This window comes from Schistocerca piceifrons, chromosome 2 (assembly GCF_021461385.2).
Source record: "Schistocerca piceifrons isolate TAMUIC-IGC-003096 chromosome 2, iqSchPice1.1, whole genome shotgun sequence".
Lineage (NCBI taxonomy): Eukaryota > Metazoa > Arthropoda > Insecta > Orthoptera > Acrididae > Schistocerca > Schistocerca piceifrons.
The window spans coordinates 467939493-468011581 of record NC_060139.1 but is presented as its reverse complement, the minus strand read 5'-3'; the positions used below and the strand labels follow the sequence as shown (position 1 = coordinate 468011581).

Genomic DNA, 72089 nt, shown 5'->3' with positions numbered 1-72089 from the left:
GAAGAAGAGTGGGAGAAAAGGAGGAGGAGGATATTAGTGTTTAACGTCCCGTCGACAACGAGGTCATTAGAGACGGAGCGCAAGCTCGGGTGAGGGAAGGATGGGGAAGGAAATCGGCCGTGCCCTTTCAAAGGAACCATCCCGGCATTTGCCTGAAGCGATTTAGGGAAATCACGGAAAACCTAAATCATGATGGCCGGAGACGGGATTGAACCGTCGTCCTCCTGAATGCAGTCCAGTGTGCTAACCACTGCGCCACCTCGGTCGGTTGTGGGAGAAAATTGCCAAAGATTAGATGAACTGTGGCAGTTCCCAAACTGCAATGGTAAGCCACATAATATGGAGAAAATCTGACAATAATGAAATGCATTTAAAATGCTTTTAATGAAATCATCAGACTCAGCTTAAGGCAGTTTTTATCTTTCACACTGGAAGTCTATGTACTGCTATATAAAACTACTTACTTTTATTTTCAGGAGCAATGCCCCACCACGAGCTGCTGGATCAGCGTACTTCAATTATAAAGAAATCCACAGCATTGTTTTACTAGCTAGGTACCGATTCTCTTTAATCGACATTGGGTGCAATGGGAGAGTGAGTGATGGTGGGGTGTATGCAAACAGCCTGGTCAGCAGTGCACTTCGGTAAAACTGGCTGAAGGTACCACAGAAAAAAATCACTTGCTGGCACTGAAGTGCCATATATGGTACTTGATGATGCCTTTCACCTGGAGCCATATATCATGAAACCCTATAGAGACTGGCAGAAACAGAAGCCCAGATTTTTAACTACAGACCTAAGAGGGAGGCGGGCAGTGTAAAACACTTTTAAATTCTGGCCGAACACTTCAGAGTTCTTCTCAGTACAATTCAACTACCTGTTCAGAAAGTGGAATTAATTATTCATTTTGTGGATACTGCACAACTACTTGACTGAAGAGGCAGAAAGCACATATCTGACACATACTGATACAGAAAACTCTGACTTGTGCACCACAAACAATGGTTCCTGGAGAGAAGAGAGATCTCTCTCTAGCATACCCCAGCAGAGTGGAAATCACAAGTCACTGTGTGCCAGAAAAGCGCGCGAAAAATTTTGTGAATTCTTTGGTACAACAGGTTATATTTCATGACAGTGGGAAACTGTTAAGAAGTAAAACTTTTAACAGTAATAATTTACAAAAGACAATCTTTTATTTAAAAATAACTCATAATTGAAAGGCAATCTCTTAACTTTAAAATCAGTTACTGATTTCTTTTTGTATTCCATCCATGATAGAGTTAATCACATTCAATTTTACTTCAGCCTTCATTGCTAGATGTTTCATTTTTTTTTCAATTCAGCAGCAACTACTGCCAAAACTTATCTTCACTGCCGCCAATAATTGAAACTTGAATGTCTCTTAAAACTGACAATGCTGATGTGGCGAGTTCATCCTCATTGTCCCTCCTACACCTCTTCCTTGCTGAAGCATAATGCTCACTTAGAGGTGATTGTGGTGATATCAGAGGTGTTGATACAGGTGTACTTCTCTCTGCCCACTCCACAGTAAATATGTCTTGGGAGTACTGAAAATGGAAAACTGATACAGTACTGTGCTACATACATATGACAATATCTAACATTAAAGTGGTTATGTAAACTACAGTAGCCTGTTTAAAGTTATCTATGTAAAATTTTGTTAATGTAAATGACTTTATGAAAGTAAAGTACTATTTTGTTGCAGCAAATGTATACAATATAATCAAAATGTTACATTCTTTTTGTCAAGAGAGCTTTATGGCTAGTGAACTGTTATCAACATACATGAGAACACTGTTTATGCACTTACATTGCTGTTGTCATCTTCACTATATCCCTCATTTACTATGGCCTCTTCAGTTACTCTGGTCACCTCAGTATCCTGAAATAGTTGATGTTTTATTCACCTGCTGCAATTACTGTTTACAACTTTTATTTAAATTTATGTAAATACTTACACAAGAGTCATTAACAATGGTCATGCTACACGGATTTGATGAGTGACTGTTGTATCTGAGATATATAAGGCCCATGTCAGTCAACAGCAGATTGTTCATTGGTGAACCCCTAATGACACTGAAATCTATGAACCAACATGGTAGTATGAAAGTGTGACTTGTTTGCCAAAATACCATTCACTAACATAAGCATATATACTAATTGAGTTGGAATATCCATCTACAATCTTAAATCAGAATAAGCTGTCTTACACAATACAGAATTCCTACAAAGGAAGTACAACAAAATGTTCGAACTTACTATACAGTGTAGGATGTTTGTCACTGTTTTTCTCAGTGTCACATAGTCCTTTAAAAACTTCAAAGGATGGAACCACCACACAGTAGGTTCATAAACTTCGTTTGCCCCAGCACCACTATGCTCACTGGCTCTAATTTTTTTTAGCTCTCCACAAAAGTGCGACTGCAGGGACATGAAACGAGTTTTGCAGTCTTTCTTACACAATGGGCAACACTGTGCAAACTTTATTGCCTATCACTGCCTGTTTCTCTTTACTGGCTCGCTGAAATAAAGCAAGAGATGGAATCGAATCAAACATGAACTTCCGTATGCTAAGGCATTGAGATACGAATCGAGAATAATCGTGTAACATTATATGCATATCATTCAGAAATCAACGATGCCGATATACCTTATTATGATATAGCAGGTCGTGCGTATCGAACATGCACTTTTCTTCGCTGTACGCCTGAATTAGGATGCTTAAAGCCTCTTTGTTCCCTTCCATTTCTAGAATATGAAGCAATAAATAGAACAATATGCTTTCCCAAACAGCTAGTATAAAGGTAAGTCTACTGGAAAAAAATATTGCTGTTTTTTACTGCATTTACAAAACCTACTTACTGAAAAAAATGAGGAAAATCTCTAACACGAAAAACTGTAATTTGCCTCTAGTCACCCAACAATAAACAAATAGCAAGCAGAAAGCACTGTGGCACCTGCTTCTGACATGCGCAAGTTATCACAGCCTAGTGCGCATGCGTGACCTGACGGAAGTTTAGAACTGAAAGAATTATTTCTACTGATTACTTCGTATTCTAGAAATGAAATGGATCAAAGAGGCGTTAAGCGTCTTAATTTAGGCATACAATGAGGAAAGCTGTATGTGTGACTTGCTGTATCATAAAACGATATGTCGGCAATCTTTTCTTTCCGAGTAATATGCATATAATGCCACACAGTGATTTTCGATTTATATCGTAATGCCTCAGCTTACGAACGTTCATATTTGTTTTGATTGCACCTCTGTTTTATTTCAGCATGCCAGAAAAGAGAAACTGGCAGTGATAGGCGACAAAGTCCATGCAGTTTCGCCCAGTGCGATAGACGAGGACTGACTGAGTAGCACTTACATACTGTATATTCAAAACTTGGAAAAATAACACAAGTACACCTTTAAGTAAGTGCTGCACAGTGCAGTGCTTACATCCACAACAACTTTTGAAATGATGAGCTGTGTTATTCTGTGGCTAAATGCCAGACTCTTAAAAGATTCCCCAGAAAACGAAATGTTACAACCAGAATACAACATAACAGGACGTTTACTGGTATTTCATCACTAATCTAGCCTGGTATGATCACAAAACGTATCAACATATGATTTAATTCTTACTTTCGAGAAGGTGGGATAGCTTCCGTCATGGCTGTGACACTCTTTCTGATTCCATCTTCTATCATAGACAGCAGCTTCTCAAAACAGGCCATGTCCATCCTAACGAAGTTCCGAAATTCTAGCGGATCTTCGGGCCCCAGTTCTTTCATTTACAGTCAATATATTCCCCTTCCTTTGTCCCTTCTTTTCAGCCAGGGAAAGTAAGTTCCGTTTGGTTATATAAAACAAACGTGTATAGATATAGAAAAATATTTATTGTACAAAAATCTACAACTGTTAAACTTCTTTTCTACATAGCTAACATGTTCTTTCAGCTCGTCATCAGCGTTGAAGTGTTGACCACCAAGGACAGATTTTAGGTGTAAGAAGAGATGAAAGTCGCTAGGAGCGAGGTCCAGGCTGTACTGAGGATGGTCAAACATGTCCCAGTGAAATTCCTGTAAGAGTCGTTTGGTCATTCGCCGTTTGAGGTCAGGCATTATCATGGAAAAAAACAACTGTTGACAGTAATCCTCAGCGCCTGTTCTGTATTGTGCACCGTAATTTCTTAATGGGCTTGCAGTAAACATGTGCATTGATTGTTTGGCCTCGTGGTAAGAACTCAATGACCAAAATGCCTTTTCTGTCTCAAAAAACGGTGCGCATGACTTTTCGAGGTGTCTTCACGATTCTCTCTCAAGAGCCTTTATGTGGATAGATACGTACAGCAATCAGAGTCGGAACTGCATCTGCAAAATCACAAGGATTATTAAAGGTTTTTGTTGCCACTAATTACCAGCAATGTAATTGACAGTGTAGTATTGCCAATATTTCCTGTAATGAAAGCCACGCAATGGGGGATGTTTCACATTTGCAAGAACAATCTCACTTAAGTAATTAAGTTCATTGAAACACTTAGAAACTAACCTCTCGTCTGACGAATACATTCTAAAGACGCAATGGCAATTTCTCCAGATCTGTTGGCAATGATATTTTGAATTATTGCTGTACTGAGTTCGGGTACCTGAGAAACATAACAATACGTTAGAATTCGTTTTCTAAACACGAATTATTATGGTACTGTATGGCTAATTACATATAACTACACAATTAATATTTTCACAATTGTTTCTTTACTGCAAAATTAAAGCCAACGGAAGAACAAATGTAAAACATACTTACTAATGACAGTTTTCTTGAGATGTAATTTTCTGTGTGGGCAAGTGTAACTTTTTCATAAGATGATAAATCACAGGAGTCACAGAAATTGCAGAAATAGCAGTGTTAGAGTGCGGAGGGATACAAGACCTGGATTCGTTAACTGTGACAAATCACAGCTAAGAATAACAAATACTGGAAACTAGCATTCACAGAAATTGCTGATACCGGAAATCTGCAGAATGACAAAAGCACAATGATATTCTGGAAGAAGGGTATATCGATAATATTTGTAGGACATCTTTCAAAACTCACATCTCAGAATAGCCGCCATTATCGAAAGTCAAAACTGAAATGCGACATGAATACAGTGGGCGGGAAAAAGCCCGGGAGTTGAAAATCCAGAAAAAAACTATGTTCATCCGGAAAACCGAACGACTACACCCCCCCTCCCCCCCCCCCCCCCCCCCCCCCCGCCCGCATGAACAATGGACCTAGCGATACAGATAGCCGTACCGTAGGTGCAACCATAACGGAGGGGTATCTGTTGAGAGGCCAGACAAACGTGTGGTTCCTGAACAGGGACAGCAGCCTTCTCAGTAGTTGCAGGGGCAACTGATCTGGCCTTGTAACACTAACCAAAACGGCCATGCTGTGCTGGTACTGCAAACGGCTGAAAGCAAGGGGAAACTACAGCCGTAATTTTTCCTGAGGGCATGCAGCTTTACTGTATGGTTAAATGATGATGGCGTCCTCTTGGGTAAAATAGTCCCCCATTCGGATCTCCGAGCGGGGACTACTCAAGAGGATGTCTTTATCAGGAGAAATAAAACTGGCATTCTACGGATTGGAACGTGGAGTGTCAGATCTCTTAATCGGGCAGGTAGGTTAGAAAATTTAAGAAGGGAAATGGATAGGTTAAAGTTAGATATAGTGGGAATTAGTGAAGTTCGGTGGCAGGAGGAACAAGACTTTTGGTCAGGTGAATACAGGGTTATAAATACAAAATCAAATAGGGGTAATGCAGGAGTCGGTTTAATAATGAATAAAAAAATATGAGTGTGGGTTAGCTACTACAAACAGCATAGTGAACGCATTATTGTGGCCAAGATAGACACGAACCCGGCGCCTACTACAGTAGTATAAGTTTATATGCCTACTAGCTCTGCAGATGACGAAGAAATTGAAGAAATGTATGATGAAATAAAAGAAATTATTCAGATAGTGAAGGGAGACGAAAATTTAATAGTTATTGATGACTGGAATTCGGCAGTAAGAAAAGGGAGAGAAGGAAACGTAGTAGGTGAATATGGACTGGGAATAAGAAATGAAAGAGGGAACCGCCTGTAGAATTTTGCACAGAGCACAACTTAATCATAGTTAACACTTGCTTTAAGAATCATGAAAGAATGTTGTATACATGGAAGAAAGCTGGAGATACTGACAGGTTTCAGATAGATTATATAACGGTAAGACAGAGATTTAGGAACCAGGTTTTAAATTGTAAGACATTTCCAGGGGCAGATGTGGACTCTGACCACAATCTATTGGCTATGAACTGTAGATTAAAACTGAAGAAACTGCAAAATGGTGGGAATTTAAGGAGATGGGAATTGGATAAACTGACTGAACCAGAGGTTGTACAGAGTTTCAGGGAGAGCATAAGGGAACAACTGACACGAATGGGGGAAAGAAATACAGTACAAGAAGAATGGGTAACTTTGAGGGATGAAGTAGTGCAGGCAGCAGAGGATAACGTAGGTAAAAAGACGTGGGTTAGTAGAAATCCTGGGGTAACACAAGAAATATTGAATTTAATTGATGAAAGGAGAAAATATAAAAAATTAAGCAGGCAAAAAGGAATACAAACGTCTCAAAAATGAGATCGACAGGAAGTGCAAAATGGAAGCAGGGATGGCTAGAGGACAAATGTAAGGATATAGAGGCTTATCTCACGAGGAGCAAAATAGACACTGCCTACAAGTAAATTAAAGAGACCTTTGGAGAAAAGAGAACCACTTGTATGAAAATCAAGAGCTCAGATGGAACCCAGTTCTAAGCAAAGAAGGGAAAGCAGAAAGGTGGAAGGAGTATATAGAGGTTCTATACAAGGGTGATGTACTTGAGGACAATATTACTTGAGGACAATATTATGGAAATGGAAGAGGATGTAGATGAAGATGAAGATGAAAAGGGAGATATGATACTGCGTGAAGAGTTTGACAGAGCACTGAAAGACCTGAGTCGAAACAAGGCCCCGGGAGTAGAAAACATTCCAACAGAACTACTAACAGCCTTGGGAGAGCCAGTCGTGACAAAACTCTACCATCTGGTGAGCAAGATATATGAGACAGGTGAAATACCCTCAGATATCAAGAAGAATATAATAATTCCAATCCCAAAGAAAGCAGGTGTCGACAGATGTGAAAATTGCCGAACTATCAGTTTAATAAGTCACAGCTGCAAAATACTAACGCGAATTCTTTACAGACGAATGGAAAAACTAGTAGAAGCCGACCTCAGGGAAGATCAGTTTGGATTCCGTAGAAATATCGGAACACGTGAGGCAATACTGACCCTACGACTTATCTTAGAAGCTAGATTAAGAAAAGGCAAACCTACGTTTCTAGCATTTGTAGACTTAGAGGAAGCTTTTGACAATGTTGACTGGAATACTCTCTTTCAAATTCTGAAGGTGGCAGGGGTAAAATACAGGGAGTGAAAGGCTATTTACAATTTGTACAGAAACTAGAAGGCAGTTATAAGAGTCGAGGGACATGAAAGGGAAGCAGTGGTTGGGAAGGGAGTGAGACAGGGCTATAGCCTCACCCCAATGTTATTCAATCTGTATATTGAGCAAGCAGTGAAGGAAACAAAAGAAAAATTCGGAGTAGGTATTAAAATCCATGGAGAAGAAATAAAATCTTTGAGGTTCGCCGATGACATTGTAATTCTGTCAGAGACAGCAAAGGACTTGGAAGAGCAGTTGAACGGAATGGACAGTGTCTTGAAAGGAGGATATAAGATGAACATCAACAAAAGGAAAACAAGGATAATGGAATGTAGTCGAATTAAGTCGGGTGATTCTGAGGGAATCAGATTAGGAAATGAGACACTTAAAATAGTAAAGGAGTTTTGGTATTTGGGGAGCAAAATAACTGACGATGGTCGAAGTAGAGAGGATACAAAATGTAGACTTGCATTGGCAAGGAAAGCGTTTCTGAAGAAGAGAAATTTGTTAACATCGAGTATAGATTTAAGTGTCAGGAAGTCATTTCTGAAAGTATTTGTATGGAGTGTAGCCAAGCATGGAAGTGAAATATGGACGATAAATAGTTTGGACAAGAAGAGAATAGAAGCTTTCGAAATGTGGTGCTACAGAAGAATGCTGAAGATTAGATGGGTAGATCACATAACTAATGAGGAAGTATTGAATAGAATCGGGGAGAAGAGAAGTTTGTGGCACAACTTGACTAGAAGAAGGGATCGGTTGATAGGACATGTTCTGAGGCATCAAGGGATAACCAATTTAGCATTGGAGGGCAGCGTGGAGGGTAAAAATCATATAGGGAAACCAACAGATGAATACACTAAGTAGATTCAGAAGGATGTAGGTTGCAGTAGACACTGGGAGATGAAGAAGCTTGCACAGGATAGAGTAGCATGGAGAGCTGCATCAAACCAGTCTCAGGACTGAATACCACAACAACAACAACAACAACAGCAACCCAAAACCTGTAAATCTTCTGGGAAACCCGAAAAACTTGGCACGTATGTAACAGAAACTTTACGGCCTCCATCGTAGTTGCCTCTACAGTTCAGCACACAACAACGAAACAGCATTATGTCAGTAGTGAGATTTCAGAGAACACACCAAATTGTCCAGTCTAGTGTACACAAAGGAATTCAATTTAACACACGGTAACTCCACTCACGAACAAGCTAAATTAAGATACAATAATGTTTACGAGCTTCCACGAACTACTGCTGTCGCCATGTTGTGATGTCACGACAGGCTTTCTTTATTTAGCGGGTGCTGCTTGTAGACCTGTGCCTTACTGTCTCACAGTTTGTTGTAAAAATGTATATATGTGCATCCATTTGTTACGCACTGACGAATTCAGCAAAATGATCCTTTTATTGTATGATGTTGAATGACATTATTATTTATTATTATTATTATTATTATTATTATTATTATTATTATTATTATTGAAGAGAACAGGTTATCCACTGTCACATTTTTAAATGACAAAACCATATTGGAAAATGACTGTAGGTTATCTGTTTTATTATGCAAGATGCCTTTATTGCATTATTGGCCAGTTTCAAATGTATAATGTTGGTGATGTGCATGTCACAATCTGTGACCAGTTTCATGCTACGTGGACACACACATACAACAGAAATAACAAGTCAATGTGTACTTTTCTATCCTCATACACTAACTTTTCAATTACTTTCATTTCTTTATGAGAATATAACACCACTTCAGTCTAGGACAGAAATCTCTTACGCAGTAGGATGGTGTCAGTCTCATCCTAACTAAAACAAAAATTGGTGTAGTCGCAAACTTCCCTGCTGGAAACATGAACAATCTGTTTGACAATTTAGAGCAGATAGACTAAATGGTACTGGAACTGCAGGGCCACAGTGTTACAAACATTCAAGCTAAACAAAATAAAAAACCTCTGCAGTCCACAAGACCCCACCATACTAGTTACATGTTAAATAGGTTAGGCCTGATGATTTGGCAGGCATTTGTCAGAACAATATAATACTAGGAAGTGAATTGGGGCAGTGAAATAAAAGAACCAAGTAAAAATAAAGAATAAGTATAATTGAAATAAAAAGCACTTGAAAAACAAATACAGGATATAAATTTTGTATAATAATTGGAATATATTTTCAAATCTCATGTATTCTAGAAACCCCTGAACTTTCAGGTTAAGTCAATAATATATTTGCCTAAATAAACACTGGCATAATGTTGTAGAAACATTTTCAATGAAAATGTTCGGTATGCCAGAATCTTATAAAGGTCCTTGCATCTCACCAAATACAGTGATAAGCTGCAAAGTGAGAATCTGAATGACTGTTTTGACAGTTCTCTGTAAAAGTTATCTTAACCTCAGTATTAACTCATTCCACAAAATTTCTGGGAGTGCTGTGACTAAACTCTTCTTAGATTTCAATTGCTTGTATGAATCATCTGCTATGTATTTTTAAATAAACTAAAGATGGCAGAAAAGTTGTAAAATGATTCAGTTAAAAAAAAGGGAAAAACATTGGCAGGAACATGGAACAGAACAAATATAGATGGGTTTTCCAACAGTGAGGTAGCATTATTTCTGAGTTGGGAGTATTTTTAATTATTTCTTTATTTTAAATAAATGCACAAAGAAATGGGGTGTAATGTAAAATTTTGATGAGTGAATCACCAACAGTGATGTAGATACTTCACTAAATATTAAACAAGCAATAATAGATAAATGTCAGCTAAATATTGTAACTGAAACACAGCAGCTCTTTTGAGATGCAACATATTTAATTATACTGACAGGTTACTGCCGTTTCTAGGCCCTGTTTGGTTAAATTTTCAAACTAAAGTCACACAAGAGGCCTGCAACGATTATGTGAGTAACTGAGCATGTTCTTATTACCATTTTAAGCCCCTAATAAGAAAAGTCCAATTGTTATTGAAACTTTCTTATTAATGCATTTTAGGCAATCCCATCTTTAGAATATTAGTCAAAAACATCATAGCTGCCATACAAGCACAAATTATGTATGACATATTAAGAGCAAACATATGGGTTTATCAACAAATAGGGTTACATACCACAGAAAGACCTTACTTCAGAATATCATTGCAAGTGTTATCTATTGTAACACTGGTGCTCAACTGACAGCGCTATGCCATTACAAAAGTCGATATCACAATGTACCACTAGGTAGCATCATTGTAGGGCTGCTGGTATCTTGTGTCAAATTTTGATGGACAGTTGTAAACAAAATCAACTATAAAACCATAAAATAACTGTAAACCATGGTAAAAGGGTTTTTTCCTGTATGAAAACTAAAAATCACAAAGGTGCAAAGAATGACATTCAAACAAAAGTTTATCATTAATACATGTGGTATGAGGAAGTGATGATGGGATAGGAAGGATAGGAGGACAAGAGGGACACAGTGGGAGGAGTACAAAATAATCTCAGCTTATATAAATGACAGCCAACAATCTCTAGCATTGGCAAACTTACTTAAAACATGGAAGAGAGACCTGCTGTAAGCCTGCTAGGTGTTGCAAAAACACATAATAAGGTGAAAGTAAAATTTCTTCATAGTGCATAAGCACATTATTAAATTATTGCAGCTGTATATACATGAGCAGATAATGTATTCCATATATTATTATTTACAGTCAATGAGTAAGTCGGGATAGGAAGAAGCATGGTTGAATATGCACCAGAAAGGGTAGGAGGATTGTGAAGGTGCATAGGGCACCTGGAAAATTTACCTTTATTGACTTATAATGCCACTGCAGTAACAAAGTCACAGTACAATAAAATATCTTAAAATTTACAAACACGAAAAATGCAATGAAGAGCAGCAATGGTGTTCACCAGGCCTTAGAAGTGATATGTACTCCAACATTAAACATAGGAAAATGACAAGTATTTGAATACACCACGAATAGCATTAAAATTGCAGTACTGTTTTTCATATCTAATAAGAAATCATCTATTCTATTAGTGAAACACAAATCATTCACCCTGGTTAAAAAGGGGCACATCGGTTTATTTTTACAAGGATTGCTTGTGAGATGCACAAGTGAGGGGAGGGGAGCACGAAAAAAGGTGGAGTTGATTGTGCATGATTAAATGGAAAGTGACCACACATGATCAAAGGAAGGTGTAAACAGAAAATACATGAAGCTGTGGGGGGGATTGGAGCAGGGAGCTAGAGAAACAGGTCAACCAAGAGCACAGTAAGACAGTATTACCATCAAATTGAATGAAAACTTTATGAACAAAAAGTCAGAAGTTGAAAATATTTCTAATAATCTTTTTCTAAATGTTGTGGATATAGTAGGATCCAGGTGTTCATTAGAAGATGCTAGGCTGTTAATGGAAGAGGCCATACCTATGCAATATGATACAACTGAAATCTCACCCACTTCTCCCTCTGAAATTAGGAAAATAATAAACTTGCTTAAAAGCAAAAACTCACATGGAATTGATGGCATAATGTATTCAAGAGTAGCTTCACATATCTGTAAAAATGAAGTACTAACAAAATGTCAGTTTGGTTTCCAGAAATGTTTTTCAACAGAAAATGCCATATATGCTTTCACCAATCAAATGTTGAATGATCTGAATAACCGAACACCACCCATTGGGATTTTGTGTGATCTCTCAAAGGCTTTTGATTGTGTAAATCATGAAATTCTGCTAGACGAGCTCAAGTATTGTGGCATGAGTGGGATAGTGCACAAATGGTTTAATTCGAACCTATCTGGAAGAGTGCAGGAAGTTGAAAGAAGCAGTTCTCATAATATTCAAAGATCAGCACATTACTCAAACTGGGGAACTATCAAGAATGGGGTTCCACAAGGGTCGGTCTTGGGTCCTTTGTTGTTCTTAATACACTCCTGGAAATTGAAATAAGAACACCGTGAATTCATTGTCCCAGGAAGGGGAAACTTTATTGACACATTCCTGGGGTCAGATACATCACATGATCACACTGACAGAACCACAGGCACATAGACACAGGCAACAGAGCATGCACAATGTCGGCACTAGTACAGTGTATATCCACCTTTTGCAGCAATGCAGGCTGCTATTCTCCCATGGAGACGATGGTAGAGATGCTGGATGTAGTCCTGTGGAACGGCTTGCCATGCCATTTCCACCTGGCGCCTCAGTTGGAGCAGCGTTCGTGCTGGACGTGCAGACCGCGTGAGACGACGCTTCATCCAGTCCCAAACATGCTCAATGGGGGACAGATCCGGAGATCTTGCTGGCCAGGGTAGTTGACTTACACCTTCTAGAGCACGTTGGGAGGCACGGGATACATGCGGACGTGCATTGTCCTGTTGGAACAGCAAGTTCCCTTGCCGGTCTAGGAATGGTAGAACGATGGGTTCGATGACGGTTTGGATGTACCGTGCACTATTCAGTGTCCCCTTGACGATCACCAGTGTTGTACGGCCAGTGTAGGAGATCGCTCCCCACACCATGATGCCGGGTGTTGGCCCTGTGTGCCTCGGTCGTATGCACGCATACGACCATCATTGGCACCAAGGCAGAAGCGACTCTCATCGCTGAAGACGACACGTCTCCATTCGTCCCTCCATTCACGCCTGTCGCGACACCACTGGAGGCGGGCTGCACGATGTTGGGGCGTGAGCGGAAGACGGCCTAACGGTGTGCGGGACCGTAGCCCAGCTTCATGGAAACGGTTGCGAATGGTCCTCGCCGATACCCCAGGAGCAACAGTGTCCCTAATTTGCTGGGAAGTGGCGGTGCGGTCCCCTACGGCACTGCGTAGGATCCTACGGTCTTGGCGTGCATCCGTGCGTTGCTGCGGTCCGGTCCCAGGTCGACGGGCACGTGCACCTTCCGCCGACCACTGGTGACAACATCGATGTACTGTGGAGACCTCACGCCCCACGTGTTGAGCAATTCGGCGGTACGTCCACCCGGCCTCCCGCATGCCCACTATACGCCCTCGCTCAAAGTCCGTCAACTGCACATACGGTTCACGTCCACGCTGTCGCGGCATGCTACCAGTGTTAAAGACTGCGATGGAGCTCCGTATGCCACGGCAAACTGGCTGACACTGACAGCGGCGGTGCACAAATGCTGCGCAGCTAGCGCCATTCGACGGCCAACACCGCGGTTCCTGGTGTGTCCGCTGTGCCGTGTGTGTGATCATTGCTTGTACAGCCCTCTCGCAGTGTCCGGAGCAAGTATGGTGGGTCTGACACACCGGTGTCAATGTGTTCTTTTTTCCATTTCCAGGAGTGTATATATTAATGACTTGCCATTCTATATTCATGAAGAGGCAAGTATAGTAATCACACCTGACAAACAAGAATTAACTGATGAAATTGTCAATAATGTCTTTCAGAAAATTACTAAGTGGTTCCTTGTAAACAGACTCTCACCGAATTTTGAAAAGACACAGTACATACAGTTCCATACAGCAAATGGTATGACGCCATTAATAAATATAGACCTTAATCAGAAGCATATAGCTAAGGTAGAATATTCAAAATTTTTAGGTGTGTCCATTGATGAGAGATTAAATTGGAAGAAACACATTGATGATCTGCTGAAACGTTTGAGTTCAGCTACTTATGCAATAAGGGTCATTGCAATTTTGGTGATAAACATCTTAGTAAATTAGCTTACTACGCCTATTTTCACTCATTGCTTGCATATGGCATCATATTTTGGGGTAATTCATCATTGAGGAATAAAGTATTTATTGCACAAAAGCGTGTAATCAGAATAATAGCTGGAGTCCACCCAAGATCATCCTGCAGACTTTTATTTAAGGATCTAGGGATATTCACAGTAGCTTCTCAGTATATATACTCTCTTATGAAATTTGTTATTAACAACCAAACCCAATTCAAACGTAATAGCAGTGTGCATAACTACAATACTAGGAGAAAGGATGATCTTCACTATTCAAGATTAAATCTAACTTTGGCACAGAAAGGGGTGAATTATACTGCCACTAAAGTCTTTGGTCACTTACCAAATAGTATCAAAAGTCTGACAGATAACTAACAAGTATTTAAAAAGAAATTAAAAGAATTTCTGAATGACAACTCCTTCTACTCCATAGAGGAATTTTTAGATATAATTTTTTTTAAATAAGTTGTTATATTAACTTAATTATGTTGTTAAATTAACTTAATTATGTTGTTAAATTAACTTAATTATGTCATGTATTGGAAAATTTGACTCGTTCCACATCATTACGAAATATCGTATTCATGATGCATGGAACTAGCATTAATCTAATCTAATCTGAAACAAGGGAATGGTGCCTTCGTTTGACTGTGTTAGTTTACTGTTCCTGGTACTGGTGACAGACTAACAGGTAATTGTATATGTCACCTTATGATGACTGGTATTGACAGTCTTTTGGTGCTAGATACAATAATATGGTCTTCGTGAAACCCATCTGGCCTAAGGTTTTGCAGTCAGGTAAAGGATTTCTTTCTTCCCCTCGTGTTTGGACATTGTCCACTGTTCTGTATGTCATGTCATGACCTCTTTTTATGTTTATGGAGTATTACTGAAATGTTGTATGTGTTTGCATAGTCAGCCAAGCATGAGATTGTTTACAATGTTTTCATTCTTTAAGATATTAAGTAATATATGTATTGGTTATCTAACAAATTACCAGATGAAAGTGGGGTTTCTATTAATTCGTATAGCTCACTGCTAGAAATATTGCAGTTATGCATTAGGGTGTGTGGTCCACAGTCTTATCTTAATGTTTTCATGTAGCCTCCTATGGCTTTGAACACCTCATCACCCCAAGCCCTCACACTCACCCCTTTATTTCAAATTTAGTTCAGTTCTTCCCTTGCTCATGCCTGCTCATCTTTCCATTACTAATGCAAAACCGAACCCACCTCCATCCCCACCCCAATGCATACACTGCCTGTGTAATTAGGTCAAATGTGTCAAGGAAACCAAGACATGATACCATTCAGTGGTACAACAATGAGTAAGCTAAATAGATTCTAAACTGGCCAAGGAATCAGACTTGTCTTCTGGCCTACCACGAAAATTAAAGAAACATGATCTGTCAAAAACACTCTCAGCCTCAGAGTACTGAGAATTCATAGTATTCCTTGCAAGTGCAGCATCTGTTATGTAGGGCAGTCTATACAGACTGTTGCTAATTGCTGTGTCGAACATTACCACCTTGAGCACAGAAACACTAAAAACAGCAGTTTTCGAGAACAGTCTAATGAATAAACACAAGGTCTGTGATTAGGGAAGCAGTATAAATTAAACTGTATGGTCACAACTTCAAGAGACACTGGTAATGCACTTTGTAATTTATTTACTTATTCATTTGCTATTGTTTTTAGTCTTAGCTAGATACAAGAACAGATCAAATGTCACACATGAGTTAATATACATGAATATAAAACATAATATTTTAGCACAGTTTCAAATGAGGTAGCATGACTAAAACAATGCATGAAAACATGGACTTGAGAAAGAAAACTTGCAGAGAAAACCTTTACACGGTTCACATCTACACACACACTCCACAAGCCCCCATATGGAGCGTGGCAGAGGGTGTCTTGTGCCACTACTAGTCATTTTCTTTCCTTGCAGTTTTCAAATTGATGTGGCTTGAAAACTGAGGAGATATTATTCATTTCCTTTCCTGTTCCACTCACCAATAGAGTGAGGGGAAAATAATTGTCAACATACCTCTGTATGAGCCCTAATTTCTCTCACCTTATCTTTGTAGTCCTTATGTGAAATGTACATTAGTGGCAGTAAAATCTTTCTGCAGTCAGCTTCAAATGCCGGTTCTCTACATTTTACCAATAGTGTTCCTTGAAACGATCATCATTTTCCCTCCAGGGATTCCCATTTGAGTTCCCATAGCATCTCCAAAACACTTGCACACTGTACGAAACTGCCAGTAACAAATCTAGCAGTCCATTTCTGAATTGTTTCGACTTTTCCTTCAATCCTGGTGGGGATCCCAAACTCTCTAGTAGTACTGAAGTATGTGTTGCACTTGTTCACTATGCGTAGAGTCCTTCACAGATGAACCACACTCTCACAATAAACCAAAGTGGAGCATTAATACCTTACATACTACAACCCTTATGTGCCTGTTCCATTTCATATCGCTATGCTACATAATGCCTAGATATTTAAACAACATAACTGTAATGCTGTATTCGAGCATTACACTTTTTTTGCCCTACTAATGTGTATTACATACATTTCTCTACATTAGAGCTAGCTGCAATTCATTACACCAACTAGAAACTTCACCTAAGTTGTCTTGTATCATCCTAAGGTCACTCAACGAAGACACCTTCCCATACACCACAGCATTGTCAACAAACAGCTGCAGATTGCTGCTCACCCTGTCTGCTGTATCATTTACATATACAGAGAATAATAGCACTCCTATCACACTTCCAGGGCACTCCTGATTATACCCCTCTCTCTGATGAATACTCACCATCATGGACAATGTACTGGGTTCTATTACTTAAGAAGTCTTCAAACCACTCATATATCTGGATAACTATTCTGTATGATATTCGTCATCTGATATGAGTAATGGTGCGGCAAGTATGCTGGACAGCAACACAAATGTAGTCTATGAATGCAAAGAATGTCACCTTAGCATATGCTACTCCATGATGTCATCATGATGTAATTTAGCCAAACAGGTTCCATACACTGAGCCTCACCAGTTTTATGACAGTCAGACTTAGTCCCTGGTGATGGTGATGGAGGCTGTTATGAAAAGCTTGGGATTTTATATAAATTTGATGTAGCAAGTTAACAAAACTTTTTATCCATGTGAGTAAAATGATTGTGTAAAACCGATAGCTCAGCATCTTGCAGAAATCTCTTCAGGGTCCTTGGGAGTCTTACACTTACATGTCAATTTATTTACTCCCTGAAGTATTTGTTGTTAATAACAGGTGTAATTTTACTATGTTCAGTGAAATGAACTTGCAAAATACTGAAAGCAAAAATAATGTCCACATAGACTATGCACCCCTGCCTATGATTCAAAATGGAATTTTACATTCTGATACAAAAGTCTTTAACTGGTTGCTGTTAGACAACAGACAGAAAACTGGAAATACAAAGTAAAAAAATGGTTCAAATGGCTCTAAGCACTATGGGGCTTAACTTCTGAGGTCATCAGTCCCCTAGACTTAGAACTACTTAAACCTAACTAACCTAAGGACATCACACACATCCATGCCCGAGGCAGGATTCAAACCTGTGACTGTAGAAGCAACGTGGGTCCGGACTGAAGTGCCTAGAACCGCTTGGCCACAGTGGCCGGCAATACAAAGCAAAAAAATTATTTTATTAGCCTCTTCTTCTATAATTATAACTAAACATAATGTTTCGACTCAAGGATACATCCACTGGTTAACACTAAGGTTTGTATTAAAGATAATTTTAACGTTACTGTTACATGTAAGGCTGACAGTACTCTTTGTAAAATTATGAAGTATTTTGTATGAAGTACAAGAGAAAAATTGCACTTCAATAAAAAACTATTTCTAGTTACAGAGCCATTAGTTGCTTCCTCTGAGAAGGGGATGTTTTGGAAGATTGAGAACCACCTGTGTACAACACTAGTGTGGCCCATTCATGAGTACTGCTGAAGTTTTTGAGATCCCCAACAGGTCAGATTAAACCAACACATCAAAGCAACTCAGAGGTGGGCTGCTAGATAGATTACCAGTAGGTTCAAACAACATACGAGTATTATGAAGATGCTTGGCAAACTCATATGAGACTCCCTGGAGGGAAGACAACATCCTTTTGTGGAACACTATTGAGAAAATTTAGAAGATACAAGAAATTAGGGCTCATATGGAGGCAAATACATGGCCTTTCTTTCCTCACTCTATTTGCGAGTGGAACACGAAAGGAAATGATTCATAGGGGCGGTACAAGGTCCCCCCACCATGCACCATTTGCTTGCTTGCGTAATACGTATATACCGAGTGATCAAAAAGTCAGTATAAATTAGAAAACTGAATAAATCACAGAATAATGTAGATAGAGAGGTACAAATTGACACACATGCTTTGAATGACATGGGGTTTTATTAGAACCAAAAAAACACAAAAGCTCAAAAAATGTCCGACAGATGGCGTGTAATTAGTATAACAAAGTAAGACAAAGCAAAGATGATGTTCTTTATAGGAATATGTCCACCATCATTCCTCAACAATAGCTTTAGTCGAGGAATAATGTTGTGAACAGCACAGTAAAGCATGTCCGGAGTTATGGTGAGGCATTGGCATCGGATGTTGTCTTTCAGCATCCCTAGGGATGTTGGTCGATCATGATACACTCGTGACTTCAGGTAACCCCAATGCCAATAATCGCACAGACTGAGGTCTGGGGACCTGGGAGGCCAAGCATAACGAAAGTGGCTGCTGAGCACACGATCATCACCAAACGACGCGCAAGAGATCTTTCACGCGTCTAGCAATATGGGGTGGAGCGCCATCCTGCATAAACATTGTATGTTCCAGCAGATGTTTTATCAGCCAGGCTGGGGATGATGCGATTCTGTAACATATCGGCATACCTCTCACTCGTCACAGTAGCAGTTACAAAACCAGAATCAACATTTCCTCGAAGAAAAGAGGCCCGATAACGGTAGATGTGGTAAATCCAACCCATACCCTGACTTTCTCGTCGTGCAATGGAGTTTCCACATCAGTTCTAGGATTTTTGGTGGCCCAAATTCTGCAGTTGTGGGCGTTGACAGACACTCGGAGTGTGAAATGAGATCGTCGGTCCGTAACACGTTACTTAACCAATCGTCATCTTCCGCCATCTTTTGAAACGCCCACACCGCAAATGCCCTCCACTTCACTAAATCGCCAGGTAACAGTTCATGATGCCGATGGATTTTGTACGCATAGCATCGGAGGGTACGCCTCAGTGCCAACCAAACTGTAGTGTATTGAATGTCAGTGCGACTGCACAAGCGCTGACTTCCCCATGCATAGACAAGCCCACTACAGTCTCCATTTCTTCCTGAACTGTCTCAGCAGCATTATGCCTTGTGCTCAGTCGGCCACTATGGGGTCTATCATCTAAACAACCCGTGGCTTCGAACTTCGAAATCATTGCCGCCACAACTGCATTTGTCAACGGACCTTAACCCATTCGAATCTCCTTCCTATGGCGATAGGATCATGACGCTGAACTAGCACATTTCCCATTCTGATAGTACAGCTTCACTAAAATCGCCTTTTCGGGTAACGTCGACATGCTGCGACTGCTGGCACATCTGATTCTCTCTCTTTTTTTTCTTTATTGTTATTTTTAAACCCGTACAAACAGGCAGGCTGTCGGCAGCATGTTACGCTGCTCTTCAGCCATAGAATAGACAAAGAAACAACAGAAAGAATACACATAAGTTACATAACGGTGGCTAATAAAACAGTACACACATAAAGACAAGCACGGAGCCATTCACACTTGACGATAATCCACACTACAAACTGTTGACACGACGCACAAACACTGAAGATGTCGATGGCACAGGTGAACGATGGAGTGCGACAGTGAACACTGAACACTAAACACGACGGCACACACGAGACACTGATGGCGATGATCTCTGGCGCGCGAATGTCCACGTAGCGTGTGCGAGTCCAGGGACCTGCCAAGAGGGGAAGAAGGGGAGGGGAGAAGAAGGGAGAACAAAGATGCCAATGGCTGAGGAGATGGGAGGAGGAGTAGAGGGACAGGGGAGGGGAAGCCCTGGGGAGGAGTGAGGAGAAATGGAGGAGGTAGGGAAGGAGGAGAGAAGGGAGGGTGGGTGCCCAAAGGAGTAAACACAGGAAGAGGGAGGGAGGATCAAAGTTGGTAGGAGGGGTAGATGGAGGGGAGGAGGGCATCATCATGGAGAGGGAGCTGGCGGAAGCCAACCTGGGAGAGGGTAAGGAGGGTCGAGAGATGGAGACTGGATGGGACATGGGTTCAAATGGCTCTGCGCACTATGGGACTTAACATCTATGGTCATCAGTCCCATAGAACTTAGAACTACTTAAACCTAACTAACCTAAGGACATCACACAACACCCAGCCATCACGAGGCAGAGAAAATCCCTGACCCCGCCGGGAATCGAACCCGGGAACCCGGGCGTGGGAAGCGAGAACGCTACCACACGACCACGAGATGCGGGCTGAGACGTGGGAATAAAGGCGCGGCAGTGGGCGGGGTGGGAGAGGATGGGGGAGACAAGCGGGTGAGGAGGATTGAGTTTTTGGGAGGTGTACAGGATTCGTATCCATTCAAGGAAAAGGAGGAGGTGGGGGAATGGAATGAGGTCATACAGGATCTGCATGGGGGAGGGGAGACGGATGCGATAGGCGAGGCGGAGAGCATGGCGTTCAAGGATCTGAACGGATTTGTAAAAGGTAGGGGGGCGGAGATCCAGGCAGGGTGGGCGTAACAGAGGATAGGGTGGATGAGAGATTTATAGGTGTGGAGTATGGTGGAGGGGTCCAGACCCCACGTACGGCCGGAAAGGAGCTTGAAAAGATGGAGTCGGGAGCGTGCCTTGGCTTGGATCGTCCAGAGATGGGGGTTCCAGGAGAGGCGATGGTCAAGGGTGACGCCAAGGTACTTAAGGGTGGGGGTGAGGGCGATAGGATGGCCATAGATGGTGAGATAGAAATCAAGTAGGCGGAAGGAAGGGCTGGCTTTGCCTACAATGATCGCCTGGGTTTTGGAGGGATTGACCTTGAGCAACCACTGGTTGCACCAAGCGGTGAATCTGTCAAGATGAGATTGAAGAAGGTGTTGAGAACGCTGCAGGGTGGGGGCGAGGGCAAGGAAGGCGGTGTCATCGGCAAACTGGAGAAGGTGAACGGGGGGTGACGGCGGCGGCATGTCTGCTGTATACAAAAGGTACAGAAGTGGGGAGAGGACGGAGCCTTGGGGCACACCGGCGGAGTGAAAAAAGGTGTAGGAATCCGTGTTATGGATGGTGATATAGGAAGGATGGTGGGAGAGAAAGGAGCCGATCAGACGGACGTAGTTAATGGGAAGGGCGAAGGTTTGAAGCTAGAAGAGGAAACCGGAATGCCATACACGGTCATAGGCATGTTCAATGTCCAGGGAGAGGAAGATTGCGGAGCGACGGGAATTTAGCTGTTCAGAAAAGAGATGAGTGAGGTGGAGGAGAAGGTCATCAGAAGAGCAGGACCGCCGAAAGCCACACTGGGTAACGGGAAGGAGGCGGTGCTGGCGGAGATGCTGGTGGATGTGTCGGGTGAGGTTGGATTCCAGGACCTTGCTGAAGACGGAGGTAAGGTTGATGGAACGGTAGGAGGAGATGGCAGACGACGGTTTACCACGTTTAAGGAACATCAGGATATGGGAAGTTTTCCACAGGTCCGGGTAGTAGCTGGTGGACAGGACTACATTGTAGAGCCTGGTCAGGTGGAGAGGAAAGAGACAGGAGCTTCACGAAGGTGGCGGTAAGTGACACGATTGTGACCAGGAGCGGTGTTGCGTTTTGTGCAGAGTGTAGCAATGAGATCCTGTGTAGTGATAGGGGCATTGAGTTCCGTGTGTGCAATGTTGTCCAAGTACTGGAAACTAGGTGCGAGGGGAGGGACAGAGGTGTCAGTTCGATTGCGGACATCCGGGAAGAGGGAGTAATCGAACTGGGGATCGTCGGGGATGGAGAAGACATCAGAAAGGTAGGACGCAAAGTGATTGGCCTTACTAAGGGTGTCAGGGAAGGGGTGATCATCATGGAGAAGAGGATAGTAGGGGGAGGGTTTAGTTCCGGTAAGGCGACGGAAGGCTGACCAAAACTTGGACGAGTTTATAGGTAGGGTAGCATTTAAATGGGTGCATGTCTGTCGCCAGTCCCGGCGTTTCTTAGCCGCGAGCTAGTTTCTGATGTGTCGCTGGAGTTGCCGGTGGCGTCGTAGTGTGTCCAGGTCACGCGTGTGGAGGAAGGCACGGTAGAGACGGTGGGATTCACAGAGGAGGAGGATGGCCTGTGGGCGTAAGGTAGGACGGTGAGGGTGGATGGCGACAGTAGGGACGTGGGCCTCCATGGCCTCAGACATGGAGAAAGGAGGTGGCATGAGTAACATTGTCAGGGTGGTGGTAGGTGAAGGGGTGGCCTTCGACCTGGATGGAGAGGGTATCCTGGTAGGCATTCCAATCAGCATGGGAATAGTCATGGACGTACTTTGGGGGAGGGTCATTACGAGGGTCGGGGTGGAGGCGACGACCGTCTGAAACGGTGAGGAGGACAGGGAGATGGTCGCTACCAATGCGGTCCAGGACATCCACCGCTAAGCAGCCAAGGAGGTTGAGGGAGGATGACATCAGGAGTGGAGTTGGATTCGGGGTGGGTGTGCTGGGGAATGGGGACGAGGTCGCCTTCGAGGGTGGAGAGGAACCAATGCCACCGCCGTAACTGGGTGGCGGAACGATTATGGATTATTAACTCCGGGTACATTTTAGTTGATGTTAGAACGATTATTAGTGTTTCATGTTATATGTTTGTAGGTTATGAGTCGCTATTAGAAATATTATCTTCGCAGCTGCAACAGAAAGTGCGCGGAACTTCGCCACAGCACTGTTTAAGTAAAATGTTAACAACGTGCGTTTTTAAGTATGAAGTAATATGTAAACTGAGTACTGTAGGTTAAATTCGAAGCTTAATTTCTTGTGCTGCTCATATAACAGAATAAAGTGTACAGCCTTGTAATACAACAAAAAATCTATGTAATGTGACAGATTCGTTTACTCCTGTGCTGTAAAAGATACTACTGGGGAAAGTGTGAGTATGCTAATCCAAGTTTTATGTGAGATTTGGAAACTGCTCAATTTCTCCAGCTACAGCATGTTTATAACATATGAAGACATGCAGATCGAAAAGGTTGACAGTGTTACATTTCTGGGACTACAACTCGATAATAAATTCAGTTGGGAACGGCATACCACATTTTTTCACTCTATTATTTCATAAGGGAGCATATTCTGTGGTAACTCATCAAACGTAGCAAAAGTTTTTCGCATGTAAAAGCGTGTAATAGAAATCGTTTGTGGTATAAATTCAAGAACATCATGTAGGAACCTGTTCAAGGAACTTTGTATTCTAACCACTGCTTCCTAGTATATTTATTCCTTAATGAAATTTGTTACAAGCATTTCCAACCAATACCTCAATACATAATATCAGTACTAGAAATAGGAACAGCAATCTACATAAAGACCTAAAATCACTTAACTTGGTCCAAAAGGGGTCCAATATTCAGGAACATGCATTTTCAATAAACTGCCAGCAAGTCATCAACCATTACAAACTTGGTTTCAGATAAAGCACGGTTTACAGTGTGTTTGAAAGACTTTATGATACAGAAGTGTCTGATTCCACCCATCGTCAATATGCCGGAAATGGCTATTTTAAGTGTGTCTATGACGTCACTACATACACATGGCAACAAACACGAAGATACATATAAATAAATCAATAACATCTCCCACCAATACCCACAACTAAAAGCACGAAAATTGGAATCGGACATTTCCCTTCACCAACATAGGTAAACCTCAGATGACGATACCAAAACATCAAATGTACAACTATGAAAATGGGAATCGGTCATTTCCAGTGACCTATATAGGTCCACCACAGCTACTGATGCCAAAAAACCAACACCTACAACTGCGAAAAATAAAACCACAATCCCAAAAGTCCACAAATCAATCATCCCTACATAAATTAAATCACATTCAATACTCGATAAATACACAAAACATCACAGCTAGAAAAAAAGAATTAATTACCACCAGCAAATTCCGGCACTGCAAACTAGATCGGCCAGCCCCCTCTCCCTCCTCCCCCCCCCCCCCCCCCCCACACACACACGCACAAAAACCAACTCATAAACACCGTGCCGTAATGACATTCACACACCACAACACCTTTTTACGTAGAAACAGACGGGTGGTATCGGACGCTTCCACTGACCCCTCCTTCTACTCTGTAGATGAATATCGTAACAGAGACTGATAGACCAGCTTAGGTAAAAATTCTGCTATATTTCAGTTTTGACAGCACTTGGTTGCAACAGTCAAGATCAGGTATTCTGTGTATGACAAATTTATTAAAAGTGCGTAACTGTGTTTTATTCTGACAGTGTATCAATTCTGTAAATATTAGCAGTTACTGTAATATATTCACATATTTTGACAATCTCCTGACAAATGATGAGGATAATAATTATTATATTCAACTGTATTATGTTATACTTCCTGACATCTTATTTGTCATTCGCGATGGCCAGCGGCTATTTCCGAAGGAGTACGTAAATATTTGTTCGCTCCAGTAACTATCCTCTCTGAAATATCACCGGGGTCTAAGACTGGAGTCACTGTGTCAGGAACACAGACACACAGTTATTCCATTACCAGCTTCCAGGTTACCTGTAATGGTAGCCCGATAACTGCCAGAGAGCGAGAACTGTGAGCCAATAACGATAACTGCCAGAGGAAAATACCGATCTCTGACAGTTATTTCCATAGTCACTCGAATTCCTTATTGTACCTCTCTTTATACAACCCGTCCAAGCTAAATTGACATATGAGGCAGTGGCTTAAGGGAACGACCGTACTTGTTAATGCCTGTACTGCAGCTCCTATCAGCCACTGCTCGGACATTAGCTTTATTTAATTGTTTGTGCTAAAAGTAACGAAGACGCACGATATAGTGCACAGTTCTTATCAACAGATGGCGTGCAGTCTCACAGTTATCCCCATGGCCTATAGAACACCTTCCAAATGGTCTACCCTCTGCTTAGTTCCTAGCCAGATCTCCGATGAGTTGACGGGAAAGCGTAGTATGATCTTCGGTCAACAGATGGCGCGAGGCACTGTTGACATTAGACAGTTATTGAAATAACTGCCTGTATCAGAGGAACGGTTATCGCAGTAACCGTTACTTCTCATTAACCGGTTATTTCTATCAGTTACGTTATTTTTTGCCACCTCTAGTTCACCGTCACACTCCATCGTTCACCAGTGCCATCAACATCTTCAGTGTTTGTGCGTCGAGTCAACAGTTTGTAGTGTGGATTGTCATCGAGTGTGAACGGCTTCATGTTTTTTATGTTCTTGTGTCTACTGTTTTTCCCCGCTGTTTTGTTCCACCTCATGTGTATTCTTTGTTTTATCATTGTACTATCTTTGGCTGAAGAGCGGCGTATTGTGCTGCCACCAGCCTACCTGTTATTCTTCTCTTCTGTAGTGGTCAATCCAAGGATTGGTTTGCAACAGCTACAATGGCAGCTTGTCTCCATTCTGTGCGTCTTTCAGCTTTTCTCTTAATTTCTTTATAGGTGTTACATCCCACATCTTTCACGATTTGATCCATGTACCTCAGTCGTGGTCTACCCCTTGGTCTTTTTCCCTCGACATATCCCTCTATGATTGTGTTCAGGAGTCTTTTATGTCTTAATAGATGGCCTGTAAATTGCACTCTTCTTTTAACAATGAAACTCCAGAAGCTTCTCTTCTCACCTGCTCTTTCCAGAACCACTTCATTTGTGACCTTGTCGATCCATTTTATTTTGAGCATGCGTCTATAGCACCACATTTCAAAAGAATTTAGCTTCTGCTGTTCCTCTGTCCCGAGAGTCCATGTTTCACATCCATAGCATGCCACACTCCACACATATGATTTCAAAAATCTTTTCCTGGTTTCAAGGCTGATGCTCTTAGATGTTAATATGTTTTTCTTCTTGTTAAAAGCAGCCTTTGCTTGAGCTATTCTACTTCTCACTTCTGCCTTGCTCCTTCCATCCCTGGTAATATTACTGCCCAGATAAGTAAATTTATGAACTTGTTCAAGCAGTTCATTGCCTACATGAACTTGGACTTTCACTTGATCTTCTTTGTCGCATGCCATTACTTTTGTTTTTGCTTTATTAATTCTCATATTATATTCTTCACCCATAGCTATCCATTCTATTCAGTAGGACTACAAGATCTTCTTCACTTTCAGCCAGGACAGCTATATCATCAGCATATCTTATCATATCTATTCGTTGGCCATGAATTACTACACCTGTCTGTGAATTTTCCCTTACTTTTTTCAGCGCCTCTTCAAGGTATACGTTAAAGATAACAGGGGATAGTGCGCAACCTTGCCGGACACCTTTCTGTATCTGCACCTCTTCTTATTTTGTCCGTCCACGGATAACTGCTGTCTCGTTTTTGTACAGGTTCCATATCATTTTTCTATCTTTATGGTCTATTCCTACTTTTTTGAGTATCTCAAACATCTTATCCCATTTAACATTATCAAAGGCTTTCTCTACATCTACGAAAGCTATGTATGTTTTCAGGTTCTTATCTAGTCGTTTCTCTATTATTAGTTTTAGAGCAAATATTGCTTCTCTGGTTCCTCTATCTTTCCAGAATCCAGACTGGTCTTCGGAGAGCGTAGCTTCGACTTTTTGTTCTATGCATTTTAGGATAATTGAGGTTAATATTTTAGACATGTGAGTAACTAGGCTGAGTGTCCTATAATTTTCACATCTTGTAGCATTTGCCTTCTTTGGAATGGGGACCATAATGTTTTTCTCAAAGTCTGTAGGAATTTTACCCTGCTTGTACATGTTGAAAACAAGATTATACAACTCCTGATTCAGTTTTTCTCCTCCAGATTTCAGAAGTTCGGCTGGGATATTGTCTATACCAGGCGATTTGTTGTTTTTCAATTTTTTCAGAGCTAGTTCAAACTCTACCTTTAATATAGGTTCACCTATGTTGTGTGCATCTACTTCTGCTTCTTCTTCCATGATGTTTTCAGACAGGTCTGGTCCGCTGTACAGTTTTCCCATATATTGTTTCCATCTTCTTGCAACTTCATCATCGTCATCCAACATATTGCCATTTTCATCCATCACAGCCCTACATTTGTTTCTTCTGTCTCCAAAGCAATGTCTCACACATTTATAGGCCTTGTCGTCCGCCCCAGTAGCTGAGTGGTCAGCGTGACGGATTGCCGTCCTCTGGGCCCGGGTTCGATTCCCGGCTGGGTCGGAGATTTTCTCCGCTCAGGGACTGGGTGTTGTGTTGTGTTCATCATCATTTCATCCCCATCCGGCGTGCGGGTCGCCCAATGTGGCGCCGAATGTAATAAGACCTGCGATATGGCGGCCGGACCTGCCCCGCGAGGGGCCTCCCGGCCAATGACGCCAAACGCTCATTTCCATTTTCCATAGGCCTTGTCGATATTTCCCTTGCTCATGTTGTCCTCAACTGAAATACAGAGATCATCAAGGTATTTTTCTCTTGCTTGTTTTGCCTCTCTGTTGATTCTGTTTTTCAGACTCTTGTATTTCTCTTGGTCTTCCTTCTTCACAGAATTTTTTAATTTCCTTCTTTCTTCCATAATATTTAGTAGGTCATTAGTGATCCATTCCTTCCTTTTCTCTGTCCTTTCTTTTCCTATTACTTCTTCTGCTGCTTCTAAAATACCAGTTTTTATTTTTTCCCAGCTGCTTTGGATGTCATTGTAGCCCTGTGTATTTGTTTTCTTGTCTGTTTCTAGTTGATAGTGCTTCAGTGTATTTTCGTTTTTCAGGTTTGTCAAATCCCATTTACATGTACTTCTTCTTTTAATGATCTTGAATTTTAGTTCAGTCGTCATCATAACTTTCCACATCACAGCCTGGATGTGATCTGCTGTCTTTAATTAGGTTTTTAAATCTTTGCTTCACTAATATGAAGTCAATTTGGTATCTGTTAATGTCACCAGGCATTTTCCAAGTATATCTTCTTCTTGGATGATGATTAAAGAAGGTATTTGTAATGCAAAGTTTATTTCTTTGGCAGAATTCTACAAGTTTATCCCCTCTTTCATTTCTTAATCCTAATCCAAAATTCCCTGCTACATCCTCTTCTTTACCTTCCCCAACAACGGCATTCATATCTCCCATGATGACAAGGTTTTCAGCTCCTTTTATTCTGCCAATTACTTCTTCAAGGTGGTCATACATCATGTCGATTTCATCATCCTCGTAGTTGGCATGTATACTTGGATTATGATTGTGTCTCTTGGTTTAGTTCCCAATCGGACATAAATTATCATCTGACTATGTTGAACAAATCCTTTTACTCTTAACCCCATCTCTTTATTGAGGATAATTCCCACTCCTGCAATCCCGGGACTGTCTTGTGCTGTTTCAGTGTGTATGATTCTGTAATCCCCTGACCAAAAGTCGCCAGCGTTTGGCCATTTCATTTCTGAGACTCCCAGTACATCAATATCCATTCGTTTCATTTCCATTTTCAAGTTTTCCAGTTTACCACATTTAAGAAGTGAGTTGACGTTCCATGTTGCTATCCTTCTTACATTAATGCTTTTGGATTTTGGTATCTCTTTAGTTGTCCCCGCCCGGAGATCCGAATGGGGGACTATTTTACCTCCGGAGAATTTAACCAAAGGGCTTTCCATCATAAGCTGTTGATACTTGGGATACCCGCCCGGGTCTTTAATGGAGTGGTTTCCCGTTACCTTCTCCATCCTATGCCTTTGGCCACCTTGTGGCTCCTTCGCCTTTAGGAGCAGTTTCCCACCCCAAGGGCAAGAGAGTGCCCTTCCTTCTAGCCGCTCATCCGCCCTCCTAGAAGGCCGTTGGCACTTGATAGAAGGTAATCTCCTTATCCCGGGAGATATTCGGCTCAGTAGAAGTATAGGTTGGAAATGGAAGACCCCTAGCCCTGGAAACCTAATAGCGTCAGGGTCGGAAAAGAACAAGAGTTGGCCGAGGGTGGCCAAATACGAAAGATAAAAGTGAGGAGCCTGGCATAAGTAAGTAGAAGCAATGTCAGTACTCAGCTCGGGACCCCGTGGTCGCCAGCCACGTACTCACTAGGTGTGAGTCCCTGAAGGGACCTGTTATTACACTGTTTTTTTTTTCTTTATTCTGATTTTAATACCTGTTATTATACTGGTATTTTTTTTCTTTATTCTGATTTTAATACCTGTTATTATACTGGTATTAAAATCAGAATAAAGAAAAAAAAAGAAAGGTGACTAGCGTCACATGAGGCATACGTCAATGATGTGGCACCGAGGCCAACGAGGAATACAGGCCCCGGCGCCTGAACGTGACGTCACACTCGGCATCTTGTTTTGCTAGTGGAAGCAACGTGTGTGAAAGAGCGTTGCTATTTGTTGCGTTTGTTTTTCGTACTACAAAAGTGGAGTTTAACTAAGTGCATCAACAGAATATGTGTGTATATGTGTGGTGGTGATGCATCCACAATTTGTTATATTTACGGTGTTGTGTGCAAAACATTGAGAATTGTAAGCAAGGTGTGTTAACCTCAAATGCATCTTCGTTTACTACTTTACAAGACTCTAACCGTCTCTGTGTGTTTATCCTGACGTGATTTCGAGATCTTACACCTCACTGTATTTTCGAGGTAATGTATTGAAATACGGTTTCATTTTATTTCTAGATCTGGAACTCTTGAAATGCCACCTCGATGTAGTGTGTTCGGTTGTCGGTCGAATTATAATTCCGAAACAGAGATAACGACTACATTTTCTTTGCCATCTGACGAGAGTCGACGTGCACTGTGGCTTCGAAATATCCCAACAGACGTAACCAAACTAAAACGGCCAAATATTTGTGTAAAACACTTCGATGAATCGTGTAATTCGAGTGGACATAATTATGGACAGAGGATAACTGAAAGAATTTCCCAGAATAATCCCAAAACTTACCGAAAATGCTGTTCCAACTATTTTTCCCAACACTCCCTCATACTGTTCTAAGTCAACTACAAAAGTGAGACGTCTTGCTGATGTGGAAGACGATAATCTTAAAAAAGCTATGCAAGACAGTATTGAGTCAAACAACTTACACCTACAACAAAATTCACTTTCGTGTCTCAATGACATTTCTGTATTTCTAGAAGGCCAGAAAATTTGCAGCAACAGGTGGTCTGTGATTAGAGATGATGGAAAATTGCATATCTGCCTCTTGGGATTAGACAGGGGAATACCTTGCGTTACTGCATTCATCACTGTTAATAGTGATTTGAGCTTTAGAGTAAATGTTAGTGAAGGAATTCATTTTGCAATTAATGTATCCATCAGTGATGTGAAGAAATTAATTTCCATAAACGTTTTAGAAAATGTAATGTCAATGGTTGAGAAAGGGGAAATTTTGCCTAGTGCTACAGATAAATTAAACTGTGCTGTCAATTGCTTGCAGACTATCCCAAATTATGATGAAAATGCACAACTGAAATTTATTGTCGAACAACTCCATGTATCACAAATCTCAAGAAACAACAGACCCTATGGCAACAACACCATGATAGTGGCATGCTGCTTGTATGTACATTCTGTCAGTGCATACAGTGCCTTGAGGAAATGTGATTTAATGCTTTTACCCCACCCACGAACCCTGCAGAAACTAATTTGTAATTACCAGTTAGTCACTTCATCTGTTCAAACAAGTCCTTATTTAGAAAACAGGGTGGAATATTTAGAAAAACATGAGTTGTTAGTGTCTCTGTTGTTAGATGAGATTTATGTGCAACCACAACTTTCATTTAAATCTGGCTCAATACATGGGAGTAGCTTTTCTCATCCTGAGACGTGTGCCAAAACAGCACAGGTTTTTATGGTCTCTTCTCTTTTGTCTAAATATGTTGATGTTGTATCAATTATACCAGTAGCTAATATGACAAGTGAGGAGCTGAAATCTTTGATCAGTAATGTTCTGTGCATGGTGGAAAGAGAGGGCTTCAAAGTTGTTAGTCTAATAGTAGATAACAACAGTGTAAACAGGAAGGCATATGAACTGTTCACCCCCAGTAGAATTCTCCAACCCAGTATTGAACACCCTCTAGATTCTTGCAGGAAACGTTTTTGTATGTTTGACACTGTACACATCCTGAAATGTATCAGGAACAATTGGCAGACAAAAAGAAGTGTTAGGCCTAATAAAGTGTTACAGTTTACTGACATGACTGATCATTCAGTAATATTGACAGCACAGTATAAGCATTTGGAGTTGATATATGAGAAGGAAAGAAACTCTAGTCAAATATGGCCACACACTATCAGCTAGAGTGCTGTATCCATCGTATATTCAGAAACAAAATATGAAATTAGCTTTGAAAATTTTCAATGATAATAACATAGCAGCTTTAAAACATGCAACAAAGGATATGCCTAATGTTACTGAGCACATAAATCAGACAGTGACTTTCCTTCAGGTGATTGTGAACTGGTGGAAGATTGTGAATGTTAGAAGTGTATTTGAAGGCCAGAGATTCAATGATCCTTACAGAGAAGCCATCAGGAAGACTACAGACAATCAGGTGACATTTCTAAATAATCTGTGTCATTGGCTAAAAGTTTGGAGAGTATCTGTACCAATAAGTGATGCTTTAACATCACAGACATTCCAGTCTTTAATATTAACAACTGAATCTTTTCTGCAGATAATTCCATACTTATTTGATGAGAAATATGACATTGACTACATATTGCTAGGAAAATTTCAAAGTGATGATTTAGAGGGCCGCTTTGGGTGCTACCGACAGTTGAGTGGGGCAAATTACTACATTAGCTACATCCAAGTTTTAGAAAATGAAAGAAAATTAAGATTAAAAAATGATGTACTGTTTGCAGCTCAAAATGATAATGTACACTTGAAACACATAATTCCTGCCCAACAGCAGCTGACTGTGGTATTAACATTAGCATTTTTTTCTGATATTATGGACATCACCTTTGGTATGGATGATGTTCCACCTAACGTGTTACCTATTTTGACATACATAGGAGGTTATGCAGCTAGGAAAGCCCTTCAGAAATCTAAGTGTGACAAATGTACTGAATGGTTGCAGCTGAACAGAGAAGTTGAGGTAGATTCTTCGTACAACTTTGTGAAGGAACTGGACAGGGGTATACCGACTTTGCCTACAGAGACAGTGGTGATCACAGTTGGAATAATGTGGCATACAGTCTCTCTGCTTGTGAATGACTTTATTCAGTAATTTATGCCACGTGGCAAACAGCTTTCCATTTCTCCGGAGATATGCATGTCAAAAGTAGTGAAAGCAGTGGATAATGCTGAATGTATGTGTTTGCTTCACAACACATTGTTAAGCAAACTGGAATATGTATCTGTCCATGTGGTAAGGCCGGTATTACACTATCAAATTTCTTTGTCAAAGATTTGATCAAAGATGTGATCAAATATTCCGTCAAATAAATTTGACAAAGATCTTTGACGTAGTGCTAGAAGGGGTATTACACTGTCATCAAATTTTTCGTCAAAGTTCAAGATGGCTGACAACAACTTGTTATTAACCGCAGCAGTTGTACGTATCGCAATTGCATTTTGTGCACATGCGGAAAAGCAGTGGGGGAAAAAAAAGGAACCATACATACGAGGTTGACAGTCTTAAATTCCTGGGATTACAACTTGATAATAAATTGATTTGGGAGGAGCACACCACAGACCTGCAGAAACGCTTTAACGAATCTGTACTTGCAATTCGAGTTTTAGCAGACATAGGCAACATAAAAATGAAAAAGCTTGCATACTTTGCCTACTTTCATTCCATAATGTCGTATGGTATAATATTTTGGGGTAAATCTTCAAGGTCAAACAAAAGTTGTCAGAGTGCAAAAGTGTGTAATACGTATTATTTGTGGAGTAAATTCACGGATGTCCTGCAGAAATCTCTTCAAAGAACTGGATATACTAACTACTGCCTCTCAGTATATTTACTCCTTAATGAAATTTGTCCTAAAAATATATCTCATTTCCAACAAACAGCTCAGTTTATACATACAATACCAGGAACAAAAATGATCTGCACAAGAACTTAAAAGCACTTAAGTTCAAAATGGGGTCCACTACTCAGGAACACTCATTTTCAATAATTTGCCAGCAAACATAAAAAATTTAGTTACAAATAAAGATCGGCTTAAAAGGAGCCTGAAAGACTTACTAGTGGCCAACTCCTTCTACTCCATTGACGAAATTTTTAATAGAAAAAATGATTTATTGTATTTATTCATACTATTAGTATTGTTATTTCACCTTTAAAAAAATTGACATGTTCCACATCCAAGAGGATCTCCTCAGCACGGATCTATGGAACGAAAAACTAATCTAATCTGGGTGAAGCCGTGGGTTTTACGACGACACGATAAAAGCATTCAACAAAACTTGTTACATGAGCTTACAGTGGAAGATGTCAAGTCGTACATCAATTACTTAAGAATGGATGAGCATACATTTCTGTATGTGCTCAGTGAAGTGTATCCTCATATCACAAAGCACAATATTCACTTAAGAACTGCTACATCTTCAGAAAACAGGCTCACTGTAACACTCTGATTCCTTGCTACAGGAGAGGGTTAGGTCAGGTCAGGTCAGATCAGGTCTCCAATCTCCTTAATCTATTTTTGTATTCAGAGTGCATCACGCTGTAAAGCGCCTCATCAGCTTCATACAACTCTATTAATTTTGTAGTTGTTGGCACACACCAATTGTATTTACCGGCAATATTTATAAAAACACTACAGACGACAGAACGCTGCAGCGATGCTAGCGCTCCATGTGGTAACATGTCACATTGCAGTGAACAGAAGACAAGCGATTTCTTTGATGAAATCTACAGCGAGGCCCTAGATTTGATCAAATATTGGACGACATTTGACAAAGTTCCTATTACACCATCAAATACCTTTGACAAAGATTTTTGACAAAGATATTTGACAAAGAAATTTGATAGTGTAATATCGGCCTAAGAAATGAAAGAGGAAGCTGTCTGGTAGAATTTTGCACAGAGCATAACTTAATCATAGCTAACATTTGGTTCAAGAATCATAAAAGAAGGTTGTATACATGGAAGAATCCTGGAGATACTAAAATGTATCAGATAGATTATATAGTGGTAAGACAGAGATTTAGGAACCAGGTTTTAAATTGTAAGACATTTCCAGGGGCAGATGTGGACTCTGACCACAATCTATTTGTTATGAACTGTAGATTAAAAATGAAGAAATTACAAAAAGGTGGGAATTTAAGGAGATCGGACCTGGTTAAACTGACTAAACCAGAGGTTGTACAGAGTTTCAGGGAGAGCAAAAGGGAACAATTGACAGGAATGGGGGAAAGAAATACAGTAGAAGAAGAATGGGTATCTCTGAGGGATGAAGTAGTGAAGGCAGTAAAGGATCACGTAGATAAAAAGAGGAGGGCTAATAGAAATCCTTGGGTAACAGAAGAAATATTGAATTTAATTGATGAAAGGAGAAAATATAAAAATGCAGTAAATGAAGCAGCAAAAAGGAATACAAATGTCTCAAAAATGAGATCGACAGGAAGTGCAAAATGGCTAAGCAGGGATGGCTAGAGGACAAATGTAAGGATGTAGAGGCTTATCTCACTAGGGGGTAAGATAGATACTGCCTACAAGAAAATTAAAGAGACCTTTGGAGAAAAGAGAGCCGCTTGTATGAATATCAAGAGCTCAGCTGGAAACCCAGTTCTAAGCAAAGAAGGGAAAGCATAAAGGTGGAAGGAGTATATAGAGGATCTATACATGGGTGATGTACTGGAGGACAATATTATGGAAATGGAAGAGGATGTAGATGAAGACGAAATGGGAGAGATAATATTGCGTGAAGAGTTTGACAGAGCACTGAAAGACCTGAGTCAAAAGAAGGCATCGGGAGTAGACAACATTCCATTAGAACTACTGACTGCCTTGGGAGAGCCAGTCCTGACACAACTCCACAATCTGGTGAGCAAGCTGTACGAGACAGGTGAAATACCCTCAGACTTCAAGAAGAGTATAATAATTCCAGTCCCAAAGAAAGCAGGTGTTGACAGATGTGAAAATTACCGAACTATCAGTTTAATAAGTCATAACTGCAAAATACTAATGCGAATTCTTTACAGACGAATGGAAAAACTGGTAGAAGCCGACCTCGGGGAAGATCAATTTGGATTCCGTAGAAATGTTGGAACACGTGAGGCAATACTGACCTTACGACTTATCTTATGAGGGAACCTCCCCATCGCACCCCCCTCAGATTTAGTTATAAGTTGGCACAGTGGATAGGCCTTGAAAAACTGAACACAGATCAATCGAGAAAACAGGAAGAAGTTGTGTGGAACTATGAAAAAAAATAAGCAAAATATACAAACTGCGTAGTCCATGCGCAAGATAGGCAACAACAAGGATAGTGGAAGCTGAGAAGTGCCGTGGCCCCGTGGTTAGCGTGAGCAGCTGCGGAACGAGAGGTCCTTGATTCATGTCTTCCCTCGAGTGAAAAGTTTACTTTCTTTATTTTCGCAAAGTTATGGTCTGTCCGTTCATTAATTGACGTCTCTGTTCACTGTAATAAGTTTAGTGTCTGTGTTTTGCGACCGCACCGCAAAACCATGTGATTAGTAGACGAAAGGACGTGCCTCTTCAATGGGAACCGAAAACATATTGCCCACGAAATACATCTCACTTATTTAATGCACTCTCGTCCAAAGTAGCGAACAGTCAACTGCCAGCCAGGGAGCCTCGTTAGCAGGAATACTCTCTCTTCTGTGCGCTGTAGTCGACTGACGTCGCGTGTTTCGATGTTTGTTTAGGTGTAGCGTCCCCATACTAAGGCGCAGTTACCTCGCATCGGACGGACAGATGGACAGATAATAATTGTCTGAAAATAAAAAATTAAAATTTTTCACTCGAAGGAAGACTTGAACCAAGGACCTCTCGTTAACCACGGGACCACTCCGCTCCTGACCTCAGATTATCATTGTTGTTGCTTATCTTTCACATGGACTACTCACTTTGTATATTTTGCTTATTATTTTCATAGTTCCACACAACTTCTTCCTGTTTTCTCAATTGATCTGTGTTCAGTTTTTCAAGGACTATCCACTGTGCCAACTTATAACTAAATCTGAGGGGGGTGCGATGGGGAGGTTCCCTTGTTAGAAGAAAGATTAAGGAAAGGCAAGCCTACGTTTATAGCATTTGTAGACTTAGAGAAAGCTTTTGACAATGTTGACTGGAATACTCTCTTTCAAATTCTAAAGGTGGCAGGGGTAAAATACAGGGAGTGAAAGGCTATGTACAATTTGTACAGAAACCAGATGGCAGTTGTAAGAATCGAGGGGCATGAAAGGGAAGCAGTGGTTGGGAAGGGAGTGAGACAGGGTTGTAGCCTCTTCCCAATGTTATTCAATCTGTATATTGAGCAAGCAGTAAAGGAAACAAAAGAAAAATTCAGAGTAGGTATTAAAGTCTATGGAGAAGAAATAAAAACGTTGAGGTTCGCAGATGACATTGTAATTCTGTCAGAGACAGCAAAGGACTTGGAAGAGCAGTTGAACGGAATGAACAGTGTCTTGAAAGGAGGATATAAGATGAACATCAACAAAAGCAAAACGAGGATAATGGAATGTAGTCAAATTAAATCTGGTGATGCTGAGGGAATTAGAGTAGGAAATGAGACACTTAAAGTAGTAAAGGAGTTTTGCTATTTGGGGAGCAAAATAACTGATGATGGTCGAAATAGAGAGGATATAAAATGTAGACTGGCAATGGCAAGGAAAGCGTTTCTGAAGAAGAGAAATTTGTTAACATCGAGTATAGATTTAAGTGTCAGGAAGTCGTTTCTGAAAGTATTTGTAAGGAGTGTAGCCACGTATGGAAGTGAAACATGGACGATAAATAGGTTGGACAAGAAGAGAATAGAAGTTTTTGAAATGGGGTGCTACAGAAGAATGTTGAAGATTAGGTGGGTAGATCACGTAACTAATGAGGAGATATTGAATAGGATTGGGGAGAAGAGAAGTTTGTGGAAGGGATCGGTTGGTAGGACATGTTCTGAGGCATCAAGGTATCACAAATTTGGCATTGGTGGGCAGCGTGGAGGGTAAAACTCATAGAGGGAGACCAAGAGATTATTACACTAAGCAGATTCAGAAGGATGTAGGTTGCAGTAAGTACTGGGAGATGAAGGAGCTTGCACAGGATAGAGTAGCATGGAGAGCTGCATCTGCATCAAACCAGTCTCAGAACTGAAGACAACAACAACAACAACATGGAACTGTCAGGATACCCAATGTTTTAAACAGCACTCTGCAGTGAGCTCTCTAGTTACTGTTTAATATAATATGTATAACCCATTGTTGTAGTTTTAAGTGTTTCCATATTCTTCCCATTTACCTCCCAGAAGGTTCAGTTTTGTGATGAAAATTTCCATATCACTGCTAGTAGAACGATGTATATATAATATGGTTAGGCTTTGGAACATATTTGTGTCCCATATGTTTATGGCTGATATTTCTATATGTTTTTCTTCACTTAATGAAATAATGTCATTTTTGACTTCATACATAATGCCTTCCTTAACGCACATGCATGACCCACCATCCCACATAAAGGTTCTGCTGTACTGAAATGCTAGAGTTTAAACCATTAGGGTTTATTTAAGGTGCGCTGCATCAATCTTCTGTGATGCAAACGAGTGAGTTGTCTATAGCCTAGTCTGTAGTTCCACTTCTAGTTGGTGGACTTTATTTCTCATGGACAGAATATTTTGGTGGAGGATTAAGAAGCCTTACCTTGAAGGTTTCTCTCTCTTTTTGTCCTTGACTAAAAAATCCTTTGGATTCAGAGCAGGCATGCTTTTCCGTTTCCTCACAGTACTACACAATATTGCTTCTATTGACTTCTCATCCTTCAAAAGTGCTGTTGATGATGTTACTGCTGCTGATGATGATGTTGCAGCTTCTGATGTTGTCGAGGATGGTGTTTTCAGTAACTTACAGATAATTCCATGGCAACACAATGGATTGTCAGGAATTTGTTTATTTCCTCTGTGAAGTATGTTTATTTTTTTTCTTTTGTCATACTTGCATCTCCACCCTCCCATTCAGTTCATTTCACATAGTAGGAAATAGAATGTAACAGATTCAATTCCTGCCATTAGATTTCTTGTGTCTATTCATGCTTTACTGATAATGAAAAGTGCAGCAGTACACACTAGTAGCCCACTTGATTTCTTGAGTTTTCATTTCTTTATTTTTGTTCATTACACAGATAATCTACAAATACATAATGCATTAATGCTTATACATATGTTGTTTCTGTGGTTGGTTTGTTTACATTAAAATTACATTGAACACAAATGTGTCATTATGAGATAGCATACATAGAGTGGAGCAGAAAATAAATCTTGGTTCAAATGCTCCCGTGTCTCCACACTTGGCATCTATACCTCAGATTGCATGTCCATATATATATACAGCATGAGAAAGCAAATTCTACTGCAAATATTGTTTGATGAAGTAGTGATACTGCAAATATGGTTGTAAAGCATTTTCAGAGAACGTGTGTCTAATTTCTTTTATATAGTCGGGCATTTAGTCTGATTTAAGCATATGTTTTTGTTTTTCTTGGTGTCACATCCATGGCAGCAACAGATTTTGTGATCATTTGGCTAATTCTGTCATTTTCTACAATGCCTGTAAAGAATTTATTAGATGTGTAAACTGCCTCAAAATTTTTGAGAGTAGTATCATTAAATGAATAATAAATTGACCTAAGGCAGTATTGTATTGCCATGAAATGTATAGCACCAATAAGTTGGAACATCTTGTTTCATTAAAACCTTCAGAGGGCAAATAGGGTCACTTTTATTGGAAACTTGAAAGCTCACAGTAAGATGTAAAATTATATTTACAAATTTATCACACTACTGTAGAGAGTTTAAAACATTATCTTACCTCAATTAATATCAACTGTTATGAGTAATGAAAATGTCTGTTTTTAAAAGCATTACAAATTTGTTAAAATAAATTATGTGTGAAATGTTTGTTCTTGTTCATTATTGTCTTGATACCTGGTTCTTACTATACTACACTTCAGTTAGGAATGAAGTGAAAAACATTTACTGGTGCTTATTATTGGTGTATTCAAGTCCGTGTGTGTGGAAGGAGGTATTAGGACAGAGAGACCTTGGTATAAATTCGGGTTGTACAGAAAGCATAAAGCTAAAGAAATTTTAATGTTTATCAAGTAGTGCTTGTTGCTGATTTGTGGAAACTACCTGTAGTACACTGTTTGATGATAGTTTATCTCAGGTGTTGCTGATGTAAGCCAACAAACACATGTGGGTACATTCAAAAAAGTTTCAAATACTACTCTCCTGGATACAGGGCCCCTTATAAATTGAAATTGTCCTTTCAGTTTGGAAATTCATTTCCTATTATTCAGTTCATTCTGTTTGTAAATGTAGGTGCTGCTTGACAGTTAGGGGGCTAGTAGAGAAGTAAACTGGTAATCCAAGATGGTAAATGCTCAATTTTATATTGGAACTACTTAGAAAACAGTGAGCATAAAATGAAGGAAAAAAAATACAGAACTTAGATTATGCATTTTGTAGTGTCATCTTCAGACACAAACATTATATATTACTACACAGTCAGTACTCCAAATAGAAATTTTTCCATTGTGGAGAACACTGAAATGATGTAGCAGTTCTTCCAAAAAACTAATAGTCCTTCTTCGATAAACATAATATCTGCATCAACACTGACTTCCTCAAGAAACAGGTAAGTGACAAGTTCTTGTCTGTAGCTAAGGTAGAATTTTAAAAATTTTTGGTGTGTCCATTGATGAGAGGTTAAACTGGAAGCAACACATTGATGGTCTGCTGAAACGTCTGAGTTCAGCTACGTATGCTATTAGGGTTATTGCAAATCTTAGTGATAAGAATCTCAGTCAATTAGCTTACTATGCCTACTTTCATTCACTGCTTTTGTATGGCATCATATTCTGGGGTAATTCATCGCTGAGTAGAAAAGTATTCATTGCTTAAAAACGTGTAATCAGAATAATTGCTGGTGCCCACCCACGGTCATCCTGCAGACATCTATTTAAGGATCTAGGGATCCTCACAGTATATATATTCACTTATGAAATTTGTTGTTAATAATCCAACCCAGTTCAAAAGTAATAGCAGTGTGCACAGCTATAACACCAGGAGAAAGGATGATCTTCACTATGCAGGGTTCAATCTGACTTTGGCACAGAAAGGGGTAAATTATGCTGCCACAAAAGTCTTTGGTCACCTACAAAACAGCATCAAAAGCCTGACAGATAGCCAACCAACATTTAAAAATAAATTAAAAGAATTTTCTAGATGACAACTCCTCCTACTCATTGGCTGAATGTTTAGATATAAACTAAGGGAAAAAAAATTAGTGTCATGCAGTATTTTGTGTAATGTAATATCTTGTACAGACATCTATTATTAACCTGACACATTCCACGTCATTACGAAGTGTCGTATTCATGTTCTATGGAACAAGTATTAATCTAATCTAATCTAACTACAGGTGAGATTTTTGTTTTTGGTAGAACTGACCGCCAAACTGCAAAAATATGTTAAAAGTTACTTTATTTTGCACAACCTGTTTCGAGGAAACCTCTTCCTCATTATCAGGTGCCTTTTTCTAATTGCAATGAATAAAATATGCAAGAAAAATACAGGTGAGAATTTGCTTCTGACAATTCGATACATCAGGTTTGTTCAAATCCAAGAACGTAATAATTCCTGTCTTAAAGTATTTTATTATGTCTCGTAGAAACAACGTGGCATTTGTGCAAAACAGGAAATAAGGGACATCTATTACGTTCAGGTGATCGCCCTACAAGTCTTGTCAAAACTGTGGCGTAATGCACAACTTCGTCGAAATCATTCTGTGGAGATGAGCATCTTCTGTAATTAAATTTCCACTCATTAAAAATGAAACACCTTGGAGAAAAATCGACGAAATATATCAGGAAAACTATCGGCTGCTGACATTTTCTTTCGTGTGAGGAAAACACACCTACAGAAAGCAAAGGCGGTCTACCGATATTTCTCTGCGCCTTGCGTTAATGTAATCTAGAACGGAAATGCCTACAACACGTCTTTTTAACTTGTTTCGATCACTGTGATTTGAATATTTCGCTGTCTGTTAGAAATGTTCATACACTTACAAATAATGTTACGAATGGAATTCTATGTGAGAGCCTGTCGAAAATTAGTTGTCTGTAACTGCATTTTAGAAAAAATTCTAATCATATTCTTCCCTTTCGTCCATGCAATTATTGTGTAGTGTAATTACTTTACTGGTTACTGGAGACAAAAATGAACCACAAGCAAAAAATGTCTAAAACCACATACATCTGGACGTAAGCTGTGCTTGGTTAGTAAGCAAACAAATTGAATGAACTCTTAATTGGGATGCATATGTTTTATTTGTCATGCCAGACCTGCTGTTTTTCAGCTATTAAATACGTATGCCTACAACTGTGTTCTTGATTGCAAGGTTTCTAAGCATATCTTGCATCGAAGTCTAACAGTATTCAGAAATCAAGTATATGTGTACCCAGCACAACTTTAATTCATATAAAACTTTCACGGACGCATTTTAGACAGAGGTGCTATCTGTTCTGAAGTGACAAGATGTTAGGACGCTGCCGGTCACGTGACATCCTCTGTGTGACGTACGCGGCACGGCCTGTCTTGTCTTTCTTGTTGGCCTCGTGTTGCAAATGAGCTCGTCGGGCACACGTCAATAGAGTCTAGTCACAAGGCACAAACTAGCGCTGTAATCAGAGACGCTGACACTGCAATAATTGCGTAAGTCACCGAGAACGCTGTGAAATTGTGACTCATAGCCGACGCACACGATAAGATTGGAAGTGGTCGGTGTGCAATATCTAGTTCCCGGTCTATAAAGAAAAGAAGGAAGATTAAGGTTTAACGTCCCATCCACACCGACGTCATATCGGATTGATCTCTGTTACGGACTTAGCGGAAGATTCCAACTTGGTAAGTTTCCACTCTCATTAACATGACCATTGTAAATTTCAAAAGGACTAATGTTTTAGTGACATTTAACTTTATCCCATTAAAAACAACACACTAGCAATATACTCGGTGTGAAAAAGGAAAGTAGTTTGTGTTATGTGCGTCGAGAAATTTTATGGTACCGATATTGAATTAAAATGTTTGAAAGATTCGTACTTGGAAAACAGTTCACGTTACCTGCATGTAAATACGAGAATAGGTACAGATCGATGTAATCACAGAGCTTATAACATCTTCTGTACAACATACACACATAACCATATCGAGAGTTGTATAATTGATGCAGGCAGAAAATTTGGTGTAGGTACATTATGAGAAAGAAGTTGGAATTTTCATACCATGTATGTTATACTATTGAGCGACTTTCGATGGGCACGAAACTCAGAGGCAATTGCAGGTAGCCAAAGTGACTGCTTCTAGGCACAAAAAAATTTATTTCCAATTTATCTTGAAAATAGTGACCGAATATAAAGAACTGGACATAATTTGCGCATTAAGAGGTATAATTCACAGCCACACATTGGGATCGAATACTTCCCTTGACCTATATAGCTCAAAAATATCTCCCGATACCAGTGCCAACATTCACAGCCACGTATTTCAATAAAACACTTCCCTAGACCTCAACACATACACTAAAAACAAAAAAATAAAAACTTACCACAAAAAAGTTCCGGCGCCACAAACTAGGTTGGCCACCACAATCGCACACAGGCGCGCGCGCGCGCGCGCGCGCACACACACACACACACACACACACACACCAACGAAAAAATACTCAACCAAAAGAAAGACCCGACCCACCCACACCTCAACCCTCTCCCCCCCCAACCAACCCAACCTCCCCCCTCACCCCAAATAAAAAACCCACAAACAAAAACTAAATGCAACATAAAAAAATCTAAATCGCACACTACAACTCAACAAAAACTTTAACAAAATAGATCCTCCACAACTAAAACACAAACCAACACACTCCTCCCCCCCCCCTCACAAACACTAACATGAAATAAACCACCCACCCCACCCTGAGCAGCAGCCACCCACCCACCCACCTACCTACCGACCCAAACCACCCTAACCGACCACTTTCAGCCTATACCGAAAAACACAATAGCCCTCAGGGACACACTTCCATCAACAGTACTCATCTAAATGAGACTGAAGGTTGGAAGAGCGCCTCTTCCCCCTCCCAAGAACTGACTTAACAGCCCCCCCACATCCCCTCTATTGTATTTGTGCAAGCCCCCGTCTCATAATTTTTGAACTCTAAGGTATGGTTAACGACTAAATGATTGAATCCCCTCTCACCCAACCCCCTATATGAAGAAAATGCACCTGAAACTACTGTGGACCCCGGTTCTATGTACACTTCAATTAACCCCACTAATTCCGCCTTAGACCTCCCTTCCACAACCCTAAAAACACATTCAGACCACCCACCCCCCCGGAACAGACACCAACCACAGACTTACCCCTCCCATACTTCCTTTTCCCAAACTGTGACTCATCCACCTCAACAACCCCATGCCCCCCCCAAACTTACCCCTGTACTTAATGAACTAGGAACACACTTCACGACAAAAAGAAAACCAATCAAGCACACTCCTCTCACTCTCACCAGTCTCATGCGCACAAAAACTGTGTGGGGATCTATAACAAAAATAAAAAGTCACCAGTACAATCTCACCCATGCCCAACCTAGACTTCTCGAACCAGGAACCACGCCGTATGGAACACCAAATGTCATCCATTCAACAGTGCCACATATAACCATCCCTGGTCCGAGACGCCGGAACTTAAGCCAATTTCATTTCTTCGCCACAAATAGAGTACTTCACGACCTCGACAATTAAACCGAACAGCTGCAAAAACTTTATCAGTGCCAAAGCAGTGTTCCCCTTCATATCCCTCAGATGCGCACTATTAATTTTATCCGTCATATCCATTCCTGAACAAGAACAACAACCGATTAATTTTACTAAAATTACCACACGACGTACAGCGAACAACACTAAATTAACGTTCACACAAAATCATTAACTCACTGAAACGAATTCCGCTACAAACGCAACCAACACTCGAACAATTTTGGATAATGGGCAAGAGCAAACTGAGCCCATTACACCACACAAACGAAAGCCCTGAACATACCACCAGAGGGCACAACAAACCACAATACGACAACATCTACAAACACGCCACACTTACAAACCAAACTCCATGCTGTCATGACGTCACACACCACAACACCCTTAACTCACGTGTCAAAGCCATATATGGCGTAAATGTCTCCAATATGGCGCCAATGATGTCACTAGACACACACAGCAACAAACACGAAAATATTTATAAATAAGACAATCAAATCTCCCTCCTAAAATACAGTCAAACTAATGGGACAACCGCGGGAAACTGGGGGCTTTAGGCAGGGGACAAGGTAAATTTAACAGTAAAAAAAACACACCATGATCCCAAAACACACAAAATGTCGAACAACAACAAAAAAGAAAAAAAAATCCCAATATCTACAGGAATCGGACACTTCCCTTGACCTATATAGGTCAACCACAACTGACGATACCAAAACACCAACGCCTATAGCAAACACTACGGTCATTGGAATCAGACATTTCCCTTGTCCACAGCTGACAACACCAAAACACCAATACCTACACATAAAACTACGAAAATTAGAGGGTGCCATCAAACACAACAAGACATCCACAAACTCAACCAACTCGTAAACTCCGCACCTTAATGACATCACACACCATGACACCCTTACGCCATGGGTCAAAGCAGACGGGTGGAATCGGACGCTTCTGTTGACCTGGTACTACAGTGACGGCACTTCCTGTAGGTTTCTCCTAAAAAGGGTTTATGCTCCCCTACAGCCACATGACGAACATCTTCAGGTTCTTTACCCTTTTTTGCCAGAAAGACAGGGTTTTGTCCATGCCTTTTTCGTGATGAGAAGCCAGTGATCAATTGTCTGGATAGATGGATCCTGTATGTGAGCTGATCATGCTGTCCACTTTCTCTTTTACTTGTTTTTCACAGTATAAAACTGTTCACTATAGCAACATCCACCAGGAAATAAAATATTCTGTGCCACCATTTTACAGAAAGTCTGCCAATAGCATACCTTTCTCGTAATTGATCAAACTTATCAACACCACCCATTATTTTGTTGTATTCTGTCACAACTTCAGGACAAGAAATCTCTGAACTAGTACCATCCTTGTTTTTCCTCTTCACTGTGGCTGTTTCTCTTGGGTCATGAGAACAGGAAAGTGACTGGATGGTTATCCATCCATTTTACTGCAGAAATGTCTCCTTTTGTTTCAAACTGCAATTCTCCTCATTCCAATTTTACATTTTCCTTCATAAATTTGGGTAAATCTTTCCTGTTGGTCTTCAATGTTCCACATCCATACACACCCTTCAAAAGTGTTGACATCAATTTCAAGGTGACGAAGAATCTGTCAAATGCAACTATATTATTTTTATTATGTATTTCCTTTGTTAGATCTACTACAACCCTTTCACCCAATGTCAAGTCCGTATCTGCCTTACACTTGCTGTGTAAACATCAAAGTTCATTATATATCCAGTGAGTGAATCTGACAAGCACCACACTTTGTAGCCTTGTTTCACCGGCTTCATTGGCATATACTGTTTCATAGATGATCGTCCTTTGAAAGGACTCATCGATTCATCCACTGACATAAATGATGAGGGCTCATAATTATTCTTACAGCTCTGAATAAGCTTTTCAATCAATGGCCGTAATTTATGCATTTTATCATATTCTGGATGATTTCTTGGCTTTGCAGCTTCGTTGTTATTACAGTAAACATTCTCTACAATCTTTTTAAATCTTTTACTTGTAATTGCATTAGCAATTGGCTTTACTTTTAGTATAGGGTCTGAACTCCAGAAGTTAGAGAGCAGGAAGTTGGCGAATTCCCATAAGACATCCTATATAAGCTCTCATTTCTTGAGTAGTGTGTCCACCCAGCTGTTTGATGGACATCTACTACCACAATTTTGTTTTGCATACAAGTTTGTTTCATTTACAATGAGAGTGAAAACAATGTCATCATAGAACTTTGAAAAATAAGAGAACTCCCGATCATTGGCACTACAGAGAAATTTTGGTTTTCCTTCCGTTCAAGTTTCAAAGTTGTTCTTCACATTGTGGAAGTAAGAACAGTTGCTGTTCCATTGTTCTTCACTTTCACAATGTATCAATATTGGCAACAGTCAGAATCACGAATGATTCACTGTCATGTTCATCACCATAAATGTCTTGTTCCACAGAAAGCTGCCTTGAATCACTGATGACTGTGTTATCAGAACATTCAGTTCATCTGCAGCACCATCATCTCCTTCAGTTTCTGAATCACTTTCATCAGGTAATGAAAACAATATATTGTACATTTCGTCAACATGTTGAAGATTGTTGAGGTCTAGGAAATGAGACATCTGAAAGGAAAGCAATGCAAAGAAATAGAGAACTGGAGAGTGTAAAAAAATAGTATGACAGATTCATTGGAAGCAAGCACTTGGTTCGGTATGGTAAACTTGACATTCTTTAGTAACATAATGATCTGTGCATTATTTCTGAAACCCACTAAGTCAAAAATTTCAAATAAATGTGGCAAAATATGGAAATATTCGTTCTAGAGACGTAAAACAATGTGCTACGATAGGGGCGATGGGAAGGATACTTCCCACCAACAAACAAGTAAAGTCCTTAAGTAATGTAACTAAAACACATTTTACAACAAACAGGGAACACCAAATAATACGACACCATTGCAAAAATCATAAGTATTTACCTTATACTATAGCTTTGAGGAAAACAAGCACAAAATGTCACTCAAGCAGCACTGAAAGGCACCTCTACAGAGCAACACTCAGCCATACAATGCCTCTGCGTGAAGGTACAGCAAAAACGTCGGGAACTTCCGATTGGATGTAGACCCTACACTGTTCATTAGGTGGCAGCACCATACAGAGGTGCGAACTGTGAATCCCATGGGGCTAGGAGCGAGTTCATCATAGTGGGAAGGCAGGTTTCCCATGGCTCATGAAAGGGTTATCTCACCACGCATAAATACCCAGATTATATTCCTGTATTTGAGAATGAAAGCATTTACAATCAGCTTCAGACATAATTTCGAACTGTTGCGAAATTTTTTCTCACTGACGCCTCCTACAGAATGATGAAAGGTAAAATGGTTATCGCATCAGGCATTACGTTTTAATTTATTTCTTCTTTTTACCAACTGTTTGGCAACACATTTCGCACTGAAAGTACATCCATAATTATATTATTGTACGACATATAGTCCAGAAGATATGGCATTATAAAAACTGAGATGCGTGAAAAACTGTCATTTGCTTAAAACAAAGCTCAAATTACCCATAACATACACATCCAGTGTTTGACTATGGTCTTTTCCGATCATCTCACAAAAAGCAAGTATAATCAGCCGCCTTTAGACAAGCTACAGATCCTCAAGTATGTCCCCAAACTTTTTGGTAGAATTAGAAATTCCCATGTTTGTGAGATGGTCTTCAGATCACAGTCTCAATGAGAGAGGAAAAAAAATGGAGAATTTTATGATGCTATATTCTTCATCTTATTCCAAAAGGAAATCTTCCTGCTCCCACCATCACCCATCCACCCCCTCCCCTCCCTCTCATCCTGTTTCCTCATTAATGACCAACCCCTCTTTCTTTCTACACTTACAACACTTTACTTTCCATTCTTTCCAGGCCAAAAATTTTCATCCAACAGCCCCTTCCTATAACAAAACATTATCCTCTATCTTACACTAACCTCACATCACCCATTTCCTCTTTTATCTCCTTTTCCCGCTATTCTTTCATATTAATACACAAAGTCCCTCAAATATGCAAGCTGCTCCTCTCCTTCCCCCTCTCAAGCCATTTCCTTACATGTAATTTTTAGTCCACTGCTCCAGCACAGCCCCCTGACTGGGCCTCAACTCATACAATTCTCTTTCCATAACCTTGCTGCACTACATGTGCACTAAATGCTGGCAAGGGCACTGCAGTTCCACCTTGTTCCTCTTGATGGTTGTAAACATGCCTGCAGCTGCACTGGTTGTTCCTTTCTGCTAAATTGAATTTTAATTACATGGCACTTTCATATTTTATCCCCCCCCCCCCCCCCCCCCAAATTTGTTTTTCTGCTATCTAGCTTTGTCATCCCTTTTAGGGTTCCCCCACTTTAACATGTGGTGTATGACAAGGGTGTTTTCCACCGCCATTTTACGGGACAACTGGAACCAGTATGAAACACTTTCTGCATTCAAAAGTTTTGAAATTTTTCACTCACCTTTTAGCCATATTAAACCACTGTTATCTGTGTTCACATATTTGAGTTGTAATTATCTCCTTATTGTTCCAGTCTGATGTGAAATGTGTAACTGAAATTAATAAAACAATTACATAATTGCAACGGAGACTGTTCACTTATTTGACCCATTCTTTTCCTAACTTTTTCAAAAATTTTAAGCAGCAATAGGTGATACCATCTTTTATATACATGCGCTTGTAAGTTCCTGATTGTTTCATAAAGAAAAACACATTTGCTAAAAAACATGGTAACAACACCAGAATTCACTGATTGATGATAGACATCCACTGACCTGCTGTCCAGGGCATGTGTTGCTGTGGGTACTCCAGTTGCTACATCATGTGATGAGAGATGAAGAATACACTTAATAACACAAACATACATGTTCACAGTAAATAAATTTGCCGCAGTTGTAAAATTCAACCTACATCTGAAAATCTTGATCTCTTCCAAAATGTTTAAAGTTAAGCTTTTATCATAAGATGTGAGGTATAGAAAGATCTTCCTCAATATTCCCTAATTTATGATTATTTAATGCTAAATGCATTTGAGCTTGTTAATGTTACAATGCTCCTTAAATATAATCTGAAAAGATGAGGAACCTTGTGAGGTACCTTGCTAACTCACAGCCTTCCTATAGAGTTAACAATTGGCCTGATAGAGCAGATTGCTTGTTGACCTTTTAACATCCCTATTTAATACTATTGCTCGTTGACCTTTTAACATCCCTATTTAATACTTTCAAATGCCATCTTGGCTTCTGCTAAAAAATTTATTGGTCGGATCAAACCTAGTTTGTGTAATATTGTTACCCATGATAAATTCCTTAACTTTTTCCTCATATTCAGCTCAAGATAGAACAACAGTGGTTTTCCCCTTAACCACACATATTTTATCACGATTATCCTATTTTTTATTTGTCCTATAACTAACATGGGACACTATAGCTTTATTGTGTTTTCTAGCCACCTCTTTTTTACTAAACTGGTAGAGCTTTAGTGAGATCTAATCCCACTGTAATATGAGCAATAAGATACTGCTTTTTCCTTTCAAAATTGCTCATTACTGTTAAAAACAGACCAGTTTAATAAAATAGCTACATCATGCCCAGTAAAATATATATCAGTACAGTTCTGCAACCTAGGAAGAAACTAAATGAAGACCTAAGAGTAGTCTCGCCTTGCACCATATCTTTAGTTGCCAACCCTGCCACCAGATCCTGAATCTTATGTTCCAGCCTACTGTCAGTATTTTCTTTTAACTGTGTCATCAAACCTATAATATGTGACATGACCACATAAAAATATTACACTTAAGTAAAGCTGCTAATTAAAGTCCTAAATAGAGTTAACCACTGACATAATTTTTCTTCTTGTATAGTTCATTGAATAGAGCATTACTGATGAATCCAAGAACCCCACTCTTAGAGGCGCATTGAAGATCCATAAGCAATCCACCCCTCTCAGGCAAATTATTAATTCTATAGGGAGCCCAGGCCATGAATTATAAAGACACCTTAACAACATCCTCAACTGGCATTACTATTCCTCTCAGCAGAAATTACACAACTCTTGCAGGCAATTAAGGTTCCACAGGGAGCTACTTTAGTTTCTCTCAATGTCAAGAGCATGTATACTAAATATTCCCATGCATGATGTTGTGGACTTGGTTGATGAAAGCTTAAGCACTTTTAGTAATTTAGAGGAAGATTATACTAAAGAGGTCATGTTTAAGTTGCTGTGCTGTGTTATATGTTAGCTCTCCATATTTCTTTCTTAAAGCAAACATCTCTCATAATGGACCACAATGAGTTTCAGTTATTACCTATGTTGCTCTTGCATTTTTTCGGCATTCATGTGTGCTATTACCATAGTTTTTCTCCATGCCGAGTTATGCGCTGCCTGTCGCGGTGTTTACCACAAATACAGCCTGCAGCATTACTGCTCGGTCTGCTTCCCGTAGCCACACGGGTCACACACGCATGCTGTATCAGTGTTTGGAAAGTGTTGGCCGTGAATGTTTGGTATATTTGTATGGTTTGTCCTATCTGGCTGTAAGCTGACTTGCACTTTCCGCAGCACAGGGTAGTTATGTCCTATGGTGTATTTACTGTTACAGACTGCATGCACCCCTAGTGGCAACATTGGGACGAGGCATTTTCTCAGGCCACGACTGAAAGTTGGTGTTCAATACATCCACAATTTGACGGTCCACCTATGGCAGATGTTTGCCTATTAATTGTGATGGTATGGGCATGACCTCCTGCTACTGCTAGGTAGGCTGTTGTCCATTCATTTGATCTGTTTTTCAGATTTTAAATGTCAATCTTCAATTTTTTTTTAATTGTTACTTGCTTAATGGAATAGGTTACATTTGTTGTTTTACTTAAGATTTCGGATACCCATGATGATGAAGCTAAGACCCCAAAACTGTGGTAGTGTATAGCTACTTCTGTCATGCGAGACATCGATCAATAGGTATTTTACACCTGTGGTAGATTCGTTTACCATGAACATTTTGCAGAACAGTTGTGGGTGTCCCCATAAATAAAAATTTTAACAAATGTACGTGTTGAACCATTTTATGGACCTGTACAGTTACTTAATGTCAGGATTTCCATATTCCCATTTCATTTCTCAAATACGTTCACTATTAGATGTGGAAACTTGCAGCAAAGCATTGAGCTTCTCTTCGTACCCAATATGTGAATGGCACAAAGTGTATCCACCATTCACATACAAAGGTGAAAAAAAGTAAGTTGTTGTTTTAACATCCCAAGATTGACTCTCACAGCATGGCTGTAATACAATCTGATGTTGCCAAACTTTTTTTTGCAATCCTGATACAACTTTTGAGCACTTAGTTGACAGTTAAATGATTCAGTACTGTGTTGTCCAACAAAATTACTTGCAGGGCCAGTTTGAGAACATTTTTCCACATAAGTGCCGAATCATTTGGTGCCCCCCCCATTCCCCCTTTCTCATTTGGTGCCCCCCCCCTTCCCCCTTTCTCATTTGGTGCCCCCCCCTTCCCCCTTTCTCCTTTTCCCTCATACACTTTCACCTGCATCTGTTGTTGTTGTTACTAATTGTGACATGTACAGTCTTCAAAACAAAAGAACACATAACAAGGCGATCTGCTGAGTACATAAATAACTTCAGTGTATTTTATGGAGGTCTGACATTTGTACTTATCCATATGGCACTATGATAAATTACTAACCTGACCATTCAAGATTCTCATGTGGTAAAGCAAATGTAGAAATTTCATGTTAACAGTAACAGAACTTTTATTGACAGAGTTAAAGAAAGGAATTAATGATCGTCTTAGATGATAGCAGAGGTAGTTCATAGTACTGTTCATGCAATACTACTTCGCTCTTGGTATGGGATGCACACTGATATGAGCACATATTTCAGTAAGTCAGTGGGTTGTTTAAATGTTCTTCATTATAATATACACAACACACCCAAGTTTTGTGTGTGTGTGTGTGTGTGTGTGTGTGTGTGTGTGTGTGTGTGTGTAAAACCACTTGAAATGTGTAAAATTAGATTTTATCCGTTAGTATAGCACAAATCATGTTACGGGTGTGATTACCACTAGTAGCTATACAGCAATATTTGAATATATTGTGGTGTCTAAGAGCTCCATAAAAGTGAACTCCATTCTTCGCACAAAGCTGCTCTTGGTACAGTTGAAGACTCAGTAGATGGGGTGCTACTCATAATCTTTGTCTTGAAACCATCTCAAACATGTTCTCTGATACGGTCTTAAATAATAAACTGACTGCTTCATGTGCTCTCGAATGTTTTTCATTGAAAATATTCATCTGTTGAAAGTGCTTCGTCTGATGTACTAATATGTTAGATGGCTTCAATCCCTATTGCACTGGTATAAAGATACAGATGATTTAGGGTGTCCTAGTTATATATCTGCATGGCATTCTTTGTGGAAACATACAGGACTGTGCTGTGTGTTCACTTAAAAATTATATACTCCCCTCCTGACAAAAGACAATGCAATACCTCAAGTCACTGTTTTATCAATGTTTCATGCATGATGCAAGTTCCCGAGTCTTTCATCAGAGAAACGTATTTCCTTTGAATGTAGTAACAAAACCGGAAATGATGATGATGATGATGATGATGATGATGATGATGACAGTACTCTATTGATATACTGTTCAGTGCAGGTGTTGCTGTGGCTATCTCTTCTGATGAGATGAAACATACACTTAATAACACAAAAATTGTTAGCTGGCAGTTGCTGAATGAAATGCAACATAACCTAAGAGTAGATCTTGTGAAACATGTAGCATTACTTTAAAAATTACATGAAACTGGCCCTATCTATATTCTTGACGTAATACAAATGATATAAATATTTTTCTACAAATAGCAAATGCTTATCTACACTGAAGCGCCAAAGAAACTGGTATAGGCATGCGTACTCAACTACAGAGATATGTAAACAGGCAGAAGATGGTGCCATGGTCAGCATCGCCTATATAATACAACAAGTGTCTGGCACAGTTGTTAGATTGCTTTCTGCTACTACAATGGCAGATTATCAAGGTTTAAGTGAGTTTGAACATAGTGTTATAGTCGGAGCACAGAATCTCCAAGGTAGCGATGAAGTGGAGATTTTCCTGTACCACCATTTCACAAGTGTCCATGAATACCAGGAATCTGGTAAAACATCAAACCTCCGACATTGCTGCGGCTGGACAAAGATCATACAAGAATGGGACCAACAACGACTGAAGAGATTCGTTCAACGTGACGGAAGTGCAATCCTTCAACAAATTGCTGCAGATTTCAATGCTGGGCCATCAACAAGTGTCATTGTTGATATGGGCTTTTGGAGCCGAAGGCCCACTCGTGTACCCTTGATGATTGTACGACACACAGCTTTATGCCTCGCCTGGGCCAGTCAACACAGACATTGGACTGTTGATGACTGGAACGTGGTGCCTGGTCAGACTTGTCTCATTTCAAATTGTATTGAGTGGCTGGACGTGTACGGGTATGGAGGCAACCTCATGAATCCATGGAGGTGGAGGCTCTGTAATTGTGTGGAAAAATAATTTGGCAAAGCCTCTTGTTTATGAAATTGCAATTGTGATAGTCCTAAATAGCTGCTCCAGGCAGGAAGGCAGCCTTCTTTATTGAATATGAAAGTTCATAATATCCGGCTGCTCATGATGTTTCAGGCAAGTTAATTTAATTTAATTTGTTTATGATTAAAAGAATTATTAATAAGTCAATGGAAAGAATAGATTGCTACTCATAACATAAAGGACATATTGAGTTGCAGAGAGGCACCAGGGTTGCTGGAAGTTACCCGAAGGTAAATTCCCTGATTTCCAGACAAGTTTTAGCATGTTTCCCTGACAAATTTTGAGATCTCACAGGTAAGGAAAAAAAGCAAAACAAAAAAAAAGTTGGCAAAGAAATGAGCAAAAATCTTTAAGGTCTAACATCGACATCTTTTGCAATGAACTGATTTTAGAAGGAGGAAGCAAGCCAAATGGTATATATATTTCATTAAGAGCACTGATGTTATTTTACTTCAATAAAAGGAAACACATTTGATGACAAAAATATGCATTTCTTTGGAGTCGCAAAGACAGATTTAAAATACCTTCACTGATTTCAGAAATAACCTCAGGAAAAAGTGGGCCTCTCGAAAGAAGTGTGTAAGACTGGGAAGAGTTGTGTAAACCAACACAGTAGGTGACTGCCAGTAAAATGTTGGTTTTACCATATTTGATATTGTCAGTTATTATCCACTGTTTTATGTCTATTATTTTACAGGTATTGTGTGATTTTTCTTTTGGGAAATACATGAGTACATAGTGTACAAACTGCCAGTGACTGCCACAATTTTCTTCTTTTTATCATTCATAGTTTCTAATATATAAACTGCTTTTGAAGTGTCAAAAATATATTACAATAAATATAAGGTCTATAAAATGCTGCACTATACAATTTACTAGGTGAGACAGTCACAATACCTGCAGTCCATTGCTCGAGGCCTCTGGTCTGGTGAGGAGCACTGCAGTCCACAGATAAACCATGAAAATGTGCCTCATTACGCCACACACACAGACAGACTCAGCCCGCAGGTAGATTAGTGAGATTACATCCGATGGGCATGGCCCGTACATTAGTAGGAAATAGTGGGCTTCAGGTCTGCAGACCCAATCTGTTAAGAGATACGCAAAGAAATTGCCTGCGGTTTTGGACCATCATGGACGTCCACTTGTGTGGCCAGCTATTTATGTGTCACAGACACCATATTGATGAAATGAGACCCCGATGATCAATCCATCCAACAGATAACATGCACAAATACTCTAAGAATCAATACTAATGTGAGGATAAGTAGTAACTCACCGTAAAGATGATTGCTGAGCTGCAGACAAGCACATAGAAAAGACAATCACAATCTCACAATTACATTTTTGACCATAGCCTTTGTCAGAAAACGAGAGTACACACATATGGGACTACTTCCTCTGACTGTGACTGTGTTTGACATGAGCAACGATCTGGGGTGGGTGGTGGGGGCAAGGAGTGACATGAGGTGGGCAGGGGAAGGGATAACAGGGTAGGGATTGAGGAAGATGAGCTGCCTGTCAAGAGAATGCTGGTATGTGAGGGGGGGGGGGGGGGAGAGAATAGAAAAGGAAGGAGGTAGATAAGGGGAAAAGACTAGTAGGTACTTTGCTGGAATACAAGGCACGTGCAGCGGTGAACTAGAAGCAGTGAAGAATAGGTAAGTGGACAACTGGGAACCTTCACCAGTCCCAGTCCTCCACCTCCCTACCTCTTCTCTGCTCTCACTTCTGCACTACGCGTGCCTTCTATTCCACCAGTGCACCTACCAGTCTGTTCCCCTTCTCCTCTCCTCTCCTCTCCCCTCCCCCTCCAGCACAGCTTCCCAAATTTGCACTTAGCAGCTCCATCCTGTCCCCACCTTGTCCCTGCACACTCTCAAAGGCAGCAAATCATATTCCCCACCCCTAACCTGTTATCTTTCCCCTCCCCACCACATGCCTCATACTTGCCCTCACCATCCACCCCAGATTGCTGCTCACGTCAGATGCAGTCCACAGTGGCTATGTGTGTGGTGCGAGTTCTGCTTTTTTTTGTGTGTGTGTGTGTGTGTGTGTGTGTGTGTGTGTGTGTGTGTGTGTGTGTGTGTGTGTGTGTGTGTGTGTGTGGTGTCTCTGAAGGAGGAATTTTTTGTCCAAAAGCTTAAATGTTGCACAATCTTTTCAATGTGCCTGTGTGTGTCAACGACTCCTCAATGTGGTCATTAGCAGTCTACCCACTTCATAATACTGTCATCATATGTCGAGGAAAAAATTCTGAGCAATCTGTCACAAAAACTGACTCAAGACAAGATGACTGCCTATCATCATTACTGTTCAACTGTGTGCTGGAATACATCATGAGAGGACTGTACATACACTATGTGATCAAAAGTATTCGGACACACCCAAAAACATGAGTTTTTCATATTAGGTGCATTGTGCTGCCAGGTGCTCCATATGAGCAACCTCAGTAGTCATTAGTCATCACGATAGAGCAGAATGATGCGCTCCGCAGAACTCACGGACTTCGAACGGGGTCAGGTGATTGGGTGTCACTTGTTTCACATGTCTGTACATGAGATTTCCACACTCCTAAACTGTTACTGATGTGATAGTGAAGTGGAAATGTAAAGGGACATGTACAGCACAGATGCGTGCAGCCTGACCTTGTCTGTTGACTGGCACAGACCACCGACAGTTGAAGAGGGTCATAATGTGTGATAGGCAGACATCTATCCAGACCATCGCACAGGAATTCCAAACTGCATCAGGATCCACACCGACTTCGTGTCAGGCCTCACCGACCGACATCGGTACATCTCCTCAGTGCAGCAATTGTTGAAGAATGAAGAATGGGCTGCCATTCCCCAAGAAACCTTCCAGCACCTGATTGAACGTATGTCTGCGAGAGTGGAAGCTGTTATCAAGGCTAAGGGTGGGCCAACACCATGTTGAATTCCAGGATTACCGATAGAGGGCGCAATGAACTTGTACGTCATTTTCAGCCATGTGTCCAGATACTTTTGATCACATACTGTAGCTAACTCAGAAAAGAAATGCGAAAATGATGTAAGTTTAAGCTGCTTGAGATATGCTGCTGCTCTTGCTCTCCTGGCCAACGATGTTCAAAAAACCAGACAAGTAAGATCACTATAAGAAATAGCACAGGAAATTGGCCTTGGAATATGATTTGAAAAAAGTAGAGATTATGCTAACTGATCCACAACAGAAAATAAAACCTGTTGATGAATTTAAACATTTAGGCGAAATCATAATATACAATCTAAATGAGAAATCAGTATGGCAAAACAGAATTAAAAATCTATACAAAACCAATTATATCACGAAAAACACATACAACAAAACAAGCCATCTATGGTTATAACATTAATACATTATAGGACAGTTACACAACCAGAAATAAAATAATATGCAGCTGAAACCATTTTCAAAACAAACAATGCAGCAGAAATTGACAAAATTCTAAAGATAAAAAAAAATAATAATCAGAATATGCATAAATAAACAATGTCATGTAAATGGTCATTGGAGAATAGTTGTAAATTAAACATTGTGCAAGAAAATAACACTAGTAATGAGTATGATCAGGAAGAAAAGCATCTCATCCTTTGGACAAAGATGAGAATGCCAGAAAGAGAATTAGTACGAGAATTAAAGAAAAGCTGTAGAATAAGGAGAACAATATTAAATGAATCACAGAAATTAAGGAAGAAACAGGAACTTCAAATTATAGTAGCTGACTTAAAAAACAAAAGAGGAAACAGGAATATTGCAAGACACACAAACCAGACTACAAACGAAGATCATTAAAATGACTACAGAAAGAGTGAGCTCAGATGAAGCAAGAAAGAAAATATCTGTAGCAGTGAAGAAGAATTGTGCACACAAAAGAGCAAAACACCCTTCATATAACAATGAATTATAATAATCTTTGTTTTGTACACCCACTGTGTTATTGAATTGTCTCACTGAATTATTATTCAACTGAAACGTATTATTGAACAACAGCAACTTGCATAAAGCATTGTATAACTGACAAGAGTGCTCCAACGAAGGTCATAAAATAAATAAATAAACAAATGATCATTGATATATAATTCACTTTATTTTTCAAATAAATTTTAATCCTGAGGGCATATTGTCTACTTCAATGTTCCTCATTCAATTTGTTGCATCACTAATGCTTGTGTGTCCCGTGCGGTGTAGCACAGAAGTCGCATGTGGGTTTGAATAGTGTGTAGCTTCCTTGTTTGGAAATGCATTTAATTAATTCCTCCTGTGTACAATATGAAATACTTGGCTGGAAAATTTGAAAAAACAAGATGTGAAAAAAGTCTTTCAAATGATCACCATTCTTATCCACACAAAAGAGCATCTCTTTGCAGTACATTGTTCACAACTCTGTAAAGAATTGCTGGCTGTAACTCATGAATCTCAACTCATATATTGTTTTTGAGCTGCTTGATAGTTGCTGGTTTGTTGACGTATACACATTCTTTGAAAGTCATGTTGTTTCATCAAGTCATGCAAATCTGACAAGAAAACATCACCAACTTCATATTTTAAGGAGAAAAGAAGCACACATGCAAGATATCAGCTCTAGCATTTGATCCTGTACAAATATTTGGGCCATAATTCTGGTGATATGCAGTTATGATATTTTGAAAGTATAGCTTTTAAATAGCACATGCACTGGTTGTTTGTCACTTGCTCCATCCCAATGCAGCCACCTAATACTTGAATGCAAAGTACTGTACAGCAAAGTGACAACCAGAACCCTTCTGGGAAAAGGAGGGAGGGAGGGATCACTTGCACAATGTGTTTTGAATTTCAGTTCGAGAACACGTTTTACGCAAAAAGGGGGGGGGGAGGGTAGGTAATATGAGTGTGTAATTCAAAAGCAACGTGAAAAATATAAACAATTGAAGTAGTATTATGAAATGAAATTCATAATTTTGGATTTACAACTTAATCATTCGAGTCGTGTTGAAGAATAGAACAACTCCTGCAAATATACTTTACCTTAACACTGTCAGCTTTACAATCCAAAGCAAATAATACACAACAGTGATGTTAATATCTAGATGGCTGCTGTGCAACTTCTTTAGTGATAGTCATTCATTTATGCTGCATTTGCGAATCACATATTAAAAATGTTCAAAGCAAAGAGACCCCTGCCACCAGCTATAGGTTAGAAACCACACAGACACAATGAACAAAGTGCATTAGCAATGTCAAAATAGTACAGTATTTCGCTGGATGTTGAAAGTGATCTGGCCAGTTACTAGTGTAGCCACTTTGATACCAAGCATATTCGAAGACTGGCTGAAATACTGGTGCACATAACTGCCTGTGAAAAAGAAACTGCATATTTGAAGAAAGTTGGTAAAGCTGCAGGCAAAACTGCTGAATTTGTGTAAGTCAATTACATCTAGCAGTGGTATAGTCAATACAGAAATTGCAGTGTCTCCTGCTCCACGCTAGTCACACATTGACAATCTTTTGTGGCCGTAAAATGTGTCCACAATTAAAACTGCTCTTCTGTGATTTTGCATGACTCTATAGAACAGCTTCTGTTGCCACATCCATAGATGTTCCTTGTTTACTTTTCCAGAAGATGAGGTGACAGCTCCAATATACTGTCACATCAAACAAACTTCGTTTGACTTGCAGCTCAGACATGCCTGTTCGCTCTTCTTAAAACTACATACAGAAGTGACCTACGTGTCCATCTGCGGGTACCACTGGCATTATTGTGTAGCTGTGCGTTGTGTTGTAGATGGAGTGCACTACTCTGTTGACATCTCTCATCCATTTTTTGGCAGGATATCAGCTTGGCATAATTTCAGAATTAAAACTGCTCTGATCTGTAGTGTATACATTGTGTCCACTGGCCACTTCCATTTCTGCTAGTGAAATGCTTCACATGCAACAAGTATCACAGTCTCTGTTAACCAGCTTTCTACTTGGGGTGAAGTGGCTTATTTTCTGACACACAATGCGTGTCCTTTTGAAAGCATACACCCACCCAGCAGATGTTCTAAACCTTTTTAGTTCCACCTCCATTGTGGCACGAATGCCCAGCACTTTATATTAGTATCATGAATTGTCATTTTTTTTTTTAACATGCTTTATTAAATTTGTCTAGACAGATTGTGTCGAACTTGGAAAACTTTTGATGATGTGTACCCAAGTTTTGAATGGTCGTACTCCAAATGTACAAATCCCTCTTTTGTTTTAGTAATTTAAAATCCCTTCTGACCATTAAGAGAGATTACCCTTCTTTCAACTGTTTCAAAAGCCAAAAGTTCATTTCAGACACTCCTTTGTTACGGACAGGAGTAAAGCGGAATGTAAAAATATTAGACATTTGAAGCAGGCGTCATAGTCATCATCATCATCATCGTCATCTGCATTCATGTTTTTACATCCCTGTCCTGCTGTACCAGTGATGCTGTTTGACGATTGTGAAATTGGTGGAAGGGCACCCTTGTTATTGCCATTATTGTCCTCTTGTAAATAAGCAGTGAACATCAGTCCACTGTCTTTCTCTGTCTAGCATGTCTTCATTCATAAAGCTATTTGCGATTTCTGCAATGAAATTGGAAGGTATAAATAATAGCACAAACAGCCATATGCTTTCATTTCCTTGTATTAATGTTAGTCAAACAGCCTACACTATCACAAGGGAATGATGATTGAACCTTTAAAATCGCTTTCTTAACTGAATTTAAGTTACTTGGCAAAAATCTAATCTGATTTGAATGAAAACTGTCTGAATTTAAAAAAAATGTCAAGAAATTCTCTTTCAGTAAAGTAATAACTTGAAGTTAATAAGACTGTCAATGTGACACTAAGTGTGAATGATACTACTGATAATTGTATAGCTATATCTACAGAAGAACAGTAAAATTCTTTTAGCCGAAGTTCTACATACTGGAGGATCTGCTGGGAGTTTCCAATGAAGCTGCACATCTCAATGACCCTGAAACCTTAAATCATCTTTACTCTTCTTGCATTAGATCCACCAGATTCCGTCCTTGTGCAATGACATCAGCTTAATGAAAAGTGATTGGTAATCCCATTTTTGCCTAATTTCAAACAATTGAGCAAAATTCCTCTTGTTGTAGTCATGGAAGTCCACCCACCAAATTGTTTTGCATTAATTCAAATACTTAAGCAAAGCCTTATGGCAGTCTTCCTCAAGGTAGTGTTATAGGTCCTTTGCTGTTTCTTACCTATAAAAACTATTTGGGAGACACTTTGAGTTGCCGTCATAGGTTGTTTTGCAGATGAGGCTGTCATTTATTGACTAATAAAGTCATCAGAAGATCAAAACAAATTGCAAAATGATTTAGAAAAGATATCTGAATGGTGCGAAAATTGGCAGTTGACCCTAAATAACGAAAAGTGTGTGTTCATCCACATGAGTGCTAATAGGAGTTCATTAAAGTATGGTTACATGAGAAATCAGTCAAATCTAAAGACCGTTAATTCAATTAAATACCTAGGAATTAAAATTACAAACAACTTGTTTGAAAGAACACACAGAAAATGTTGCTGGGAAGGCTAAGCAAAGACTGTCTTTTATTGGCAGGACACTTAGAAAATGTAGCAGATCTACTAAGGAGACTGCCTACACTCACTTGTCTGTCCTCTTTTAGAATACTGCTGCGCGGTGTGGAAGCCTTACCAGATAAGACTGACGGAGTACATCGAAAAAGTTCAAAGGAGGGCGGCATGTTTTGTATTATCGCAAAATATGGGAGGGAGTGTCACTGAAATGATACAGGATTTGGGCTGGACATCATTAAAACAAAGGCATTTTTTGCTGCAGCAGTATCCACTCATTCAATCACCAAATTCCTCCTCTGAATACAAAAATGTTTTGTTGATACTGAACTGCAAAGGGAGAAACTACCACCATGATAAAATAAGGGAAATCAGAGCTCATATGGAGAGATATAAGTGTTCATTCTTTCTGCATGCTATACGAGATTGGAATAAGAGAACTGTGAACATGATTCAGTGAACCCTCTGCCAGGCACTTAAATGTTATTTGCAGAGTATCCATGTAGATTTATGGCAGCTCATTTGAAATTCAGGGAATCACTGAAAATTATAGACAAAAGTACTAATAAACTTACACTATATTCTCTGAGCAATACTTTCCTGCTACTTGCTTTAAGAATGGTTAATTATCTGCTCAGTATTCTGACAAACTTCCTCAAGTTAAGATTTTGCCTAACAGTGGCCTTCCATAATGCACTGCAATACAAAGATTGACTTGTTTTAGATTAGATTACAAGACAATGCTAATTATCTGCATAACAACATTGCTACATTCAAAGAATATTTTTGAGTGTGTCAGTGCTGATGGCACTCACAGGTGAATATCATTGTTTGGTGTTCTTCGCAAATTAATGGTTATTTTCAATAAAGGCAACTACAGTGCCATATGCAACCCCTGTTTTGTGGATGACAGATAGAATATTCAACGTAAAAATAACAGGTTAACATGACTATTACTTCTAAATAGAGGCTCGATTTTTGGAACCAGGTCCCTCTGTGTATACACCTACATCTATTATTTTTTCTGCACCTCCTCGTGTATTCGTCGGAGGTTCTTGAAGGTGGAACCTTTGTCAACACCATATCACCATATAATTACCACAAACATTGCCCTTGCACAATTCTGCAATAATGCCCTGTGATTGTAAAAGTTTCATAATATATGTACAGTAAGTCATTCTGTCAAGGAGCATTTTCACTGTAAACACAACTGACTCATCCATAATGGAAAGCAATTGAGTAAAAAATCAGAATCTTATAAATCATGAATACCTTCATCAACACAGATACCAAAAACAAACTACAACATGAAAGCAAAAAAAAAAAAAATGTACATCACATTTTTAATATGCGCGTGTAACGAAGAAATCCAGAAAAAGCATTTAACATTCATAACTACAATCTGTGGCATGAACAAAAGAACATCACACATTATGTCACTAGTCAAAGCTGACGGGTGGAATCGGACATCGGAATAGACCTCATAACCAACACAAAAGCAGTTTAAAAACTTTACTTTTATAAGGCCGTAACTATCAGAATTATGACCCAAATTTTCATGTGAGATCCACTGCTGGGGCTGATTCCTTCCAAGTGTGCTTTTTGTTCCTTAAAATATGAGGTCAAGTTGTTGTTGATTTCTGGTGCATGAGCACCTGCTGGATTCACACTCTGCACCAATTGAACTTTCTCTGGGAATAGTTTCAACTCCATCATTAAAATTCTTTGCAGTGACCTTCAGTGCATCCCAAGCTGAGTGACATCTCCAGGTTGATGTTTGAGGATTGTCTTTAATGTTGCCCCTCACTCAGTGAATGTTTTCTGGAGTTTGAATCGAATGTCATCTACCCATTCTTTGGCAAATCAGACTGAATAATATTGCTGGAAGTGGGCTACCAGGCGCAGAATGGTAGTCTTAATGAGGATAGTTTTACATACTTTATTATCAACTGTATGCTCTGTAAATGAGGATTACGGATCTTTTATTTTGAAATTAAGTTCTATCAGGTTTGTGCTCTGCTTAGGACTCAATCTCTCCATAGTGTGTCTCTCAAATGTACTTCACAATCCTGAAGAAGAAGATAAGATTAATTAAAAAATTGCGAGGCATCATAATCCATGTGTGAATTCTGCACCACCCTGTTTACTGTCAGAGCTGGATGCTGTACGGCAATATCACTATCAGACTGTGGTACCTTAGTTTTCATGTGGTGCATGCTGTTGTGTATAAAGACTGAATAAAGGCGTAATCAACTATGAAATGCTAACAGAAAGTAAATAAACATGTTATTGCAGAAAATCTAAAGGATTGACTTGCATTCTGTAAAAAATTAAAGTATTAGCTCTTCTGCTACTCAAATAATAACATTACAGTTGTTGTTGTTGTTGTTGTTGTTGTTGTCTTCAGTCCTGAGACTGGTTTGATGCAGCTCTCCATGCTACTCGATCTTGTGCAAGCTTCTTCATCTCCTAGTACTTACTGCAACCTACATTCTTCTGAATCTGCTTAGTGTATTCATCTCTTGGTATCCCTCTATGATTTTTTCCCTCCACGCTGCCCTCCAATGCTAAATTTGTGATCCCTTGATGCCTCAGAACGTGTCCTACCAACCGATCCCTTCTTCTTGTCAAGTTGTGCCACAAACTCCTCTTCTCCCCGATTCTATTCAATACTTCCTCATTAGTTATGTGATCTACCCATCTAATCTTCAGCATTCTTCTGTAGCACCACATTTCGAAAGCTTCTATTCTCTTCTTGTCCAAACTATTTATCGTCCATGTTTCACTTCCATACATGGCTACACTACATACAAATACTTTCAGAAACGACTTCCTGACACTTAAATCTACACTTGATGTTAACAAATTTCTCTTCTTCAGAAACGCTTTCCTTGCCATTGCCAGTCTACATTTTATATCCTCTCTACTTCGACCATCATCAGTTATTTTGCTCCCCAAATAGCAAAACTCCTTTACTACTTTAAGTGTCTAATCTAATTCCCTCAGCATCACCCGATTTAATTCGACTACATTCCATTATCCTCGTTTTGCTTTTGTTGATGTTCATCTTATATCCTCCTTTCAAGACACTGTCCATTCCATTCAACAACTCTTCCAAGTCCTTTGCTGTCTCTGACAGAATTACAATGTCATCAGCGAACCTCAACGTTTTTATTTCTTCTCCATAGACTTAAATACCTACTCCAAATTTTTCTTTTGTTTCCTTTACTTCTTGCTCAATATACAGATTGAATAACATCGGGGACAGGCTACAACCCTGTCTCACTCCCTTCCCAACCACTGCTTCCCTTTCATGTCCCAAGACCCTTATAACTGCCATCTGGTTTTTGTACAAATTGTAAATAGCCTTTTGCTCCCTGTATTTTACCCCTGCCACCTTTAGAATTTGAAAGAGAGTATTCCAGTCAACATTGGAACATTACAGTTATCATTCAATTTTCAGAAAAAGAGATTTCCAATAGTTACAGATTTGTACGAGATCCAACAAATACCCAAGATACACTGTGCTTGATGGCACCCATACTGTCCCTTGTTAACATGGTAAGGTTACTTGGGAAGGTACTTACTATGACAGTGGTTGGAGACTGCTAAACTGCACTGTAGCTAGTGCACAGGGAAGTGCTTTTATTACATCCTGTTCCTGAACAAAATATAAGGCAGTTCGGTATCACTATGTCACGTGTAATTAGATTAACTGCAGGGTTGGTGAAATTAGCTCCTACGATAGGTAGTATTAGTTCTAATTACATTGATTGATGGTGTGTTCTGATCTTTTAGAAAAAGAGCTTTTACAGGTTCAAGTATTCTCTGACCCATTACTTTTCTGGTGTGGGATACTGCTCCAACTCCATGAATGGTTGAAATATATGCAGAATTTTCTGTATTTATGCCTTGTCTTTGAAGAATGGCAATCTTCAAATTTCTCTAAAACTGTTCATGTTTAATGGTTTGGCATTTCTCTTTGCAGAATGCTATAGAAACATTTTATGCATTACTAGCTGAGTACCCAGCTTTGCCTGGAGGTGTATGTATTCAAATTCCAGTAATTCATCCCCCCCCCCCCCCCCGGGCCCCTCAGTTTTTGTGCTTCTCCCTCTTCTGCCCACCTCCTCACCCCCCCCCCCCCCTTTCTCATGCCCACTCCATCTCCCCCCTCTTAACTTTCTCTGTCCATTTCCTCCTCTCCTCGTCCTCTTCCCTTTTTCAGTCCATCTCCTCCTGCCCCATGCCTGTTTATCCATCTCTTCCTCTGAACTTCTCTCTCTACGTTATCACCCCCATCTCAAAGGAGGTTGCCAGTTCTTACATCCATCAGTATTTCATTTGAGGTTATGTAATATGTGTACCAAGTTTGGATGAAACTGATCTAGGGAGTTTAAAAGGAGTCTTTTTCCCAGGCTTTGCCTGCATACGCTTGTCACATATATTTAGCAAATATTTAACATATTTCTCACACATCTATACCCAGATTTCACCTGTTTGTGCAGCGAATTTCACCCTATAGTTTCGTTTTCATGCAGCTCAGTGTTTATACCATATCTCCTGAACTACGTATCATACAGTTATATATTTTTGCAGGTACATTCTGCCTCCAAAATGCATTGCAAATAGAGTTATTAACAAAGAAGTAATAAATTAAAAGGCAGTGCAAGATATGGCAGTTATACTGCAAGAACACTGGAAATGTAGTAAGTGATAAACTTCTTTCCTTTCACAATTTTGTTGGGAGGTGGGCAAGAAGAAGTGTTGAAAATGTTTGAGATCGTGCATAAAATTTGTTACAAGTCACAAAGTGCTCTCATTCTCAGCTACTTGTACATGATGAGCTATGCTTCTTTTTTACCCTCCTCTCCCTTTCAAAGGTAACCACTCCCCTTCCCCACACATTCCCACAGACTGTAAGTGATATATGTTTGGTTGAAATCAATTTGGTTGTCTTTCCTGACTTCTTAATTAATTTCTGTCACAGGTGACACAGCAATGGAAGAACTAGCACTGCGGCATCTACCTCCAAGTTGGACAGACACATCTTCCAATGAAGTTGAAGTTGCAGTGGGTGATATTTCAGTACATATGCCACACGACTTGCAGGTCACATCAGTTGTGAAGGTTGTGAACCCATATTTGTGGTGCTGTTATCAGCTGAAAAAGGCAGAATATGTGAACAGATATGGCAGTGCTAAGGAAATGACTCTGTATCATGCTACAAGCAGAGATAATATGGAGTCTATAATTACGAATAACTTGAATTGGCGATGTTCAGAGCGAGTCAGGTATGGTCAAGGCATTAGTTTCAGTCCATCAACCACCTATGCCAATTTCTATTCTAAGTACAATTTTGATTATAAATGGAAGAATAGGACTGACATGGCAATGATTGTCGCAACTGTACTAGTTAATAATACTGCAGAAGGTAATAACACGAATATAGTGCCTCCCACTGGTTCTGATACAACTATTGGAGATCATTATCAAGTATATGTTAAGCACTGTGACAATGAATTTTACCCAGAATATATCATTTACTACAAAATCTACATAGATGACAACTTTTAAGAAAACCAATTAGTAATTTGCCAGATAGTGCAGGCAGGAGAGGGGGGGGGGGGGGGGGATACATGGGCAGTGGTGGCGGCAAGATATTTTGATTTTGATCCTATATCAGACATTACTGAAAAAAACAACACACAGCTGAAACAAATGCAATATATTCAGAGACTGATATATACAGAGCCTGATTATTATTAGAGTTTGACACAGTCTCAGATCTGCACATCTCTGAAGTAGAAGTTGAAGGATCAGTTTTTGAATAGAATATTCTAATTTCCCCCTTAACAGCTAGCGGATCCTGTTTGTTGAAAGTAAACTAGTGACATGCTTTTTGTTTGAAATCATATGCACCTTCTACACTAACAGAGAGCTTCACAATTCTGTGTTCATATTAGCACAAAATTCTGTGTTGTCCTTATTCACCAAACTAAAACCTTTTTACACTGGGGAGTTACTATGAGGTTCCAGAAGAACACCCATCATTAGCTTACTGAGTGAAGGGTACTTTCATATTCCTGAAGCATGAGTGAGTTTTGAAATCTCATACCAAATTCTTTCAGACCTCTCATCCTTTCCAAAATGGAATGCATCAAATTGGTAACAACTGAACTCTGTTCACAAAGATTCTTTTTTTTTTCTGACAATAGCATTTTAGAAAATTGGTCAATCATATAATCCATAGGTGAAAAACTCTTCAATTTTTGCTGGGAAACCTCAGTAACTTCAGCATGCTGAAGAAACTTATTTTTAACTGGCCATTTGTTGACAATATACTCACACTTTTTGTGTAGAACAATCTGACGTTGGAAAATATTTCAGTGTAGTTTTGTCACAGAAACTTCATTTATGTAAGCCTTCGCGTTTGCCCCATTGAGCAACTCTGTCATTTTTCTGTATCTTAACAGGCCAAAATTTTAAATGAAGCAAACTACTATTGAACTCCAGAAATCAGGATGCTGTTACAAAGCGACCAATAAGATCACTGAAAAGATTATTTAATTTTGAATGAAGTTTATGAATAAGTTAGGCCTCTTATTAGAGGAATACATTTAAGGAATTGTGAAGTGGAAGAATAGAGCTGAGAAACAGAGGGTAAAGCTTTGTAGATGCATTTTCAAACTGTGCCTCAACTTAATATGATTCACAGAAGAGCATTTTTAAAGGGTTCCACTGCTCTAAGACCCTTCATACACACTGTAGCAGAGGCAACAACCTAGTAGAAATATACTTCAATATTTTGTGTGGGTTTTCATTGAAGATTTGCTTACATGTCTTCAGAGCGTTTTGTCTCTTGAAGCTCCTTAGCAAAAAATAAGAAATGTCAGCAAAGCTTACAATAGACTGCCCCTGCACAGATGTTGGCCTATGTGAGTATGATTAAAGAGCAAATGTGTTATTACTTTCGACATTAAAAACTGACTTTCGATAATAAAAACTGATCACTTATTATCACCCATCCACCTCCCAACTCACAATTCAGCTGTTTCACCTCTTAATTTCCCTGAAGGCCATCTGTAAAGTGTTACAAAATATCAATTAAAAACTATTCAACATTAATATTTACAACACAGTTACAGTTTTTTTTGGACAGCCAAGTGTACAAGAGGGAAAATACAGCCTTGCACATGAATACTAGTATTTTCTAGACAAATAATGTACCTACAGAGGGGCCGAGTGGATGACGCCTCGGCCCGATGTCAGGAATCGTTTGGAAGAGCTCGTGGTGCTAAGAAAACACGATTATTCAGTGAATCTTTATTTTGGCAGCTTTTACAGAGAGTGGTGCATTGTTGGTCGTAGTTACCTCCTACCCTGGTCATGGACAGACACTCTGTGTCTGACGCTATGCTATTACTTGCGCCTGTGTGACATTGTTCCTCTTGCGATGATACAGATGCTTAGCCCAGCCTGGTACAGCATGGATAGCTACTACCAGCTGAGGAGAGTACTAGAGCCCACTCCATGCCTCTTCTTCCCTGTACCACTCCATCCACATTGTGGTGTAGGCGGCAGGCGTTCAACCCAGTACTGCTGGCCCAGATGGGCTTAGGTGTGAGAGATGGTGGTCCGCCAGGAACCCTGGTGGTCGTCATCTGTCCCACACTCAGAGTGTACAGTACCTGGTACTACTCTGCTGCTGGTAGTTCATCAGTTCTCCCATCAGTAGTGGTTGGTGTGACACAGCATGAAGTTCGTCAGTGGAGTTCAACTCCAGGGCACTCCACAGCTGGCTGGTACTGCGCTGGATGACCTGAAACACGGCTAGCTAAAACAACATGGTCATGGAATGGAATGTCATCGACAAAGACTCCATCATTCCCATTGACCTGAAGCTGTTCTCCTGTACTTGGAGCTGGGGCTCCGATATTTAAAGAGCTCTCTCTATTTCTATGACGTGTGGTTTACTAGCGATGACCACACTGCATGTGGCCTCGTAATTCTGCCACACTTGCTTTAATTCTTTCTTAACAGCTAGTTAAATCGGTCTGTTGGTGTTTTCCCTGACCATGTCTATTGCTTCTTGCAGCATCCCACCATGTGAATGAGTGTGCGTGTTATTTTGCTTAGTTGCTGTCAATTTCTGCTTTCCCACTGTGTGTGTTATCTCTCACTCAGCTACTGCAGACTGTGCTGCCCATCTGTCTTGCATCACCATGCTTCCTGGTCCGCTGCTAATCATCGCGTAACCAGCCTATGTCAAGGTGGTTGAACTCCATTAAAAATTTTATAACTCGGAAAACATATTACTCTGTGCCGTAACAGACCTTACACCATTGGAAATGCCACATGCGGAACCTACAATTATCCCACGGATCTCCCTCTTCTTTAGTTCATTATCCAAAACACTAACTATTTCTTTGCTTGTATTCTCATTGGTTTCTCAAATTCAGATACAATTCAAATCAGTGTATTCTCAGCGTCGACAAGTTCCAAAACTACTGGGTAGAGCTTTTTGTCATTCATGTCATCACTGCTGTCTGTTGTCAGGGCAAAGTGCTCGAACTCATTCCCACAACTGTGCTTGCAGACTATTTTCAAAGCAAGAAACATTTCGTGAACACACATCCCGCATCGTAAGGGCAAGTTATGGTCAACAAGGAATGTCGTAAATAACAACTCCGTGGTTTTTTTATCTTCATCTTCTGAGGATTTAGTGAAAATTGTTGAATTCTTGTTCGTCTCCCTTGGCTTCGCTGTACCTGCAATCATCTGTTCCCTTCCACCATGCGTAACTGAAAAATCCAGGCTACACGCCCTACAAAACACATGTAAATCAGATTTGGGGGAACACAGTAAACAGAGCCATGCTTTTGAGTACTCCTCCCTAAATTTTTGACCAGTTCTTGCTTCTTAACAGTGTCACTATACTCTGTTCATCATAAACATGATGGATTTTGTTTCATGTGGAGCAGAAGCCAATCTCTCTCTCGTACAGTCAGATGCAATAATGAGGATACGTTTTATGCTGAGTGTTACGCGCACGTCGGATCAGCGATGATATGGGGCAACAGCTTTACCAGCACATTTAAATCACTCAGCAATGGCCAGGAAAGTGATCCAACTAATCTGCAGTGATGTGAACAATTGTAATAAAGGCGTAAATAGACAAGCAGAGAAAATATAGCTTTGAAGCGATTTAATTTTTAAACAGAAAAAATAATATTTGGTAAAACTAAGGCAATACACTTCTTAGGTGACTGGACGGAAAATGTAACAAGCTTCCGATCTAGCTAAAATAGTATATTGTAATTAAAAACAAGAGTGATGAAAATTCCTGACTTTAACAAGGGTAATTTTTATGCATGGGCTATGTGTGGCGTAAAAGTGCTCTGCTGGGATTTCACCTTGTAGTTAAATACTCATTGAGGGTATTACAGTCAGTCATCTGGAAATCTCTGAACTCCTTCCACACACACCGTCAGGTGGCTTGCGGAGTATGGATGTAGATGTAGATCAGACGCTGAGGAATACATTTCAGTACTGCTACGTTGATAATCAGGCAATCAACAACAGAATACGAAGCCATCAAAAAATCCACATTTCCTCCTCCTCTTTTATGAGGTATTGTCCTGTATTTTGTGTCCTGCATTTTGCCATCGGCATTGATAGGTCACAAAGATTCGTGCATTCATTCTGGTACATGTGGCAGCTGAAATGTTTCATTATTTCTCGCAACAAGTCCCTCTAACTTGGCTCCAGATCAGTTCTATAGCGTTCAGATTGCAATGTTAAGGTGACAGCTGTAAAAATGCAGCATTTGTACAGTGCTCGGCAACGTGAAAATTGTTTCCCATCTTTCTATGACTCATATCATTCTGGCTCATATCAGTCCACATCTGTCCTGCAAAGGGCATATTCAAATGATGAGTATGTGATTTTTCATTTTTCTCCAAAACATTTGTGTAATGTTTCCTTACCTTCAACAATCTTTCATAAAATATTGAAAGTCAAGAATGTGTATTTGCAATGAAAACCAGAATTTTACATGAAATATGTAATTTGAAACTAGAACACATGCATTTTTCTTGAAAAAATGGTTAAGTGTCTGTTAATTACCATGTATTTGATGAATTTCATATTTAAATGATTTAGGCATTCAAACTGAGCCACCACCCACCATCACACAATTATCAATCTATGATGCTAGAGGTTACGCCATGCAGATAATTAAATACCCTCCCTTATTTTTATTACAAGCGTCATAACTGATTTTTCTTTGTAACAACAATGTGTTTCTCACCAATAACGGTGTTCCCTGCATGTGTTTCACTATAAAGCAGGAAGCAGTGTCATCTATTTTCATGGCAAGTATGAGCAGCGAGACAACCAGAGCACAAGTAGAATTTACAGAGACTATGACTCCACGCGATTTTTTAAAAATAAAAAT

At 39.8% G+C, this 72089-nt stretch overlaps 2 protein-coding genes across 6 annotated transcripts in view; both read left to right on the top strand.

The window, feature by feature from the left end:
* Window positions 1–119, top strand: part of LOC124777955 — a 1315-nt gene extending 1196 nt beyond the window's left edge. The window contains exon 3 of the mRNA XM_047253513.1: window positions 1–119. This exon is cut by the window's left edge and continues 12 nt beyond it. Coding sequence (XP_047109469.1) covers window positions 1–37 — 37 coding nt within the window. The 3' untranslated portion in view covers window positions 38–119.
* Window positions 120–29755: 29636 nt separating this feature from the next.
* Window positions 29756–68636, top strand: LOC124778033 (protein mono-ADP-ribosyltransferase PARP12-like). 5 transcript variants are annotated; one of them, XR_007015827.1, is made up of 4 exons: window positions 29756–29939; window positions 51055–51211; window positions 66230–66339; window positions 66621–68636. XR_007015827.1 is itself a non-coding variant. In XM_047253616.1 (3 exons), exons 2-3 carry the CDS (start codon window positions 66306–66308, stop codon window positions 67205–67207), a joined length of 621 nt encoding a protein of 206 aa, XP_047109572.1. In that variant the 5' UTR covers window positions 42158–42500; window positions 66230–66305; the 3' UTR covers window positions 67208–68636. The 5 variants fall into 5 exon arrangements, 1 of the variants encoding a protein (XP_047109572.1); XR_007015826.1 differs by having other exon boundaries at window positions 29756–30049; XR_007015824.1 differs by lacking the exon at window positions 29756–29939 and adding an exon at window positions 42139–42500.
* Window positions 68637–72089: the final 3453 nt, after the last annotated feature.

Excerpts from the sequence above, each read along its gene's own strand:
- LOC124778033 (XM_047253616.1), top strand. The coding sequence starts at position 66,306 with ATGGCAGTTATACTGCAAGAACACTGGAAATGTA. Across the intron at positions 66,340-66,620 it reads GCAAGAACACTGGAAATGTA|GTGACACAGCAATGGAAGAA; the intron begins GTAAGTGATAAA and ends TTTCTGTCACAG.